At 46.9% G+C, this 62,460-nt stretch overlaps 1 protein-coding gene across 2 annotated transcripts; it reads left to right on the forward strand.

The window, feature by feature from the left end:
• The first annotated feature begins 12,486 nt into the window (after window positions 1–12,486).
• Window positions 12,487–59,409, forward strand: IREB2 (iron responsive element binding protein 2). 2 transcript variants are annotated; one of them, XM_047846662.1, is made up of 22 exons: window positions 12,500–12,949; window positions 14,184–14,273; window positions 27,024–27,189; window positions 28,732–28,869; window positions 29,802–30,020; window positions 33,359–33,428; window positions 33,870–34,053; window positions 34,781–34,920; window positions 38,125–38,296; window positions 40,124–40,224; window positions 43,699–43,815; window positions 44,890–45,049; window positions 46,061–46,196; window positions 47,309–47,393; window positions 47,768–47,924; window positions 48,842–48,966; window positions 50,454–50,558; window positions 50,653–50,795; window positions 52,813–52,960; window positions 53,047–53,169; window positions 55,129–55,314; window positions 56,424–59,409. In XM_047846662.1, exons 1-22 carry the CDS (start codon window positions 12,931–12,933, stop codon window positions 56,532–56,534), a joined length of 2,895 nt encoding a protein of 964 aa, XP_047702618.1. In that variant the 5' UTR covers window positions 12,500–12,930; the 3' UTR covers window positions 56,535–59,409. The 2 variants fall into 2 exon arrangements, with proteins under 2 accessions (XP_047702619.1, XP_047702618.1); XM_047846663.1 differs by lacking the exons at window positions 38,125–38,296; window positions 40,124–40,224; window positions 43,699–43,815; ... (9 more) ...; window positions 55,129–55,314; window positions 56,424–59,409 and adding an exon at window positions 35,866–35,923 and having other exon boundaries at window positions 12,487–12,949.
• Window positions 59,410–62,460: the final 3,051 nt, after the last annotated feature.

Genomic DNA, 62,460 nt, shown 5'->3' on the forward strand with positions numbered 1-62,460 from the left:
ACTGACTCGGCTTCCCGGGAGCCCATGGACTTGCGGGGGGAACAGCCACAGAGGGTTTTAATTAGCGGGATGTGAAAAAAAGTCACTTGACCTCTCGGTGCCCCTCTCCGAAAGGTGGGATAACGAGCCGGGCCACCTGCTGGCTCCTGAGGCACTTGTCCTTAATGAGGCGGTGGGGGGTGGTGACGAGGGGCCTGTTGGGCTCTGGGGGAAGAGGAGGAAAAGGCTGGCGGAAGGCACTGTCGTCCTGGCGGTTCTTGCCTCCGACTCCCTCTGGCGACCAGTTTCGTGGACTGTTTATAGTACGTTTTGAATGGATCGCTTTCCACAGCCGCCTGGGGGGTGCCTTTGCTAAGACACCGAACACGGTCCTCCCGACGCAGGCGGTGGGTCCCTGTCGCCCCTTCGGCCCCGGCTTCTGCGGTTGTACCTCGGAGCCTGCACGTCCTCAGCAGTTTCCGTGGGGAAGCCGAGGCCACACGGCCGAGCACGGCTCTGGGGGCGTCTCCGTCAGCGTCCCTAGATCCCTGAAGGGCACGCAGGGGGACGCGGGAGCCAACTGGTTCTGCCGGGTCCCCGAACGCAGAGCGGCAAGGACACAGCTTCAGCTCAACGGAGAAGCGAAGGTGCCCCAGTCGGCCTGTCCCGTGCCGGACAGGCACCTGCCCAAGGCAGACGGCCTGCCACCAGCGATAGGAGCTGTGGGCCAGGGTTCTCGGTCGTAGACGCCTGACCCCTGAATCTGTCCCAGGTGGTTTGGGCGGGAAGGGCGTGGACGGTGGACGGTGCTTAGCGTCCGGTTCCCCCTTCCTCCAAAGCTGGCGCCAGGGTCTCCCGGGCTCCCCGGGAGCAGGGCGGCTGGGTGTGAGGCGCGGGGGAGCCTGGCTCCCTGCACCTGCTGGTCTGTCCGCCGCCCTCGCAGAGGTCCCAGCGTCCAGCCACCAGGTTCAGGAGTGCAGGGGAGCCAGGCACCTGGCACCCGCTGCATCCATCAAAGCAGGCCCCGCGCGGCCCCGGAGTGCCAGCTACGGTTGCGTTTTCTGACCAAGGTGGCATCCTGATTGCGAGGGCTGGATAATCCTAGAAGCTTCCGGATAACGGCAGCCTGGGTGTCCTCTGGTGCCCCAGCAGCCTGGTCAGCAGCCCCCTTGGGCCTTGGGGAGTCGCTCCCACCGGGGCCGGGCTCCTGCTTGGACGCGGGCTGTGCTGCCGCCCTGGCCGATACCGCTGGGACTTGGGGAACCGTTCACGCAACCACCCTGCACAGCTGGGCCACCGAGGCAGCTGTATGTGGCCGTCTCGAGGCTCTCCTCGCTGGAAGTCTCCGGAGCCATGCCGCCCCCGTCCCATGCTGTGCCAGCAAACGGATGCCCGTTTCCCACAAAATTCAGCTCCGAGTCAGAGTTTCAAAATAGAAATCACAACCAGATCCCAGCCGGCAAGGGAGTCTTGGAAATGTGGCCGTTAGTGGTTCAGCCTGTGTGGTTCAGGAAGGTATCACGGGAGCCCGTCCACGGGGTTTCCTGCAGAGTCACTGACTTTTAGCCTGGGAGGGATTCTACAGGGCAGGTACGCCAACCTTCAGGACTGGTGAACTGGGTTGTGCATTCGGAGCAAAATCATAGCCGGTTAGAGGCAAACCCACGTGTACGTGCTCGGCTTCCTCCCTCCGAACGTCCTACTCTGAGGACCGAATTCCTGGATTTGCTTCCGTTTTAGCAGAATCCCTCGGGAGGGTGTTTTGAGACTGGAGGCCACTGCAGATCAGGGCGACACATGGGAAGTTTGTAGGGGCCAAGGCCCAGGGCGCCTGGGGTTTGGGGAGGGAAGGCCAGAGGTTAACGTATGAGCCTCAGATGAACGGCTCCCAAAGCAAACGCTTGCCCCTAAGCCTGACCCGTCTGGTGCAGCCCAGGCTGCGGTGTTCTGAGCTGGGCAGACCCCATGCCTGGCAGGACGGCTGCTCAGAAAGGGCCCTTTGGGTGTCTTAAAAGTGAAAAAAAAAATCTGTTTTTATTACCATGTTAGAGGGTACGACTGGGAGCCTCACTGCCTTGCTCTTCCTTTCCTGTGTAACCACCGGTGCCCAGCAGGAGCTCCGTCCTCAGCGGCTCCGCTTCCGTCGCTGGGAGGGATAGAGGCCCCGCTGCTGCCCCCCAGAGGCTCCGAGTCGCATCGCACCCACGCCGTCCCTCCCAAAAACCTCGCTGGGGTTTTTGGGCGCAAACGGCGTTCTTCGGGCAGAACTGAGGGGTGGTCCTGAAGGTTCTGTCCTGACTTGGCGGTGCCTGCGTTGGAGGAAGGGTGTGGGCGGGCCCGGCCCTCCCCTCTGGCGGGATAACTCACCGCGGAGCCGAGCCGGCCTGGAGAGAAAGCCCAACACTGGAGGGGTTCCAGGCCCCCTTCTTGCTGACAGTTTAGAGCTGATGAAATCCCAAGTGGAGTGTAGTTTCTGCGTCAGATCCCCTCACTGTCCCCAGATAGCTCTCCTGGGCTGTCCTCCGCAGTCCCCTTCTGGGCCTTTCCTGACCCCCCCCCCCCCCCCCCATCGTCTCACCTTGTGTTTTCTTTTGCCCTGGTCAAATCCTCTCCATCCTGCCAGCCAGCGAGGGATCATAGAGCCCCCATCTCTGAACCTCAGGGTTTCAATCTGAGAAACAGGGCTAATATTACTGTATTTAACTTCACTTATGTGTCTGGAATTCAGTTTGAATCTACTGAAGATTGCAAAGACTTTATGCAAACTGTCGGGCACCGTGTCTGAGGTAATTTGATCAATGGCAGACGTTATTTTAAAGTGGACCCAACTTAGGCATCATTTTCCCTCAGAAACTTTGTCCCCCCCAAGTGGGTTCATCTGTGCTTCAGACTCTGTGGGAATAATTCAGGGAGTACTGGGTATGTGTCCACACGGGGGAGACTCCTGTGGTGCAGAACAGTCCCCTCTGACTCCCCCGCAAAGATGTCTGTGTCCTAATCCCTGGACCCGTGCGTACCTCAGGGCAAGGGGATTAAGGTTGCTAATCATCTGACCTTGAGAAGGGGTGATTATCCCGGCTGATCCAGGCGGCCCCGGGGAATCATAATCCCCTTCTAAGTGAGAGAGGGAGGCAGGAGGAATCCAGGAGATGTAAGGCTGGAAGCAGAGGCCCCGGGGACCCCTGGGCCTTCAGGGTGCATGCCAAGAAAGTAAGAACGGCCTTTAGAAGTTGGAAAAGCCAAGGAAATGGATTCTCCCTTGGAGCCTCCAGAAACGAACGTAGTCCTGCCGACACCTCCGTTTTAGCCAGGTGAGGCCTGTGTCAGAACTCTGGCCTCCGCAGCTACAAGATAATGAAATCGTGTTGTCTTAAACCACTAAATTTGTGGTTGTTACAGCCACTGCTGAAAACTAACACAACCCTCACACACACTTTACAGCACGAATTGATCTACATTGCCATTGTTACTGTTCCGACTTTACCATTGAGGAAAGTGCAGCTCAGAGAAGTTAAGTAATTTGCCCTAAATTGCACAGCTAGTAAGTAGTGTTAGATCTTTTGACGCAAATTACCAAAAACAAATTAAAACACCAATTGGCTTAAACTATAAAGGGGTTTATTGGCTCACATAACTGAAAAAAAATAACCTTAGAGGAAGTTCTTGTGGAGAACAGGAAAGGCTTGATCCACAAGCTAAAAGGATTAACACGCAGGACCCAGTTTTTCTCCATCTATTCTGTTTTCCACACTCTTGTTTTCATTCTTAGTTTCTGCACAGTGGGCCCCATGGCTCTGGGCTCACCACCATGGTGGTAAAATGGCTGCAGCAGCTCCAGATGTCACAACCTTACTCCCCACGACTTCTAGAGGAGAAAAGGAAACTTCCCTTGTCAGCAAAAGTGTTGTGCTTTGTTGCTTTGATTCCTGAGCCAGATACTGAGTCCAGTGGTGGGTCTGTGAATGAAGAGTGGGAAAGGATTGACTTGCCCAAAGGAAAATCATAGTAGTTGGGGCAGAAGAAACAGAAAATGGATAACAGATGTGCACGGTGCTGGCTGAGAAATACCCTATCCACAAGGTTTCGGAGTTTAAACACTTTTGCCTCCTGGTAGCACTGTTTTCTGGCTCTTTGGACACATTGTCAAAGGGCCTGTGTCCTGTCTAGACTAAGAGATCTAAGAGAGCTGTCCTAACCTGCTCTGTGTGCCCAGCCCCAGCTCGGGGCCAGGCTGAGATCAGCCTCAGAGAAACGTTTGCTGTCCTGGGGCTGCTCTTTCCAGGAATACTACTCAAGCTGTACCTGCCTCTGATTCTGGAAGGGAGCTGCCCTGATACCCATGCTCCTGAGAAAATATAAGCACTTCAATAAGTACCTGACTTCGGCTCAGGTCAAGATCTCATGGCTGGTGAGTTTGAGCCCCATGTCGAGCTCTGTGTTGACAGCTCAGAACCTGGATCCTGCTTCAGATTCTGTGTCTCCCTCTCTCTCTGCCCTCCCCTGCTCACGAACTCTCTCTCTCTCTCGAAAATAAATAAAAACATTAGAAAAGAATAAATACACAAAGCCAGTCTGAGCTGCATATTTCCTGTAGGTAGAAACACCCTAACTAGTGCCTTAGGGGGCTGCTACAAAGGTCTCAATGAGATAAGGCGTGTAAAGCACTTCACTAGTTTGGACAGGTGTTAGCCATTATGATTTTTATTGGCACCTGTATTAGCACATCTATTTATGAGCTCCGCAAATGCGGGTACTTTCCCCTTCGCTATTCTGGAATGTGACAGATGATATTTAAATGGTGGTTGAACCGAACTGAAGTGTCCAAGGTACCAACCATCCAAGAGTCAAGTTTCTATCAATTGAATTTTTAAATTCAAGTCATCTTTTGCAATTCACTAGGATAGCTTGCTGCTTACAGAATTCTGGTAGAAAGTTATTTTTAAAATTTTTTAAATTAATTTAATTTAATTTAATTTATTTATTTTTTTCAACATTTATTTATTTTGGGGACAGAGAGAGACAGAGCATGAACGGGGGAGGAGCAGAGAGAGAGGGAGACACAGAATCGGAAACAGGCTCCAGGCTCCGAACCATCAGCCCAGAGCCTGACGTGGGGCTCGAACTCACGGACCACGAGATCGCGAGATCGTGACCTGGCTGAAGTCAGACGCTTAACCGACTGCGCCACCCAGGTGCCCCTAATTTTATTTTTTTAACGTTTATTTATTTTTGATACAGAGAGAATGGGGGAGGGTCACAGAGAGAGGGAGACACAGAATCTGAAACAGGCTCCAGGCTCTGAGCCGTCAGCACAGAGCCCGATGTGGGGCTCGAACTCACGGACCGTGAGATCGTGACCTGAGCGGAAGTCGGACGCTCAACCGACCGAGCCACCCAGGCGCCCCTAGAAAGTTATTTTTAATTTTTTTTTTAATTTTTTTTTAACATTTATTTATTTTTGAGACAGAGAGAGAGCATGAACGGGGGAGGAGCAGAGAGAGAGGGAGACACAGAATCGGAAGCAGGCTCCAGGCTCCAAGCCATCAGTCCAGAGCCCGACGCGGGGCTCAAACTCATGGACCGTGAGATCGTGACCTGAGCTGAAGTCAGACACTCAACTGACTGAGCCACCCAGGCGCCCCGAAAGTTATTTTTTAAAGAGTAATCCTTTCGCAATTTGAATCATTTATGTCTAACTTGCCTGTTGCACAAGTTTGGGAAGCGTTACAGATGCTCGATCGGGTTTCTTTCATTCATTCACGCATCCATTTGCTTACTCGAGGGGACTTTCTGGAGCTGCCGCCATGTGCCAGGCCCTGTGCCAGGAGAAAGGGAGGGAGAGTAAAAACCTGGTCCTTGTGTTCAGGGAGTCACAGTGCAGCGAGTGAACAGACAGCAAACCCGGAGTTACAGCCCGGTGAGCTGAGTGCTATCAGGGGCAAGCCCTAGGGGCTAGGAGGGCACGAAAGCAGGAGCCCAAGGCTGGGGAGCAGGACGCAGATGCGAGCAGTGAATGCTTCACAAACAGGAGCCTCTACTGTTCCGAAAGGCCGGCCAGATGTCAGCCGGTCAATGTGCACGGATCCAGGTCAGTGCGGCTTGTTTCCAGGGAAACCCAGGGAAGCTCGTTCTGTATGGGAACGGTGTTGTGAGGACAGGACTTGCGTCAGGAGATAAGACTGCAGAGTGGGGGAGGGTCAGGTCCAGAAGGACCTCAACTGCCGTGGAGGAGATTCAGATTTTTATCTTGCAGGTACTGGGGGAGACTTTGAAGGATTTTCAGCCGACATGATCAGACTTGCCTTTCAGAAGAATATTCTGAGGGCTGTAAAGGGTGATCAGGGCAGCAGGGCAAGAAGACCCACTAGGAAATGACTACTGCGTTGAACCATATAAAACCCTTTTTGTTTAGGTCAGAACATGGCCAAATGTCATCGATTTGGTCCGGGTGAGAGATGACCCCAGCCCAAGCGGAGGCAGCAGTAAAGGAGGCATTTAGGAATTCTTGACGCAGTAGGACCTTAGGGTTTCTTTGATGACAGAGGAAAGAACAGAGCCTGTGCCTGGAGTAGGAACAGGTATGAGGTGAATTTTGGAACGAGAAGATTTCCTTCAACCATAAATCCGCAGCTGAGCCTGGTGGAGTCAGTCCTTTGGGGACGGCGACACGGTGAGTTTGGGGCTGGCTGGGTTGACCACTGGGCCGCATCATCTTCAACCACACTGTGGATACTCAAGAAGGTTTCTCCCAGTTCCCTGATGTGGCCCCAAAACAGAGCACCACAGGGCGGGGGGGCTTCCCGGAGGCCGGACATCGGACTCCAAGGGGTGGGCAGGGCTGCGTCCTCTGGGGGGCTGGGAGGGACAGCCTGCTCCTGCCCCTGGTCTCCTGGGTGTGTCGATGCACCACCCCAATCCCGCCTTCATGCTCACGCGGTGTTCTCGGTGTGTGAGCCCCGCTTTTTCACGTGGCCGCCTGCCTCTGTGTGTCCGTGTGCCTGCGTTCTCTCCTTAGGACCCCAGCCGTTGGACTAGGGAGCACCCTACTCTGATGGGATCTCTTCTTCTTTTTTTTTTTTTAATTTTTTTTAACATTTATTCATTTTTAAGACAGAGAGAGACAGAGCATGAATGGGGGAGGGGCAGAGAGAGAGGGAGACACAGAATCTGAAACAGGCTCCAGGCTCTGAGCCGTCAGCCCAGAGCCCGACGCGGGGCTCGAACTCACGGACCGTGAGATTGTGACCTGAGCCGAAGTCAGCCGCTCGACCGACTGAGCCACCCAGGTGCCCCTGATGGGATCTCTTCTTAGATAATGCCACCCGCAGGGACTCCGTTCCCCCATAAGTTCACATTCTGAGGCACCGGGGGCTGGGACCTCAACGTATGCACTTGGGAGGGACACGATTTAACCCATAACAGTATTTTCGAGGGTTATGCTCCTCCTCATTTTGCTGATGGTAATTCTGTCTTTTCCTTTAGGAGAAAGAGTCACCTTTCCTATTTATTTTATACCTTATCACAGTTGCAAGGAATAGTGTTCTGCGAGACTTCACTGACAGTCTTTACCACATACTGGCAATAGACGGGGGCTTTTGTGAGTTTCTAAAACGTTTTAACGTGTGGTCTAACCTTAGCAGCTAAGGGGAGAAGACCTTCACTGCATCCCACTTGGCCACATGGGCAGAACACACAGTGACCGGCCCCCGTGTACAACGGCCCCTTCTGATCTCACGGGCTGCGGCCGGCAGTCAGACTCAGCACTGGCTTCCAAGGTGAGCCACGGGTGACCGGTGTTCTCGCGCATCATGGCTTTGGTTTCTCAAGATACGGCATTTGTTTCGGAACTCTGGAGAACCGAAGAAGAGGCTCTCCCTGTGTAGAATTAAAACGCAGATTGGAAGAGCAAGCAGGACTCGGGACTCAGCGGCTGAGAGGCCATCCTGAGAAGATTCAGAAAGGCGTGGGGGCCTCCACTCCCCCCCTCACAATAAGTGAAACTGTGCCAAGCCACAAAGCTGCAGATGGGTAAAAACCTGGGTTCTAGACCCTCACAGACTCACACTTCATAGCTGACCTGGTTTTAGATAAGAGATGGCTTGGTTACTAAATGGGAACTAAATGAAATCAGGTGCCTTCTGATGTGATGCGGTAAAATGGACACATCACTCATGCGGCCTTCCTGCCAAAGGCGCACGGGCGACATTTAATCCTAAAGAAACAGCTGGGCGAGCCCACGGGGGGCCGTTACTGTCAACTGTGTCGGTGCCGTAAAGGAAAGTGAAACAGAGGGAAAGTTCCAGATTACGGGAGACAAAAGAGATGTGACATCGAAATGCAATGCTTGATCTTGGATTGGATCCTGGATTATTAAAAGAAGTTTCTAGAAAGGACAATATTGGGACAGCTGGCAAATTTTGAATATGTGCTTTCAGTTAGAGAATAGCGTTATAAAATGTTAACTTGCCCGAAGGTGATCATGTCTCTGTGGCTGCGTAAGAGACTTCCTTGCTTTTAGGAGATACACGGTGCAGTTTTTAGGGCTGAGGGCTTGTCATCTGTGTAATTTACTCTCGGGTGGTTCAGGAAGAATGAGAATAAGAAATCACGAGGGTGGGTGACTATACTTGGCAATACTCTATTGTTACTTGAAAGTTGCTAAGAGAATAGATCTTAAAAGTTCTCACACAAAAAAGGTAACTATGTGAAGTGATAGATGTGTTAATGAACTTTACAGTAGTGATCATTTCCAAAGATGTATGTGTATCAAATCGTCGCATTGTACACCTTACATTTTCACAGTGTTACACGTCAACTACACCTCAAGCTGAAAAATAAACAAGTGCCCCAAATATTGGGGATCTTATTATGCAATATATAAATACATAGAGAGCAAGCGTAACAAATGTTAACACTAAATAAATCTAGGTGACATGTGTAAGAAAGTCTATTGTAACTTTCTCATAACTCCTGTGTCCTTGAATTATTTTTTCCCAAATAAAAAGTTTAATTAAAGAAAAAACGGATGATCCTGCCCAGGACACCGATGTAGCGCCAGACATCTTCGTAGCACAGAAACTTGAAAAAAATGTGTTGTGCAAAATTGTCTTTGAAGAATATGGATGTGGTTGGAAAAAATGCTTGGACTGATGCAGAGAGGTGAGGTTCCCTCGGGCCGGCTGAAGGATCAACGGACAGTTCCTGTCAGCGTTTGGCCTGTTAGGGGAGGCCCTCTTCTCTTTCCCTGTCAACTTCTTCATCTCTCTTCCAAATAAAAACTGAATACATATTTTCTAGATGTTGAAAGAAGAACCAAATTACTAGCTTTTCTTTTTAATCTGGTACTGCCCGTTGTACAACCTTGAACAAGTCAATTCATTCATTCCACAAACATTTATTTGGTACCTACTCTGTGCCAGGCACTATTTTAGATGCTGGGGACGTAGCAAGAAGTAACACGGATAAGGCATGTGCCCTCGTGGAGGGAATAGGCTAGTGCTATGTGGCGGACACTGGGGGTTCCCAGTCTTACAGTTATTTCCTCTTCTTCCTTGCTAATGAAAACTCCAATTCTGTCCAAAAAGCAGTGTGTGAGGGAGAAAAAGCAACGAACATTACTACAGATTGGGAGAAAATATTTTCAAACCACATGTCTGACAAAAGACCACATTTTGACTTTACGTTTAGAATGTATAAAGAACTCTCAAAAGTCAATAGAAAAAAAAAAAAAGAAAAGAAAAAAAAATCACTCTAATTACAAAGTGGGCAAAAGACATGAACAGACATTTCACCAAAGAGGATACAGAGATGTCAAAGAAGCACATGAAAAGGTATTCAGTTTCACTAGACCTTAGGGCAATACCGATTAAAGGCACGCGAGCTATCACTTCACACCTATCAGAATGGCTAAAATAAAAAATAGCGACATCACCAAACACTGGCAAGAATGTAGAAGTGGACCACTCATATGTTGCTGGTAGGAATGTAAAATGGTACAGTCACTTCAGGAAAGTTTGGCAGTTTCTTTAAACACGAAATATGCAATTACAACTCCACAGTTGTATTCTTAGGCATTTATTACAGAGAAATAGAAATGTACGTTTATACAAAAACTTGCCGTAGGTGCTCACGGCAGCTTTATTCATAATAGCCCCAAATGGGAGACAGCGCAAATGTTTCTCAACGAGGGATGGATAAATTGTGGAACAGTCGTACGAGGGAATACTACTCAGCGATAAAAAGGAACAAGTTAATGATACAACAACCTGGATGGACCTCTAGGGAATGATGCTGAGTGGAAGAAAAAAAAAAAGCCTAGGGTGCCTGGGTGGCTCAGTTGGTTGAGCATCCAACTCTTGATTTCCACTCAGGTCATGATCTCACAGTTCGTGAGTTCAAGCCCTTCGTCGGGCTCTGCACCGACAGCATGGAGGCTGCTTGGGATTCTCTGTTTCCTTCTTTGTCTCTGCCCCTCCCCCGTTTGCATTGTCTCTCTCTCAAAATAAATAAACTTAAAAAAAAAAGTCAATCCCAAAAGGTTATACACAGTACGGTTCCATTAGTATAACATTCTTGAAATGTCAAAATTATAGAAATGGAGAACAGATTCGTGGTTGAGCAGGGGCTCAGGAATGACGGAGTGCAGCCTAGATGGAAAATGGGTGTGATTCTAACGTTTATTTATTTGTGAGACAGAGAGAGACAGAGCATGAACAGGGGAGGGGCAGAGAGAGAGGGAGACACAGAATCGGAAGCAGGCTCCAGGCTCTGAGCCGTCAGCCCAGAGCCCGACGCGGGGCTCGAACTCACGGACGTGAGATCATGACCTAAGCCGAAGTCGGATGCTTAACCGACCGAGCCACCCAGGCGCCCCTATGATTCTAAAAGGGCAACAAGAGAGATCCTTGGAAGCATTCTGTATCTTCAGTATGGCCATGGTCATACGAGTCTACACGGGTGATAAAATCACGTACACCTGGCAAAGGAGTGGACGATGTAAGACTGCTGAGATCTGAATGAGGTCAAAGGAATGTATCAATGTCAATTTCCTATTTTGATTTTGTACTGTTACATTGGGGAAGACTGGGTGAAGACTATGCGGGTCTCTATTACTTCTTACAACTGCATTTAAATCTACAATTATCACAAAGGTTTTAAAATGGATGAATTGAATCTCAATAATTTTTTTTTTTAAGAAAGGCAGTGTGTCCAGCCACAAACACATGGTGATTGATCTAAGTTAGTTCTTCTCAGCAAGACATTCAGAAAATGGGAGTGTGTTCCTGGTTGTTACCATGGTGGAGGCACACTTTTGGCAATTAATGAATGTTACATTACCTGCGCTCCACAGGACAGAATTGCACAAGAATCAGACAACCTCCCCCACTGAACACACTCCCAGATGTTTAGGATGGGTCACACACACACACACACACACACACACACACACAAATAATAACACATTTGCTACAATTTTCTGAGCTTAAAAGTTAACCCCATTTACAAATACAAGTAATTTGGGTATAGTTTTAATGTACACTGAATTATTGCAGTGACAGAGAAGTGATTCTGCCTAAATCAGCTCCCTGAAAAAGGGTATGAACAATAGGTATGAGATACCAACCAGATCATGTGAAGGACGAAGTTAAACATGTAGACTTGTTCCTCCATTTGAACTGAGTCCAAGTCCTGAGGCACTTGGCGCCTGGATAATGTTGGGTAAGTTACTTAAGTCTGAGTTTATCATCATGAAAAGGGAGATTACAATAGCACTCATGTCCTGGGTTCTTTTAGAGAAGATTGTCACAGTCATCCAGACAGGAAACGTTCAGATCTAGCCCCCAGTGGTAGCAGGGGAGTATGGTTGGAGAGGTGAATAAACTCATGGCCAGGTCTTGGGTCATGGATCAAAGGTACAGAGGTCAAGGATGACAGGCGGGTTTCTGGCTTGGGCAACTGGGTGGATGGTGGTACGTTTAGTGAGACAGGCAGTACAAAAACAATAGTGGGTTTTAGGGGGGAAATGAGGAGTTTGGTTTTGGAGATTTTGTCTGGGGTGTCTGTGGACGAGTCCAGTAGGTACTAGTATACACACCTCTGGGCTTAGGAGATGTGTTTGGGTTAGAGGTGGACTGGGAAGCATCAGCATGGAAGGGAAACGGTGAGGTGGGTCAGGGAGCTCAGAGAAGGGGCGCAAGAGCAGGGCCCTGGGATCTGTTTATTCCCCGACGTTCAGTAGCTGGGCAGAGAAAGGGCACCCCTCAGGACAGGAAGGCTGGAGAACCGAGGTCAGCACGTGCAGCCACGCGACCTGGACCCGGCAGTTCCGGGGGTGGGGGCCGTAGCGAGGGGGGGGGGGGGCGAGGGAGGCAGGACGAGCCCATGCAGCCCTTTCCGGGGCCCTGGCTGCCACAGGCTGGTACGGCGGCCGAGGGGGCCAAGAGCCCGAGGAGCGGAGGCGGAAGGACGCAGGGAGAGACCTCGCTCCGCAGTCGGCCGGGCCGGGGCTCCTGGAAGGCGCGCGGGCTCCACCTGAGCGCCCAGGTGAAGCCAGGCCAGTGTGCAGGGCAAGGCGGCTTTCCTGCGCCTGGTGTCCCGGGGTTTCCCGGGATTCCCCACGGGAACCCGCATGCCGCTCGACCCCACAAGCCCAGTAGGACACCCGAGGTGGCCACAACCCTGTAACTCTAGCTCCGGGGCCAGGAGAACCGCCTTCCGGGAGCCCCGCCCCCTTGTCTTTCTTTGTTTCCTCGTCCGAAGATCTCGCGACAGTTGGGCGGCAAATCCCGCGAGCGCTGGCCGGCCCGGCGCTGCGGCTCTCGCGGTGTTTGCGCGAGACTGCCCCTTTCCTGCTCCCCCGCCGGCCCGCCCGCCTTCCTCCCTCTCCCCGCCCGGCCTCCCCCGCCTTCCCCCGCGGGCCCCCTCCCCGCAGGGATACTATGGTCGCCGGCGATGGACGCCCCAGCTGCAGGTCAGTTTCCGCCCGCGGCCGCGCCTCCCCGCTCCGCTCGCCCGGGCCTGGCCGGCGGGCCGCGCGCCCCGGGCCCGCTGCCTTCGCCCCGGCCGGCCGGCCTGCGCGGGGCCCGCCGCTTGCCCGAGGCCGCTGCTCGGCGGCTCCGGGGTCGGGAGGGGCCGCCTGCCTTCCGGCCGCCCCCGTCTGCGGAGCCGGGGTGGGGGCGGGGTCTCCCTCCCGGGGGCTCGCGCCTCCGCGGGTGGACCCCCGCCGCTCGGCTGAGCCCCTCCCTGTGTCGCGGGCTCCGGCCCGGAGTGGTGGTGGGGGGAGGGGGAAGCGGTCAAGGCCGGGCTCCGGTCGGCCGGTCCCGGAGCACCCACTGCGGCGCGGGTCCCCCCCACCCCCCACCCCCCGTCTTCGTCCTCCACGGGGGAGGACGCGCTCCCGCTCCCACAGTGGGCCGGGGTGCTAACGCCGAGGGTCCTGCCCACCCACCGCGATGAGTCTGCACAAAAGATCCGCAGGCTCTGCTCCCGGGAACGCTGCGAGCTGGGAACGCTCCGCGGAGACCCCCGGGTCTCTGACTTCTTGGTTCGCTTCACTCTCCTTTAGGGGGAAATTCTGTTGTTCGTTTGTACTTTGGGTCTGCAGACCTGGCAGGGTCTTACCGGACAAGTTTCTTGTTTTCGTGTGGTTTTGATTTTATCCATGTTGCCCAACACTCTGTAAAAATCTGTTTCGATTATTTGAAAAAAAAAAAAAAAAACACCCCAAAAACCAAAAAACCCCAACCCTTGTCATTGTGGCGTTCTCAGAGTGTTCTATCTGTACTTAGCATTTTTCAGGACAGGGCCTCCCCCAAACAAACGCCTGTACATCATTTAAATCATTCTTATTTCTCCTCTCTGGGTATTCTTTGTTGCCACCTTTCAGGAGTTCGTTACTTCACCTGTTTTTATGTGACAAGAATCATGCTTTGAACTTTGTTGTCCAATACAGTGGACCCTAGCTGTGCGTGATTATTTAGGTTGAAATTAATTAAAATTAAGTTTTAAAATTCATTTCCTCCATGGCTATGGCTGCATTTCGGGTAGCCACACGTGGCTGATTGGCTCCCTTATTGGACACTGCAAATATGGAACGTTTTCACCATTGCAGAAGATTTTAATGGACAAAGCTGGTTTGTGTTTGTTTTCACTTTGTATTAAGGTACTTAGTAGCTGTGTTTCACGAAACTATAATTTTTTTTCAGGATACGCCTTTGAGTACCTTATCGAAACATTAAATGACAGCTCACGTAAGAAGTTCTTCAATGTACCTAGACTTGGAGGCACCAAGTATGGTAATGTTGCTTAAATTTTCGGGGTGGGGGGGAGGGATTTAGTTTCCAATAATAAAACTGCATTTGTTAAGCTCAGCTGAAGAAATTTTAAATTTACTCCCACCATGTTGTAACAGGTAAGCCTACACATACCTGTAACATTTTAAAATCTCCTGTTGGGACTTTTGTTTGAGGGAGGGTATAAGTCCATACCTTAACTTCTCATTTAAAAATGTAAGTTCATTTAGCAGTGGGTTTTTTTTCCGCAGAGAAACTATTTAAAAAAACAAAACAAAACCTGACTGATGATATTCTATACCTATCATACCCATGCTTTAGTTTTTCGCGTGAACAGTGCCCACCATTCTTTACCTGCTGTACTTGAATCGGAACCGTCAACAGGGCCCGCCGATGTGAGTTGTTCTCCAGGGCATGGCTTGCCCTGGCCTGTGCACCAGCACCGTTGCCAGACCTTTGCAGGTGCCTGACCACGGTCAAACCCTTCACTGAGAGCTCAGAAGACTGAATTTGCCTCAACCCTAGGGTATCTGATGGAAGTCTTGACTCTATGGACATTTGAAAACTGAACCAGCCAATGAAGAGAAGACCTGTTCGGAAGAGTGTTCTTTGTTTGGATTTTTCAGTGAAAACTACTGAAAAGATAAATGCGAAATCGATTGCGGTGCATTTTGGAGGGAGCTTTTCTTTTAATCGTTTCTTCTTACAGTCTTTCAGAAGATTGCTTTTGTGATTTTCCTGTAGATTTTGGTGTGTCTAAATATTGTAGACTGCCACTGGCAGTTTTTCGTGTACATCATGAGAATATTTCAATTTTTGGAGAAGAAACCTGTCTTAGAACCAGGTTGCCTTTTAAAAATAAAAGGTTCTCCAAAATGGGAGCAGTACCCTTTACCTTACATCTTTGGGGTGCGGTGGTTTGTATTAGGAGAGGCTGGTGGTTTTCTTAGTGTCGTATGTCTTTAATTCACGTTTCTTTTATTCTTTCAGTGATGGTGAATTTTTAAATCTTGAACAGGGAACAGCTAAAGTGCTTATGTATACGAAAGATCTTCTATTTCCCTTTACTTTCAAATATCTAGTGATTCTGGCCTAGAAGTTTCTTAACCCATATTTTATAGCTTAATGATTGAAAGAACATACGTGCGGATATTTTAAAAATTAAGTATGAATTCTTTCTGTGGATAATTTGTGGGAATGTGCCCATTTGAAAACGGCCTGTATTTCGAAAATGCAGACAATCAGTAGGAAACCATCAAAAATAACTAAAATGTTTTGAAAGAGAATGGTTAATAACACAAAAGCTAAATTTTCTCTGGAAAATAAGTTTTCGTGGCCATCCGGATAACTGAGTTCCAGAACACCGAGGTGTTTATAACCATGAAAAAAAATAATAAAACACCTGTAAATACAAATGCCTTCAAAACAGAAATTTGGTTTTTATTTCCATGGGATTAAAGCTCTGTTTTATTCATGGAATGGTTATTAGGAAAGGTCTATTAATAATTAGTACCTTCTTAGTCCTCACTTGGGGGAATAAAATCGGAAAGAAGTGACTTGGGAAGAGAGGAGTCGCTTCAGTGGAGGGTTGTTTTGCTTGTTTATCGTCAGAACAAAGAGTCTTTGTTGCACTTCTGGAGGCACCATGTTGGATGGCCTTCCAGAGATGTGCTTCGGGGACCCCGCTTTGTAGTCACCGGGGTTTGGGACCACGGTCTTCTCTGCTCCTGTCCCTCATTCTGACGCCTGCCAGGTGGAGCATGACAGCTGTAATGACTTAACTCTTGCGAGCCCCTCTCCTGATCTCCCTGCATGCTGTGTCAGGAATGCCTGCGTCGAGCTGAGAACCTGCTGTACAGTGACTTCAGCAAACAGGTGGTTTCTCCCGTGTAACAGGAGCTCTAGATTTGGGCAGACGGGGACCTTATAGCACCAGTGCCAGCAAGGATCCAGGGTTCTTTTTTTTTCTGTTTTCCCTTCGTTGTTTTGGTCACAAAGAACCGCTGCACCTCCAGACATTGTCCATGTCCTCGGCAGCTTGAAGGGCAGCAGAGGGAGAAAAGCCCTCTGCTTTTGCCTGTATCTCCTTGGCCAGGTCGGTGGCCCCTGTCCACTTCGGGGAGGCTGAAGGTCAGAATAGGTGGCTTTCCAGCTTTTACAGTAGATGTGGCAAGGGAGAAAGGGTTGAAGTGGTTGGGGGAGTGAGCCGGCCTGGATTCTTCCTTACTCCGTCTGTCTTTCCATAGAGCACAACATAAATGACTTCACTTCTGTGAGGTTTTTTTTTTTTGTTTTATTGCCGTTTGATCTTTTTGCTTCCCAGGTTTATACTCATGGTGTCTTTATGGAAGTGGACACATCCTGCACATTGATTTCACTTCGATCTTCTATAAGTTCCTTGGCAAATCGCCTTTTTAGTGATCGGGAGCTGCCTCTCAGGCGCTCCGATGCACAGACTACAGCCTTCGAGATTTTGAGTAACTCTGTTACATAGATCTCTGGATGTTTCCAAGGAGGGGAGAAATCGCTGTTCCCTGGGACAGTCAGACTGCTTTCTGAAGGAACTAGGACTTGAATTAATACTGAACAGACGGGTCATGCAGGACAGTCAGCACATAGGGAGTGAGAACGGTCAGCAGTTAATAGAACAAACAGAAGGGAAAGTGTTGAGGAAGGGGGAGGACAGTGCAAAGACTGGCCTGGCGGTGGTGAGCGTTTCAGAGCAGCTGTCGCTGAGCACGGGGTGTTCGGCTGGAGTAGAGCCCCGGGCCCCTTCTTTATTTCAGGCCAGCTCATTCACCCTCTTTCCCTTCCTGACTGCTTCACTACTGTCCTGTAGTAGAGCCGAGGCTTACTTTTCCACATCCTAACCTAGCCTCTGAAAAAGCCTATTTTTTAGGAGAGTTTTTTGGTTTATAAGAAATTAGACTGGGTATGAGAAACGCAAGAAGACAACACTTCAGGCAGTGCCGCAACTGTCATTTTAACCTGTGGGTACAGATACATACAAATGTGCTACTTTTAAGAGAAATAGACGGTGTGTGCGGTTTCGTAACCTCTGTTTGTTTACTTGCTGTATCATGAGCATCTTTCCATGCCTTGGAATACGAGTATCCCTTGCTATCTGATCCTCTGGTTTCTGAGTCTGGGAGCGTGAGTTCAGGTAGCAAGGATACCTGTACTCTCCAGCAGCCTCCGGCGGCTGCACCGTACTGCCTCTGTGAATGCATAATAGTTGGGTGAGCTTCTCCCAGCTCTTCCCTATTTATAAATAAAGCTGCTGTGTGTGTGTGTGTGATATTTAAATTTTGATGCAAGCTTGTCATTAGCTTCATTGGTTTGAAAGCGTGCCATTCCCTCCACCTTCATCAGCATTTTTCTTTTTCACTGTGTACTGCGTGTTCCAGGCTTTAACTTGATTTAAGGACCAAAAACTCCAGGAAAGATGTGGTTTCCACACATCCAAAGACGAAGGAAGAAAGCCGTCAGTCCTCATGGGAACCAGGATTTCTAAAGCCAGAGGCTGTTCTTGTCACTTGAAGGCTGCCAGTCTTTTTATCTGTGTTTCTTTTTGAGGGTCTACCCTCTAGTCGTCTGTCTCTGTAGCCCACTTACTCATTTCACGTGATGCCCAGTGTAGCCGCTGCTGGTCGTTACGTTAGGATTGTTTTACCAGCCAGTTAAGACTGTAGCCGTGGCTGACTTTTTCCGCCTATGGTTTTAAGCTAGCTCGGCTGGCTTGTCACAGGTCTGTTGCTGGAGTAGTTCTCTTGCTAGAAGGGACACAAGTCCGTGTTTTCTGATCTTGTCTCTGCACTGGACTCTGGAAAGGGCTGTGAGTTGGGTTAGCAGCAAAATGGTTTGCTTGTAAAGTTTACACACGGTGCAGAACTTTCTGAGGGTTACTTTTACCTAACGTGACTTTTGTTACGACTTTTGTACCTGACTATTGTTCAGCTACAGCTGCATATTCACTCCCCTTCCACATTTTGTCCAAGGGCCTGTGGATTTTAACTTTGCTTTTGTTGACGTTTTGTGTTCTAGATTTGGCCTTTTGGGTGGCACAGAACAGACCCCTGCTACCTCAAGTGAAGAAAGATTTATCGTAATAGTGCAGAGCTCCCTGGCCGGTGAAAGGTGGCTGTATCTCAAGAAAATGCACATGGGCCAGAATTGAGGAAGTTCTTTATTTTTCCTCTCAGGGCTTCAGATTTCTGCCCCCTCCAATCTTCTGCCCCCCTCTGCTTCATTGCAACCCAGCGTCCTTTGCCCGCTAACTTTAGATGTGGCCCCAGATGGCAGCCTCAGTCTCTAGGTTAGCTCTTAACACCTTTCTGGTCACTCTGTGTCCTGATTGCAAATCCCTGGGACAGGGACATCATTGTCCTAGGGTATTTTTTTCTCCTCAGGCTGTAGGTCACTGACCTGTCCGGCCCTGGCTCTCGCTTGCGCGCGGCAGCCAGGGAGGTCCTGGGACACAGAGGGCCGTCCGCACCACGGGTGGCGGTTTGCACAGTGTGACAGAGCGTGTCTGTTGGGTTAGCAGCTGGTGCCGGGTTGTGTGCCTGCCAGGGGTGCCTGAGGACAGTGCACGTGTGTGCGCTTTCCTCCATAATAGGTGCTGCTTTTCTTATTTTCTCCACCTTGTCAGTTAGTGGGCGAAAATAGTCTTGAAGAAGCAGGAATCTTCTCTCTGCCTTCTTAAATTTCATTCATGGCAGTAGTGTGTGCGTGTGTTTTAAAGGTCACACTTCTTTATTGGAAATCTGTCCCGCCTAGTACTAGTTAGAGACAGAAACGATACCTTGACTCTAATCAGACACAGATAGGAGTTAATCCTGTTGCCAGATCTGAGGGGGCTACAAGACTTCGTAGAACTGGTCCAGGCCTCTGGCCTTGACCAGGGTTTTTAGGTCCACCCCCTAGCTACTCCAGTGGGTTCTTCACCCCCTTAGCCCTCTTTCTCAGTCTGGACTGCAGTCTAAAGTACTGGGGCGTGGCTGGCTCAGCGAATAGAGCGTGTGACTCTTTTAAAGTTTATTTGCTTATTCAGAGAGAGAGAGAGAGAGAGATCAGCGCAGAGCCTGACACGGGTCTCGATCCCGTGAATCATGAGATCACGACCTGAGCCGAGATCACGAGTTGGACGCTTACCCGACTGAGCCCCCCCCAGGCGCCCCAGGCATGTGACTCTTGTTCTCAGGGTTGTGAGTTTGAGCTCCATGTTGGTACCCAGAGCTTGCTTTATGTACATACATACATACATAAATATTATATACATATATTTTACATATATATATATCAGGCAGAGGAGTAGAGTCTGGCCAGGAAACACAGTCCTGCCAGAAGGTGTTAAGGACTGGAAAGGATCTAAAATTTACCCTCCTTTCAAGTTAACAAGTTATCCTGACGTACTTTCATAGATGCTGACGGAAGACACGAGACTCTCAGCGACAACGGGTGGCTTATTACCCACAGCAAAGCGGGATCCATAGCACCAGCATGCAGGCCCCCGTTCTTACAGGTGACCCTGAAGAGGGCCAGGTGATGCGCGCGCACGGAATGGTTGTGTTACGAAAAGGGAGCTCGGACTTAGGGAACCCAGGTCTGTTGTAATGGAGAGTAGGCGTGCCTGCCCTTTGCTCCAGAAGGAGGCGCTGTCTGTCTTCCAGGGCTATTCACTGTTTCACCGTTGTTTAAAGAATAGTCTGGAACTATTACTGCGTGTGCTCGAGAGTCATGCTGAAATGTGAGGCGGGAGACACAGAGACGAGCGGAATGGTGTTGAACTAGTCCGGGAGAGTTTCAGGAGGGAGGGATGAGTAGCCCTGTTGAGTGTTGCTGAGAGGGGCTGTTTTGTCGGCGTTTGAGGATACGAATCGGATTGGCGTGGGCTGAACAGTGTGTGGAAGTCTAGAGAAGTGGACGTTGGGAATCTAAGTGACTCTCAGAAAGCTTCACTGAGAGTTTGAAGAAGGAAGTACTTGGAGGCCGTGTGTGTGTGTGACCTGGAGCTAGAGGCTGTTCATTGGAAGAACCCGAAAGAAAGGGCCAGGTCGCAGGCTAAGGAGACAGGGTGACGGATGACTCAGGGTGCTGAGGTGTGCCCACGGGGACGGGAGGCAGAGCTCCTCCAGAGAGGTTGGCACTTAGTGGGAGCTGCGCAGCCGTCTTCTTGGGGCAGGAATAACCCCGAGGTGGCCGTGCGCCTGGGTGTAGCGGGACGGGTTGCGGTGGGGTGTGGGGCCGGGTCTTGGACGAGGAGAGTGGACGACGTGCGGGTTATTGGGGAGGTCGGGGAGACAGGCATGAGAGACGCGGCAGAACCTCTGGGTGAACAGGGAGGACCCAGCCGAGGCTGCAGCACGTATTCACGCTGCTTCCAGTTTATCCCGTTACTGTGGGTTTCTTTTTCTCTCCCTCCTTCACGTGTCACCGCCATTAAAACCCTATCGAGCTGTTTCACACCCCCTGGAACGGGTATTCCATAAAAAACAGATGAAGGACCTTCGTACATTGCTGGAACGTACAGTGGTGCAGCCCCTTGGAAAACCGCTTGGCAGTTTCTTAAAATGTTAAACATACATTTACCATATGACCGAGCAATTCTATTCTTAGGAATCTTCTCAAGAGAAATAAAAACAGTTATCCACACAAAGATCTGCAAATGATCCGAGTGGCGTTATTCACGATGGCTAAATATTGCAAACAACGTAACTGTCCTTCAGTGCGTGAACGGATGGACAAAATTTGGCATGTACACCTTGAATACTCTTCAGCAGTTGAAAGAAATTGTCTCCAGATACGTGCTACTGCGTGGACGCGCTCGGGAGCACGCTCAGTGAAGGAAGCCAGACACCCTAAGAGACCTGATTGTATGATTCTGTCAGTATGGAATGAGCCAGAGACAACAGAGCTAGAGACAGAAGTGGCTGTGTGGCTTCCTGAGGTGGGAGAGGAGAGGACAGGGACTGCCAATGGGTGGGAGGGGCCGATGGAGTGATGAAATGTTCTAGAACAGGTGCTGATTGTACAACTCGGTAAATCTAGGATTGAATTGTGTGCTTGGAGAGGGTGATTTTCACGATGGGCAAAATATGCCTCAGTAAAGTTACTATTTTTTTTAAGTTCATTTTGAGAGAGAGTGAGCAGGGGAGGGGCCGAGAGGGAGAAAGAGAGAATCCCAAACAGCCTGCGCTGTCAGCGCAGAGCCCCATACGGGGCTCGAACTCACAAACTCTGAGATCATGACCTGAGGCGAGATCAAGCGTAGGACGCTCAACCGACTGGACAAACCACCCAGGCGCCCCAACGGCGATGTTATTTTTGAAACAGAAAGAAGAGTTCTTAGGAAAGTGGTGTGGGGTTCACTGCCCGAAGGACACGTTGGTGTTTTGGCGGCCGCTAGGATGAAAGAACGAAGGGGCGAGTGAGTGGGGGGTCTGGGAAGCGAGTAGGGCCTGAAGTGCGAAGGTGAGGGGGACAGAGAAGGTGAAGTTCCACCGTGTTGGAGAACCGCCCAGGTGAGTGGGGATCAGAAAGGCCCTGAGGTGCGCGGACTTTAATCAAAGATGGTTTGGTCGGAGCAGGACTGTGCGCGTGGAGGGCGTAGGGAGAAAGGGAAGGAGACCCTGGGGGCCTTCCTGAACTTTGCACCTGCTTCAGAGGGGGGGGTGTGGGGTTAACTAGAGCGTCTGCACCCGGGTTTCCACACCAGCTAGGCTACCCGCTGAGGCTCTGGCTCTGGCTCTGGGCTGTCTACCTAGAGGCTCGCTTTGAGGATTGAACGAGATGACGTAGGCAGAGCGCCTCAACCTCTCTCCTTGGTGGGTCCTGAATAAATAACTGCGTGTGTCATTGTGAGAGTAGTTGAGGAAGAGAATTGTAGGACCTTTTGCTGCCTAACAGCCCGAAAGCGTTGGGCCTAAAGGACGACGTGTGTAAACACGCGTTAACCTCTCCTGGCTCCTGTGGGTCAGGACCCGAGGGTGGCTCGGTTGAATGGTCGCGGCCGGGGCCTCTCAGGAGGTTGGGGCCGGAGGGTTTGCCCCCGGGGCAGTGCAGCCCCACTCGCACGCTGGCCCCGGGCCCCGGTTTTCTCCCTCACGGGCCTCTCCTCGCTGCCCTGGGATTGCCCTCGGAACGGGCTTTGGCTTCCCCCGGAGTGAGTCCGGGAGAGCAAGGCCGAGGCTGGAGAACTTTCGTAGGTGGCCTTTGAAGTCCGTGCTGTCGCCTCCGCCACGCTCTGCCGCTCACACAACAGCCGGTCTCCGGTGTGGAAGGTGGCGCGACCGTGGATGCCGGCGGGGGGGGGGGGGGGGGGGGGGGAGATCCTAGTACCGTCTTGGGGACCAGCTGGAAGTGAGGCCGGAGAGAAATGAGCAGTTGTTTCTGTCGGACGGGTCGGATGCGCCTGTCTTTGTCACAGTCGGCCGCTGGTACTTACTACAGATTCAGGCAGATTTGCAAGTTAGTGCTTGTTAGTGACAGCTGTCCAGTTGACGTTTGTGACTCCTTTTGTTTTTAAAGCACTCTTATTTGACAGCTGCTTTTAAATTTAATGTTAACGTTCAAATGATGAACGATGAATCAAAAACCTGGAGGTCGCTAAGATCATGACTAAACAGTAGCCCTTGCGCCGCCCTCCATTTCTGCTCTGCAGAGATCTTTTCGTTCCCATGGTTATTTCTCACGATGATCTCCTCCACGTTAGTAAATCGCCTTGCTTATATAGCTGTTTTCTTTTTCTTTTTTTTTCTAAAGTTTTTTTTTTTTTTTAAGTAATTTCTACACCCGACGTGGGGCTCAAACTCGCAAGCGTGCGATCGAGAGTCACTCTACCAACTGAGCCACCAGGTGCCCCTGGTTTTTGATTTTCCAGTTTTAGACTTCACTAACTTTCTGTTGGGGAAAATAAGAAGTTGGCACTTTCCTTTTCCATATATCCCATGTACTTCTTAGTTATTACAGTTACAATTTTTGGCCAAGTCTGTAGTCCACACTTAGGTTATCACGGCTGTAAATGTTCCGGCCAGGCCACATAGCAGGTGATGACTGCGTCTCGTCACTTGCGACTTTGTATTTTTTCCTGGAAGTAATGATGGTCTTTTTTTGTTCACCGAGTCTTCTGAGTCTTTGTCAATAATTCCTCTCCACAACTTCCAGAAGAACTCTACCCTCTACCCTACCCTTAGGTGGTCTGGCAGTTAGTTTTCCCCCTTCTCTCTCTCTTGTTTTTTAAATATTTTTATTATTATTTTTTTTTTATTTTTGAGAGAGAGAGAAAGCATGAGCAGGGGAGGGACAGAGAGACACAGAATCTGAAACAGGCACAGAGCCTGATGTGGGGCTCAAGCCCACAAACTGCGAGATCATGGTCTGAGCTGAAGTCGGACACTTCACCGACTGAAACACCCAGGCTCCCCAGTTTTCCCCTCCTCTTGGCAGCGTCCCCCCCCCCCCCCCCCCCCGGCCTTGCTCTTTGCCCCACGGGACACTGACCGCAAGTCAAGTGACTTGCACGGCCACAGCCTGGCCCGGAAGGGTCCCCATTCTTGCCTGTGCTACAGACCCACGTCCCGGACTGTGTGCTTTTGTGTTCCTCTGGGGAGGACGGCGTCTGCCGCCTGCACACTTGATTGAGGGCTGGCCTGCGCAGAGAGCTCTAGGTCGGAGACCATCCTCACTGGGAGCTCGGAAAGCTCTGTCCCGTTGCCTCTGAGCCCCTCACGCTGCCCCTGCGAAGGCCCGGGCTGCCTGCGGCCCAGTGCTCCCCTTGCCCCTCCTCTGGGTCTGTCCATCGTCCCTGCGCTGTCTTCGTAAATTTGTTCGGTTCTGCTTCTCTCTTTGTTCCTGTTCATAATTTTATCTCTTTATTATTATCTCAGTGGGTTTCAAAGGAAATGGAGATACTTCGCTGGAGTTTGTCATATGTTGTTACAAATGTGATTAAATGCTTTCTATGAAGATCTTCAAACAAAAAATATTCCCGATACTGTTTTTCCAGAATAATTAGCCGTATCCAAGACTGATCTTGTGTATTTGCTTTTGTGATGTTTCCCTTCTCATTATTTCCAAATGTTCTAATAGAAAATTTTCTCCCCTGCAGTTCCTCTTGATTTGGGGGACTTTGTTCTGTTTCTGACTGAGGTAGGATGAGAACTAACATTTCTCCAGAACTACTCTTAGTTGTAGGGTTGAGGGCTGCACGTGAGCCTGATGCCACATCTCTGTCAGGTGTCTGGTGTTCTGTTGTCAGGCAGAACACGAATCCGCTCGAGTCCCTGTCCTCCGGTCAGACCTACAGTAAGAGCGGGTACAGGCTCTCAGTCTTGTGTTTCTGGCTGTGTGGCCCTTGTCTCTTCCCTCACAACTTCTTCATCTCCAACTTGTGGAGTTAAAATCTCAATCCTAAAAGTAGGGAGAAAACCCAGTAACCCAGATTGACATTTTGCCGATCTTTTGTTTAAAATATTTCACCATTGTGTAACCTAGATCTCTGACCTTTGAAAAGGACCTTAAAAGGTAATACTCTCAGTAGGGTTCCCGGGTGACTCAGTTGGTTAAACATCTGACGTCAGCTCAGGTCATGATCTCATGATTCATGAGTTCGAGCCCCATGTCAGGCTCAGAGCCTGGAGCCTGCTTCGGATTCTGTGTCTCCCTCTCTCTCTGCCCCTCCCCTGCTCACACTGTCTCTCTCTCTCTCTCTCTCTCTCTCTCTCAAAAATAAACATTAATTTTTTTTTTAAATAACACTCAGCGCCTTCATTATACCTAACAAAATTAACAGAAATTTCTTAATATGACGTAAAACCTGGTCCGTATTCAGGTTTTCCTGATTATCTCAAAAATAAACTTCTACAGTGGATTTGTACACACGGTGTCCAAATCGGAGCCACATATAGCATTTGGTTATTACATCTCTTAAATCTCCTTTGGTCTATAATTCTCCTCTTTCCTTTTTCCACGCCATCTTTATGTGGAAGAAACCATGTTTGTTCCTCTGTAGAAGGTACTGCGTTCTGGATTTGGCTGACGGCTTCTCCATGGTTTCACTTCACTTTGGCGCCACCGCTGTGTCTCCCGTTGACTGGAAGTGAGGGCTGGCTGGCTGATTGGATCAGGCTTGTGTACGTATGCATTTTTGCGAGAACCCTTGTCACTTGGGGCTTGTGTTTTCTCATCAGGAGGCAGGTGATGTCTCTCTCTGACGTCGTGCTTTCAGTGATGCTAAGCAGTCATAGTTGACATCCACTTGCTTGGTCCCTTGTGAGTTCCGCTCACGTATCCCCGAGCACCGGAGCCTTGTCCAGATTGCTCGTTAGGTGTTGTCGAATTCTGTCACTCCCCTTCTGTTTTTATTAGCTTTACTTCTGCATGGAGGGACTTGGTCTTCATGAACTATTTGGTTACTTGAAATCAGGAAGGACGAGCTTAATGAGTGATTTTCTCCCTTTTGTGAGTTTTCAGGGTAATGACTTCTCTAGCAGCTTGCACGGCTGAAGAGTCATTATGAACTAAGGGCTGTTTTTGTATTTGATGCAGTTTCTGTCATTGTTCATTTTGATTATCAAACTGACTCATCAGTTTCCTTTGCTTCCTTTGGTTCTGACACAGGACGTCCTGGGCCCGCGTTGTCCGTGCCCTTTCCCAAACGCGGGACTGACCGTTTCTCCAAGGAACTCGGGTGTCTTCTTCCAGTTGGGAAAATAGCATTTAGTATACAGCAGGCTGAATGGTTGGGGGTGTATTACTATTGGATCATCGTTGTTGGGGGCATTTGCACTGAGCGGAGCTAGGAAATACATATTTTTCTAGAAAGAGAAAAAGATGAGTTTATATCTGTGATTCCAATTGAAATGTAAGGTGTTTTTTTTTTGTTTTTTTAACTTAGCTACTCTGATTTTATACTTCTGTATCATTACTCTTGAAAATTTTGGTTTCTAGCCATAGTAACAAAAGCACTTTCTACATTATTTTTTTAAATGTGTATTTATTTTGAGAGCGAGAGAGAGGATCTCAAGCAGGTTCCACACTGTCAGCGCAGAGCCTGCCCTGGGGCTCAAGAACTGTGAGATCACAACCTGAGTCAAGATAAGAGTCAGAGGGGCGCCTGGGTGGCTCAGTCAGTTAAGCGTCCGACTTCAGCTCAGGTCACGATCTCGCGGTCCGTGAGTTCGAGCCCCGCGTCGGGCTCTGGGCTGATGGCTCAGAGCCTGGAGCCTGCTTCCGATTCTGTGTCTCCCTCTCTCTCTGCCCCTCCCCCGTTCATGCTCTGTCTCTCTCTGTCTCAAAAATAAATAAAACATTAAAAAAAAAAAATAAAAAAAAAAAAGTCAGATACTTAACCAACTGAGCCACCCTGGTGCCCCTCAATGGGAATTTTTAAAAATTTGTTAAAGACTTTTACACAGTTTAGGGATGTTTTAATTATTGTATTTAATTCTGATTTTCTGTGCATTTCAGTTTTTCTTGGTCTTCCCTGAATATTAGATACTTGTCTGGCTCGTGTACCCAAATCAGTGCAACTCTTGTATGAAGAGTTTCTTCAGAACCTTGGCTTACATATAGGAAAGTTGAATTTATAGAAAGCCTGGTATTAACGTGAACAGTGTTTTCCTCCGTGTTTACTCAGTTTTTTTTAATTTAGAAAACAGCGCATCCCTGTCTTTAACTTTTTGCTGTTGTGATTTTTACAGTACGTAGGTAAGACTGTTCCCTTGTTAATAGTGATCTTCTCTCCTGAATCAGATGTCCTGCCTTACTCAATACGGGTCCTGTTGGAAGCTGCTGTGCGGAACTGTGACGGCTTTCTGATGAAAGAACAGGATGTCATGAACATCTTAGACTGGAAAACCAAACAACGCAATGTTGAAGTGCCCTTTTTCCCAGCCCGTGTTCTTCTTCAAGATTTTACGTGAGTGGTAGAGCATTTCCTTTTTATTTATTTAAAAAGTATTTATTTATTTAAAGGGAGAGAGAGAGAGCATGCGCTGGGAGGGGGGTTGGAGGGGGGGAGAAAGAGAATCTCAAGCAGATTCTGAGCTGACAGTGCAGAGCCTGATGTGGGGCTCGAGCCCATGAACCATGAGATCAGGACGTGAGCTGAAACCAAGAGTTGGACGCTCAACCGACTGAGCCATCCAGGGCTTCTGAACATTTCCTTCTTAAAATTCAAACTCCGTGATGGTTGGCTCTGCAGTTTTTAATTCTGAAGATCAGTCTATAAATTTAAAGAATTGTCTTTTCTAAACTAAATAAATTCATTAAAAAGTAGGCACTTTTTTCTTACACACTCTGTCGGAAAACTCTTTTTGCTGAACTGCCTGCTTGTCTTTAGCTAGTGAGTGGCTTGTCAGACTTAGCACATCCAGAGATTGATTGCCCAGCAGCCACACCTGTCCCTTTCCAGGTCTCTTCTGTCGCAGGAAATGCCCTATAGCCTCCATGCATGTAGGGCAGAGATCCAGGGGTTGACCTTGACCCCTCTCTTCCCACTGTGTGTAATCCACGCTGTCCACAAGCTCCACGGACTCTACCTTTCAGACGTGTCCTCTTACCATTTCCACCACTATCCTGGTCCTGGCCCCGTTCTCTCTCACCTGGACTACAGCTGTTACGGTCTCTAGCCTGTGTCCCTGCTTGCACACTTCCGAGTCGGTAGTTGTCTTTGCACAGCATATTATGATTTAATTAAAAATGTTAACTAGGGTCGCGTCATGCCCCCATATACTAGTGGGTTTCTGTCACACTTAGAATTCAAGCGAAAACGTTTGACCCCGGCTTGAAAGACTTTGCCTGATCTGGGTGTCCAGGGATTAGTAATTGGAAGAGTTAATCTTCAGCTGAGTTTCAAGGGAGGTATAGAAGTTAGCTAGATAATCAAGAACATCTCCTTCACCCCCACCCAAGTCTGGTTCGTGTGCCACTGCTTTGTACCCTCTGTTTGCTGCCGTATTAGTCCTTGTGTTACTGTTGTGCGGACTCCTGAGAGGAGGCGCTGTCTCTGACCAGCCTGTGTCACTGGTGTCTGGCACACTGAAGGCATGTGGTGAATGCTTGTTGTGTGGTCAGCCGGAGACACGTATGTCTCGTGGAGAGCTTTGGAGTAGTGGACAGGCACTGAGAGGAAGGGCATGGGGCCAGGGCGAAGGGAGGGAGCGGGGTGTCAGAATTTAAGACAGGGAGAGAATTCCGTAGACAGTTCTTGAGATTGCCTTATGTCTCTAAAAATCATGTCTCGTTATTTTTGGTGTGTCTGCCCCCAAGCACTCACGTTCTCAGGTAATGTTTAATTCCCATTAAACAGGATATGTCTAACTTTGGGTAACAAGTACGTGATCTAACACGAATGCAAACCAGAAAGGGATACTTTCAAATGTAAAAGTGAATAGATGTGTATTATTTGAGCATATGAAAGAAGAGCGTGAGCCATAATTTTCATTTCTTTACTTTGTAGTGGAATACCAGCAATGGTGGACTTTGCTGCTATGAGGGAGGCAGTGAAAGTTCTTGGAGGCGACCCTAAGAAAGTCCACCCTGCCCGTCCGACAGATCTCACAGTTGACCATTCTTTACAGATCGACTTCAATAAATGGTAAGAGCAGATACTTGTGCAGACAGCCGTGCGAGTTAATCGACAGCCAGCCCGGTGGGGCTGTGTGGTGAGAAGAAGGGGAGTAGAGACAGTTAAGCCTGAGTACGGGGCGCGAGGTAGTACCCACTCATGTATGAAAGGAAAAGCTGGTGAAGTGTACGTACTGGTGAATTTTTTTAACTCGGTCTGAATTTCAAATGATACTCATGTTTGTAGAATTCTGCCATTTTTGATAGAAACGTTTGAGCCTAGAACCTGCTTTGTGGAGTGCCCATGTGAATTCATCTTCATTTTCTTTCGTTTTTTAACCTACTTGGCCTTCGAGAGAGAGAATCTAAAGATGTGAACCATGAATGTCTTTAGGTAATTGGTGATTAAAATCACAGAGCTTGCTAAAACTCTGTTTCCTTCCCCTGAAATACATATGTTCTGCGTGGAAGGTCCCTGTGACCAAGGTCAAACTAGAGAAGACCTGATTGTGTTGCGATGTGCTGGCTTTTGCTTTCTCACCCCCTGGAGCCTGGTAGCGAGACGGGATTGTCCCAGCCCCTGAGTGCTCTCGCCCTTGAGATTAGCACTGTGGCTCTGTGCTGCTCTTGAGTTGATAGATGGGAAGAGGACCTAGTTAGGTGTTTGCTAGAAGCGCGATTATTACGGAAGTGTGTGAAATGATTTTATTGGGCATGCAGAGTTGTGCTGTCATCTCCGTAAACTTAAATGACCTATTGGAGTTTTTTGTTTTTGTTTTATTTTATTATTATTATATTTTTGCAATCTGAGATTTGTTTTTGAAACCTGAATTAAATGCTGTATTAACATTGAACAACATTTAGTTAATTCCACATGCCATTGCCAAACTGTGTGCGTTTTGAAAAGCTACATTTGTGTCACTTTACGATGGTTTTATTCTGTTTCCTCTTTTGGAATGCTAGTGCAATACAGAATGCTCCAAATCCTGGAGGTGGTGAGCCGCAGAAAGCAGGAAAGCTCTCTCCACTCAAAGCGCAGCCTAAGAAGGCTCCCTGCAGAGGCCAGACCGCCTGCCGAGGATCCTGTGATTCTGGAGAACCAGGCCGGAGCTCAGGAAAATTTTCTTCGCAGATCGAGAACACACCCATCCTATGTCCTTTTCATTTGCAACCAGTGCCTGAGTATGGGATTTTCTAAACATACTGATCCGAGCCAGGTTATGTTTTAGTTAAGGAAATCTCACCAGTCTCCTTCCCTTCTGTCCCTGTTAGGTAGCCTCACTTCCATACGTGTGCTTCCTGTTGTGCTGAGAGAAGCAAAGTTAATTAAAATGGTAGTCTCTAAAGACCAGTGCCTCCTTCTCCTTAGGAAGAACAGAACCTTTCTGAAGGTTTTTCTGTAAATATACCTAATTTTTGTGAGTAATGTAGGCAGAAGAATGGGATCTCATCTTAAACTTTGAATTTCTTATTTTAGTGAATTTGTACCATTCGTGTGCTCACTATACGTTCATGTTTCTTTTGTGAATTCCCTATTTATAGTTTCAGACTTCTTGCTTTTTCCAATCGCATAAAGAGCTCGGTGTTAAGAATATTATGATTGTTGTAGATTACAAACTTAACGAGCCTTCTGAGGTAGATAATTGCCTATATGGTGCCATGGGAAGTAGTGGACCTGCCCAGGAAAGAATTCTGTTCTTAGCAGTTGATAAAATTTCCTAATAGGTAATTTTTTAAAAAAACTATACCTCAGTTTTTATATGCTATGAAATTTTCAAAGTTTAACTCTTACTTTTAAGAGTTGTTTTACTGTCAAGAGACTGTCAACATTTTTTTAATTTATGGGGCACCTGGGTAGCTCAGTTGGTTAAGTGTCTGACTCTTGATCTCAGCTCAGGTCTTGATCTCAGGGTCGTGAGTTCAAGCTCTGCGTTGGGCTCTGCACTGGGCTTGAAGCCTACTTGAAAAAAAAAAAATTTTTTTTTTTTTTTAGTTTAGTTAAAAAAAAATGACATACTTTTTACTTTTTCAAATTTTAAAAATTTTAACACATTTAAGATTTAGAATAGCTAAGAATAATATCCACACATACTTTATCCTAAGCACCACTAATACGTTAAATTGGATCTTTCAAATTCTTGGTAGTTGTACAAGTTGGCGCTCAATATTTAATGAGGCCTCCAGTCAATAGTGACCTCTTCCTTGCTAAGAATTCAGGATGATCTGTGGGTCCTTTGCCATCAGGTTATGACAGTTTTATGTAATCAGTCCTTGTTCCTGCTACCTAGTTGTCCTGATGGTGAGATACAGGTTGACTTTTGAGATTGACATCTCTTCTTACACAGAAATCAGTTTCCTGAAAAGGAAGACTTCCTGATTCAAACACCATTGATTTTTTTTGGACTGCCTTTTTGTAATTGGCACAGTACAAAGTGCTGAGATGGTCTGTTTTTAATTAAAAATCCAATCTGTTGTAACATTTCCCCTCAGTTTTGAGTCCAGATTATACAGCATTCGGATGGGCTGACTGTGGTCCCTGGCCGTATGAACATAGTGGCTCTTCTGTGCACGTCGGTGTCCCGGGGAGGTGTTTCTCAGAGGCCCAGCCAGAGAGCTGAGAGTGTACACTTGGCCCTTGAAACTGCCGCCTAACTCGAAGTCCGGCTCTGAGCTAACGAGGGGGGTGCTCTGGAGCCTTGCTCGCTGTGGGAACTGAGCTGTGCTCCCTGAGCCCTGAGAAGAAGCACATAGACATGCACTGTGGCTTCGAGTGACCATGCAGCAACATGACCTTTGTTTTATTTTACTTATTTTTGTTTATTTTTATTAATTTAAAATGTTTATTTTGAGAGAGCGTGGGCAGAGGAGAGTCAGAGAGAGAGAGAATCCTGAGCAGGCTCCGCAGTGTCAGCACAGAGCCCGGCGCAGAGCTCGATCTCATGAACTGCAAGACCGTGACCTGAGCCGAGATCAAGAGTCGAACGATGAACGGACTGAGCCACCAGGCGCCCGTCTGTTTTTTTGGTTTTAATGTTTACTCATTTTTTTATTAAAAATTTTTTTTAATTTTTTTTTAATTTTTTTTTTTTTAATTTTTTTTTTTTTCCAACGTTTATTTATTTTTGGGACAGAGAGAGACAGAGCATGAACAGGGGAGGGGCAGAGAGAGAGGGAGACACAGAATCGGAAACAGGCTCCAGGCGCTGAGCCATCAGCCCAGAGCCTGACGCGGGGCTCGAACTCATGGACCGCGAGATCGTGACCTGGCTGAAGTCGGACGCTTAACCGACTGCGCCACCCAGGCGCCCCTAAAAAATTTTTTTAAAGTTTGTTTATTTTTGAGAGAGACAGAGTGTGAGCAGGGGAGGGGCAGAGAGAGAGGGAGACACAGAATCCGAAGCAGGCTCCAGGCTCTGAGCTGCCAGCACAGAGCCCGACGTGGGGTTCGAACCCATGAACCATGAGATCATGACCTGAGCCGCAGTTGGACACCCAACTGACTGAGCCACTCAGGAGCCCTGTTTCTTTTTGTTTGTTTTTTAAGTTGACAAACAACTGTAATTTTCTGGACCCTGGAGAACGTGTATAATTTAAGTCATATTGATACTCTAGTTGACAATCGCCAGCTGGCAGGCGAAGTACCTTAACACTGCTAGAAATCATTTAAAAAAAAAATTTTTTTTTTTTTTTTAATGTTTATTTCTGAGAGAGACAGAGACAGAATGTGAGTAGGTTAGGGGCAGAGAGAGAGGGAGACACAGAAGCAGAAGCAGGCCCCAGGCTCTGAGCTGTCAGCACAGAGCCTGACGCGGGGCTCAAGCCCACGAACCGTGAGATCATGACCTGAGCCGAAGTCGGACGCTCAACCGACTGAGCCGCCCAGGCGCCCCTAGAGATCATTTTTTAAATGTCCGTTAGATAAAAATAGCTTTCTAAAAGTGGCACAGTATTTACTGTTTGGAGGTGGATTGTTTTTTATCTCTTAGTTTAAATAATTTATGTAAGATATGTTTATAGTCCATATACTTCTACATAAGACAGAACTTTCCAATTTGGGTGAGTTGAATACAAGGTTTTTGCTGAAAGTTTCTTAGGCGCGAAGTGGCGTCGCACCGTGGTCACCGCTGTGCCACACTAGTCCACGCCGCCCGGCCGTGCTGGCACCGGGGCCCAGCGGGGGAAGGGAAGTGCACGTGCCGGGTGCAGGCCACACCGCTGCCCTCCCTCTTCCTGCGGAGGGGAATCCAGCAAAGGTTGCTCTGTTCTTTTTGATACGTTGAGCCAGCTCACACGGCGAGTCAGTATGGTCCGGGACACTGGGATGGAATAGCTTTCTGGTGTGGTGTCTGAAACAGAACTTCTGTGCTGCGAGAAAGCAGCCGATTCTGAGAAGTCTCTCTGGTAAATTGCTGTTCCAGGAGTTTTTAAGATGTGTGTGTGCTCGTGAGAATGAATTCTTAGAAACAAGGTAAGTCTTCTGTGTAATACATATGTGTAATGCTGGCTTTTCTTCCTTTTAGACCCGAAACAGTGTTAAAAAACCAAGAAGTAGAATTTGGCAGAAATCGAGAGAGGCTTCAGTTTTTCAAGGTACACATGATTTGAGGAAATTTTTATGTTTAAATTTATAAAATAGTGATGAGTACGGTGTTTATGTCCTTTAGTAGTTCTTAAATGCTTTGTAGCAGTGGATCCCTTTTCCTCCTTCAAACAAGATCTTGTTGGAAACCCCAGTGTATAAAACAAGATAAAAACTAAGTGACTGTAATTCACTGTGGTCCCTAGGACACAGAAAACTACCATTTATCTGGACTTACTAGATCATTTTTCTTTGACCTAATTTTGATTTAATAATCTGCAAAATGAATATGTTTAGGGTTAGTATTTGCATATTTGTTTTTACGTGTATGCTATCAACTTTGACCATATTGAACGTCGGTAAAGTATTTTTTGTGTCAATATTGCATTTTGATTGTGAGCACAAGGTGATGTACTAACGCTTGGATTTTTTAAAATGCAAACATGATATAGTGGAGTTCAAGAGTTTTTAAGAATGTGGCTGTAATCCCTCCCGGAACTGGGATGGCTCATCAAGTTAACTTAGAGTATTTGTCAAGAGTGGTTTTCGAAGAAAAAGACCTCCTCTTCCCGGACAGCGTCGTCGGCACAGACTCTCATATAACCATGGTGAATGGATTGGGGATTCTGGGGTGGGGTAAGTAGATGACTAAATATATTTAATTTGGGGGTGGGGGGAGATGATTCAGGAACACTGCAAAAGAGCATACGTAGCAGGTCGGCGGGCTCTGTGGCCTCTTCGAGGCTGTTTCTTCATCTGTCATAGCAACAAAAATGAGTGTTAGCCTTTGTGGACAGTGTGGCGTGAGGGACGGTTTATGAACACCGTGTGCGGCGCCCGGCCGGGCACTGCTGTCGTGGAGCAGCCGTGGTGGAACGTTGTCTGTGAAGGCGATGCGGTTACCCCCTTGCTCTAGGCCTGTGTGACTGCTCCCGGCCGTTCGTGCACGCGTGTCTTGCACACAAGTGTTTACTGCCCAGCGTGGGCTGTGCTTTTACTGGACGCCTCGTGGCTTTGCCCAGGCTGTCCCTCTGGCAGGGCGCATGCCCTCCTTGCCGGGTCCAGAAGTCTTTGTCATTGGACGGAGCCTCTTGAGGTTGGCGGTTCTGGGTTCCGTTCATATCTATGCCTTGAGCCTAGCGCGGTACTTAGCGTAATAAAGACTGTTTACTGAATTTAATAGGAAGGTGAGCACCAATTTTTTTCAACCACGTGAGTGGAGTCATTCCTTAGGACTTGGGTCCACATGCACAGTAAGAGCGATGGTGGTCAGACCAGCTCCTCAAGCACTCAGAGCGCTCGGTGCCCCAGAGAGAACCACAGGTGAACTGTGCCGCGCTAACGTTTGTCTTTGTCACTTCAGGGGTCGGAGGCATCGAGACAGAAGCAGTTATGCTTGGCCTGCCCGTTTCTCTTACGTTGCCGGAGGTGGTGGGATGTGAGCTAACTGGCTCGTCAAACCCTTTTGTTACGTCCATAGATGTTGTTCTTGGCATCACGAAGGTAATTGTGGCACCTGTGTGACTCTGGGCGTGAAGCACAGGGGCCCCTCGAGAGCAGGGTTGCAGTTGCTGCCGCATCCTCGGGGCTCTGGCCTCCCTGGCCGTGGCCTCGCAGCTGTCCTCACAATCACGGCAGCGGTCGGGAACCCTCCCTTTGTCTAGGGTGTTGGACCATTGTTCACGTGACACGTTGACTCGCGGGTTCCTCATTACAAGTCTGTGGCGTCGGTCCTAGGACTGTCCCCATTTCCATTCTGAGAAAATGGACATACCCTTGGGCTCAGTGACTCGCGGAAGGGACACTGGGCCGAGCAGTGGGAGGTGGAGCAAGGCCCCTACCAGGCCGGCCAGGCCCTCGGTCCTGGGCTCTCAGCCATGTTGCCTCAGTAAGCGCATGTTGCCTCTGGATTAGAAAATCGTATTTAGGAAAATAATTGCATCTCCTTGAATGCTGCTTTTAAAAATTTTATTTCTTAATGGTTGAGAGAGAGTGACAGAGCGCACGTGTGTGAGCGGGGAAGGGACAGGGAGAGAGGCATACGGAGACTCCCAAGTAGGCTCTGTGCTGACATCAGAGAGCCCAGTGCAGGGCTTGAACTCATGAACTGTGAGATCATCACCTGTGCTGCAGTAGGACGCCCAACCGACTGAGCCACCCAGGTGCCCCCGCATCTCTTTGAATACTTAAATGAATCATTTGCCCTCGAGAAACTATTCTAGTGGATAATACGGACTGTAGAAGTGTGGGAGGGTCAAGATTTTCTCTTGGCTGTTTAAACACTTCAGAAGGATTTTATAAAAACTTCATCTGAATTTTAAAAATATTGGCTGCGTGCATTTAGTACATGTACTCTAGAGTTTCCTAGTGAACAGCAATTTGTAACTGTCCATCCTAAATCTCTGATTTTGAAAAAAAAAAATTTTTTTTTTTTTTTTTTACGTTTAGAGACAAAGTGTGAACAGGGGAGAGGCAGAGAGACAAGGAGACACAGAATGAGAAGCAGGCTCCAGGCTCCAAACTATCAGCACAGAGCCCCATGCAGGGCTCAAACTCATGAACTGTGAGATCATGACCTGAGCTGAAGTTGGACACTCAACCAACTGAGCCACCCAGGCAGTGCCCCCTAGATTTCTGGTTTTGACTACATTTTATTTTATTAAAAAATTGTTTCTTCAACGCTTATTTTTGAGAGTGAGACAGTGCGAGCAGGGGAGGAGCAGAGAGAGAGGGAGACACAGAATCTGAAGCAGGCTCCAGGCTGAGCTGTCAGCACAGAGTCTGATGAGGGGCTCGAACCCATGAACTGTGAGATCATGACCTGAGCCAAGGTGGGACGCTGAACCGACTGAGCCACCCAGATGCCCCTTGACTAATTCTATTTTAATGATTAAGTCCATTCTGTTAAATAAATGCACATGGGAAATATACCACCTATAGCTCCAATTCAGATCCTGGAGCCTCCACTTGTCTGGTTAGATTGTTGGTCTGAAGGCTTTCGAAATTCTCTGCAGAGGAAGAAAATGGTCCTGCTTTCTTCTTAGCATTTAGTGTCGATCCTTCTTCCCTAATTAGGAAAAATCTGACACCTTGCAGAAATGATTGATTCAGTGTATGGCCCCAGAAGATCAAGAAGTTAAATTGAGAATTACAGGGTCATTTCTAAAGGAAAAGGAATATCTCGTTATGGGTTTAGAGAAATCCACACTCTCCTGTGGACATCCTGAAAATAAATGCCACTTTTTAGACCCCTCTGGCTTTGTTTTTTGTTTTTTTTTTTTTAATTTAATGTTTATTTTTGAGAGAGACAGAGCATGAGTGGGGGAGGGGAAGAGAGAGAGGGAAACACAGAATCTGAAACAGGCTCCAGGCTCTGTGCTGTCAGCACAGAGCCCAACACGGGGCTCAAACCCACGAACCATGAGATCATGACCTGAGCCAAAGTTGGATACTTTACCGACTGAGCCACCCAGGCGCCCCTGGCTTTGTTCCTTGTAACAGTATTCTATGTTTTTTAATTTGGGTATATTGATACAAGAATTAAATCTTTCATGTATGTTTCATTTATTAAATACTTTATTTCTCTTTTGAGGTTCTGTTCTATTCGTGATTTTTATAGGATGTGTCGTGTATTGTTTTCCACATGTATATCGTTGTGCCTCATTGACTTGGTGACATAGCGGTTGCCTTGATGTATCTTCCCTGTGTTGCTCGGGTCCTCACAACTGTAGCCAGCAACGTAAAGAAGCATCTTAGCCTTTTATGAAAGAGTCTGGATTCAGTGGCCCCCAGCACCTCTAGACCATTAGGACTGAGTATCACTCATGGGTTGAAGGTTGTCCCCAGTTCCCTCCCTGGGCGCTGTCCTCATCCAGGCTGAGGCTGCTGCTGTTTGGTGATAACTCACAAACATGGCTTGACAAGGAACGAAGTTTGAAGCCACATGTGACGTCCTGTCAGAATGAAACTTACCAATAATTAACGAAGCTGTAAATATTTGGACCAAGGTTAGAATTTGAAGAATTTTTATAGCCAGTACATATTTTTGTATTTAATTTAATTTAATTTTTTTAACGTTTATTTATTTTTGAGACAGGGAGAGACAGAGCATGAACAGGGGAGGGTCAGAGAGAGGGAGACACAGAATCTGAAACAGGCTCCAGGCTCTGAGCTGTCAGCACAGAGCCCGACTCGGGGCTCGAACTCACGGACCGCGAGATCACGACCTGAGCCGAAGTCGGACGCTTAACCGGCTGAGCCACCCAGGAGCCCCCATATTTTTGTATTTAAATACACAGTTTTATCAGTGTGCTAGTGTTCCGTTAAATGTGAGATGCCATCCGCACTTAGAAGCACCACGGTTTTACGTGCTGCTGTGAAAGAAAGAGGGCTGCCAAGCTAACAGCCGCGCCGAGTCCAGAGTGCACCTCCGTTTCAGGGACGTGCACCTGTGGATCTTAGCCATTTTCAGCCTGTAAGACCTTTTGACCCTGCCTGACAGTGACACTGGGCCACTCTTCTGTTGACTTTTTGCTTAAAATACCTGCAGACCCAGAACGAGTTGATGTTTGGTAAGAACAACAGAGAACCTCTTTCATTCACTGTCACTGGTAGGGGTTAAACATTAGATTTTGCAGTTTTCAGAGAATCCTTGCCAATCTTCTCATTACTAATTTTGTGTGCGTTTCTGTGTATCCCTTTACATAGCACCTCAGGCAAGTAGGAGTGGCTGGAAAGTTTGTTGAGTTTTTTGGAAGTGGAGTTTCACAGTTATCTATAGTGGATCGGACTACAATAGCAAACATGTGTCCAGAGTACGGTGCTACCCTCAGCTTTTTCCCTGTTGACAATGTGACATTAAAACATTTAGAACATACAGGTAAGATGACAGATCGGTAGGGTAAGCGTGTTACTGTCTCCAGTGTGTTTGTCTGAAATAACTTGTAATAAATGACTACCTTGTGCAGGTTATTGAATATTCAGGAAATTATGATGTTGAAACTGGCTTTCAAATAAACTGCCTCACATTCTTGAAAGAGTATTGTGTTCTCAAAACCTGGTCCCCTGTGGCCCGTCTACAGTATTTTAAAGGAATTACTCAAACTGCAGATCCTTACCTCACTTGTTCCAGGAATGACGGCTACCACACCCTTCTTAGGGACAAAGGCTGCAGTTTAGTGGAAGTCAGGCTGGCGCATGTGTGCAGCTGTCCCCTTAACAGGAACAGAGGAGCCACCACACAAAGGCTGGGGACCGGTGCCCTGTCTGAAGACTAAGCACATAATCTTGTGAAAAGCAGCCTAGGATTACAGGCTCCAAATCTTTTTTGTAGCTTGATTAGCAAGACGTTTGACCGTCTTCTATTGACGGTTTAATGTAGAAATACCTGTAAGACCAGGATGTGCTCATGTTTCTTAAGACCCCGGCTCTCCTTTTTATGTGGTCCACTTCCCTTTTTAAGAGGCCATTGCTGAACTAATCTCTCGTCATAAGGGTATTTGGGGGGTGAGGTCTAGTATTCTTCAGTTGGGAAGATTTTATAAATTCGTAAGTCAAATGGCAAAATGGACACTTGGTCACTTGGAACGTTGGAGGGAACGATTCTTACGGAATGCAGAGTTTTCTCTAAACTGGGTTTGTTAGAACATTTGAAAGTGAAATGGTTGAGATGCCTCCTTCCTACATGTTAATATGAGTTGTGTAGTAATGATGTGTTGCTGCGTAAGGAATTATCCTAAAGCTTAGTGGCTCAAACCGGCAATAATCACGTGTGGCCGCGTGGTTTCAGCAAGTCCGTGGTTTAGACGGAGAGGCCGCCTGTCTCTGCTCCGTGGGGTCTAGGGTGTCAGACGCAAAACTTGGCGGCTCAGGCCTGCAGTCCTGACAACTGCGAGCTCGCATGTCTGGCACTGAATGCTGGCCATCAGCGGGTGCTTAGCGGGGACTGTCAGCCACAGCTTCCATGTGTGCTCTCTCCATGTAACCTGGGCTCACTTACATGGTGGCTTTCCAAGGGCGGCTGACCTGGGAGAGAGTGTTTGCCAGCCGGTCGAGAGTCCCGTGGCTCAGTTTCAAGGGCCGATCTCTGCCTCTTGATGGAGGGCTGTCATTGGCACATTGTGAGCACACAGTTTGGGTGTGTGCTGTTGCATCAGTCGTTGGAAATGCAGTTGGCCACAGTTACTTCTAGTCATGCTGGCTGAGAGCTGCCCAAATATTTCACTGGAGCTCTTATTGCTAACCATCTGATGGTTTTGATTTCTGGAAGATCCTGTTAGATCTCTCTCACTGCTCTGTGAACCCTTTCTTAACATTCACTTATTTTTTCATTTTGATTATTCGTATTTTTTTTTTTTAGGAAAAGTAAGGAGTGTCCTTCGTGGTGGGTGATCATTTGTTATATTCAGTGTAGTTATCGATTTATCTTCTGCAAACTGTTTTTTTGTGAGTTTTCTAGAATTGGCTCCGTATTTCTCATCTTGTCTCTGAGTAACTTTTAAAGGGGGACTGGTGTGTGTTTTATAAAGCAGAGTTTTCACCAAGGGCAAAATTTTTACTGCTCTTGAGAACAACATCAAGTGGTAGTTTGTCAAGAAATCTGTTCTGAGTAGTAATGTGTAATGTCTGTTTCTTGCTCATCATTGGAATTCAGCACCTCCAAAGATTTCTCTTACTGTATTTTTGTTGTTCTTAATCTTCATTTTAGGTTTTGACAAAGCCAAACTCGAGTCGATGGAAACATACCTTAAAGCTGTGAAGTTGTTTCGAAATGACCAGAAGAACTCAGGAGAACCTGAGTACTCCCAGGTGTGTGCAGAGAGGCCCCTTGTCGCCGTCAGGGTGTGTGTTCTGCAGCTTAGCCACCGGGTTTGAGTACCAGCTCTGGGACTTACCGGCAGGACGGCTGTGGGCATGTTATCTAGCCTTTCTGCCTCAGCTTCCTCATCTCTAAAATAGGAAGGTATTCTTAAGGGATTAAATAGAAATGTATTCGAACGGTTTTAGGGACCCAGAAAGTGCTCAGTGTCAGCTATCATTATTTAACATTTAACGAGTAAATGTTATTTATGACCCTGCTTAGATTTTACTCAGGAGTTTTACTACATTTTATCAAATCTAATTTTTTTCTACTTTGTGAAAAGAGTCAGATATCCTCTGAAAATATCAATTCTGATGAGGCCTGCATCTGGTTAATGTCTGTATTTCTAAAAACATGTTATGAAAGGGGTATACAGTTATATGGTCTTACATGTTAAAGATATTTTATGATGAATCTAAGCCAATATTTCTTACCTTTTGGGAATTTATATTGAAGTAAGTAAAATTCACTTTCAGGGAAGTCTGAATTTTAATACAATTCATTTTCTAGGAGCGTGGTAAGCATCTAAAAGCACTTGGTGTTGTCATAGGTCTGGTTATCCACTTTCTCAACCCGGCTTTATTTTTCTTCATAGCATGTGTCCTTGCCTGAAACGTATTAATTTCTGTACGTGTCTGCCTGTCTCCCCTGCCGGAATGCCAGTAAGAGGGGAGGAGCGCTCAGTTTTGTGTGGCGCCGTGCCCTCCGCCCTGGTGCGCCTGGCACAGTGCTGACTGTTGGGTGCATATGTGAGCCCACCTAAGTGTGTGGAGGGCCAGAGCAGACCATAGGGAGCGCACTTGTGTGAGCTCCTCGTTTTCTGGTCCCTTTCAGCTCTGTTTATTGTAGTGCCATGTTTTGTTTGTTTTTTTTTTAAAGACCCAAAGGGAAAGAATAAGAAAAATTAAATGAAAAACCTTGCATTGTACAAGAAAAAAGAATAATTTGACCTATTAAAGACTTGACCAAATTTAAGAAATAAAACTTGGCACAAAACAGACACTCAGATCAATGGAACAGAATAGAGAACCCAGAAATAGATCCCCAAACCTATGGCCAACTCATCTTTGACAAAGCAGGAAAGAATATCCAGTGGAATAAAGACAGTCTCCTCAGCAAATGGCACTGGGAAAACTGGACAGCGACAGACAGAAAAGTGAACCTGGACCACTTTTTTTTTTTTTTTTTTGAGGGTTTTACTTTATTTTTTTATTGTTTTTTTTTGACATTTATTTATTTTTGAGACAGAGAGAGAGAGAGCATGAACAGGGGAGGGTCAGAGAAAGAGGGAGACACAGAATCTGAAACAGGCTCCAGGCTCTGAGCTTGTCAGCACAGAGCCCGATGCGGGGCTCGAACCCACGGACCGTGAGATCATGACCTGAGCCGAAGTCAGACACTTAACTTGACTGAGCCACCCAGGCGCCCCTGGACCACTTTCTTACACCATACACAAAAATAAACTCAAAATGGATGAAAGACCTAAACGAAAGACAGGAAACCATCAAAATCCTCGAGGAGAAAGCAGGCAAAAACCTCTTTGACCTTGGCCGCAGCAACTTCTTACTCAACATGTCTCCGGAGGCAAGGGAAACAAAAGCAAAAATGAACTACTGGGACCTCATCAAAATAAAAAGCTTCTGTACAACAAAGGAGACAATCAGCAAAACTAAAAGGCAACCGACAGAATGGGAGAAGATATTTGCAAACGACATATCAGATAAAGGGTTAGTATCCAAAATTTACAAAGAACTTATCAAACCCAACACCCAAAAAACAAATAATCCAGTGAAGAAATGGGCAAAAGACATGAACAATAGACACTTCTCCAAGGAAGACATCCAGATGGCCAACCGACACATGCAAAAATGCTCCACATCACTCATCGTCAGGGAAATACAAATCAAAACCACAATGAGATACCACCTCACACCTGTCAGAATGGCTAACATTAACAACTCAGGCAACAACAGATGTTGGCAAGGATGCGGAGAAAGAGGATTCCTTTTGCATTGTTGGTGGGAATGCAAGCTGGTGCAGCCACTCTGGAAAACAGTATGGAGGTTCCTCAAATAACTAAAAATAGAACTACCCTACGACCCAGCAACTGCACTACTAGGCATTTATCCACCGGATACAGGTGTGCTGTTTCAAGGGGACACATGCACCCCCATGTTTATAGCAGCACTATCAACAATAGCCAAAGTATGGAAAGAGCCCAAGTGTCCACCGATGGGTGAATGGATAAAGATGTGGTAGATATATATACAATGGAGTATTACTCTGTGATCAAAAAGAACGAAATCTTGCCATGTGCAACTACGTGGATGCAACTAGATGGTGTTATGCTAAGTGAAATTAGTCCGAGAACTTCATGTGACTTCACTCATATGAGGACTTAAAGAAACAAAACAGATGAACATAAGGGAAGGGAAACAAAAATAATACAAAAACAGGGAGGGGGACAAAACAGAAGAGACTCTTAAATATGGAGAACAAACTGAGAGTTACTGGAGGGGTTTGTGGGAGGGGGGATGGGCTAAATGGGTAAAGGCATTAAGGAAACTACTGAAATCATTGTTGCACTATATGCTAACTAACTTAGATGTAAACTAAAAAATAAATTAATTAAAAAAATAAAACTAAAACCCATTAGCATGTTGATTTCTTGCTGAGTATGTAAAGATGAGAATCACTGGATCCATGAAGTGATGTACAAGCAAAGCAGCGTAGCAGTTATGACTGATTAGGGTAAGCAGGGCGGTTACATCTTGGAGAAAGGCATAGTGTAGGGAAACTTCATTTAAACTGATAAGACCCAAACGGACAGAGGAAAATGGTAGAAATGCCAGAAGAAACGCATAGGAACCTAGTTGGGAGGTTGGGTTTTAAGAAAATACCATTTTTTAACCCAAGCAATAAAAGCATGGTTTCACAGGAGCCTGCCCTGCTAGATACTTGGGGACCAGGAAGAGAGAAGTCCCGCTGTGTCCCTCCGGCAGCCTGTGTTGAGCACATTGAGGAAGGAGCAGTGTTTCCTGAGTCACCTTCATCGTCACAGAGCAAGGAAGGGTGCATGTGGAGCTTGGAGGCAGCAGATCAGTGGCTGGCACAGGCGTTGTCTTAATCATCAGGCATCTGGATGACAGAGGAGAGAAATGGGGAGGGACGCCGTAGTCTGTGTAGACCGGCTGATTCGTGTTGGGGTGGTTTGCGTACCGATCTGCTACTCTGGCTTTTAGCAGATGCTTGTATGTTCCGTTTCATAAATTGGGTTGTTTTCAAATCTTTATTTCTGGAGGTGTGTGTCCAGTTACAGCAAACATGAACGGACTTGTTGCGCTTTAGAAAGTAGTGCTGAATTGCAGTCTGTACTGAACAGATTCTAATTCCTTGTCTTCCTCTTCTCTCTCGTTCCCTAGGTGATCCAGATTAATCTGAATTCAATAGTTCCGTCCGTCAGCGGTCCAAAGAGACCTCAGGACAGAGTTGCCGTGGCGGATATGAAACGTGACTTCCAGGCTTGCTTGAATGAAAAGGCAGGTCTCCTCGCCACTGTCTTTGTCTGTGCGTCTTGTGCTCAGGGGTAAAGATCCGCCCGGTGGCCCGGAACCACCGTCGGCCACTGTGCTCTCGGATGTTGGCACTGGCAGTCCCCTCGGTTTCCTGGCGTCCCATGTGCGAGTTGGTCATTTGATTAACTCGGTCCCAGGCCTGCTGTGCCGATCAGACCCTGATTCTGTTATTTCGAGTTAAGGATGGTCGCCTCACTTCAAGTGCTGATTAGCCACCTGTGGTCATGGTGCTCTAGTGTTAGCTCAGATCGTGAGTGTGTCCGTCCTCACAGAAAGTTCTGTTGGACACACTGTTCTCGACTTCTGAACTGTGTAGTTATTCTCATAAAATCTGGTAAATGTAACTGAATGGCACGTGACCTCTTTGACTTTCTGGGTTTGTACTTTCTGTCTGAAAAGCGAATGGGGAGAGGGGCAGAGAGAGAGAGGGAGAGAGGGAATCCCAAGCAGGCTCAATGTCAGCACAGAGCCCAACATGGGGCTTGAACCCACAAACTGAGATCATGACCTGAGCCTAAATCGAGTCAGATGCTTAACTGACTGAGCCCCCCAGGCGCCCCTCTTTTTATAATTTCTTAAATTATGTTGTTGTTGTTTTATTGCGGAAAATGTCATACTTGTGCAGGAATAAAGTAGTCTAACGGATTCCTACATACCTGCTTCAATAGTTACCAAGTCATAGGCAGTCTTTTCTCATCCATTCCACACACATTCACACCCAGAGGATCACGTTGAATCCAGTTGTCAGGGCCATTTTAACAGAGCCCTTGCATCATCTCTTGAGGATTATCGTAAGTGGGAAGGAGTAGAGAAAAACAGCTGGATCCCGGGTGGTTACGAGTGCCAGCAGACTTCCATCGTGACTGTCACATTCATGCTTCAGCTGAATTACAACTACTGAACGTCAGCTTCAGCACCACTCACACGTAGTCAGAACTTAGTGTTAAATGTCATTTGTCAAGAATCTGTTGTAGTTTCTACCAGTCTTTTTTTCTATACATACCCAGAGTATTCGTATTTATGTGCACATTTGTGTAGGTCGGATTTAAAGGCTTCCAGATTGCAGCTGAAAAGCAGAACGATACTGTGTGTATTCAGTACGAAGGAAGCGAGTTCAGGCTGTGCCATGGGTCTGTGGTCGTTGCCGCGGTCATCAGTTGCACCAATAACTGCAACCCGTCCGTCATGCTCGCTGCAGGTAGGCCGTCGCTTATGGCCATTTGTTCCTTTCCTGTGATGCTTTGTGTCGTAGATTATGCATGTATATCATTGTCTGTGTTTGATATTGAGAGATTTTCTGAGATTAAAAAAAATTTTTTTTTAACATTTATTTTTTGAGAGACAGTTTGAGCAGGGGAGGGGCAGGGAGAGAGGGAGACACAGAATCTGAAGCAGCTCCAGGCTCCAAGCTCTCAGCACAGAGCCTGACTTGGGGCTCGAACTCGTGAACCCTGAGATCACGACCTGAGCCCAAGTAGGACACTCAACCGACTTTCTGAGATTTTAATTGGGTCTTAAGGAGCCTGACCTTATGGAAACCAATTTGACAATAAATTTCATATTTAAAAAAAAAAAAAAAAAAGGAGACTGACTTTGACTTATGCTATTAGTTTTATTACACAGAAGGTAAATTCTTTTTATTATTACTTACATGTCTGTTAGTTTTAGGTTGTATCTGCTTCTTCTGTTAATTTAGAAGTATAGCTAATTAACAGGTCTCTTGATAATCTACTAGAAGTTTACCATAGCACTGTGCTAGATTCCACTGAGAATGTAAAGGAAGTAAAAGATTATTGTCAAGGATTGTAAATGAAATTAGTTGTATGTTCATAAAAACAATTCATTAATTGTACAGACTCCTGTATAATAAATGTGAAATTTTAATTTCTTACGGGGGAATTTAAAATGGTTCATTTAGTAGAAAGTAAACAAATGGTTCAGCTAGTGATAGGTATTACCTGTGTGTGTCATATTAATTATGTATCCTGTTTTTCCGTGTGTGTGTGTGTATGTGTGTGTAGGATGCCATGATATCAGGCTGTACCTTAATAATTTACAGTGTTAAGGTTTTTTATTTGTTTTAAATGAAACAAATCAACATAATAGGATGGGCAAAATAATGACAGCGGATTGATGAATTCGGACTTTTACCCTCACACGAATTGGAGGTTGTGGGTGCTGCCCTGATACGCCATTGTTTACTGCGCAGGTCTTCTGGCTAAAAAGGCCGTAGATGCTGGTCTGCGTGTTAACCCTTACATAAGAACAAGTTTATCTCCAGGCAGTGGGATGGTCACACATTACCTCAGTTCGAGCGGAGTATTACCATATCTCAGTAAGCTTGGGTAAGTGACGGTCTGCTATTTATATCGACTTTGTGTTCAGCAGTGATCGGAGCCACTTGTTAGAACCTTTCATAGACAAAGAGAAGATAGAAAATATACGCTTTGTTCTACCTGTTACCTTGCCGATCCCAGTCTTTGATGCCTTCTCCCTCGGCAGAAATTTGCTGGGCAGACTCCAGGAACAAGGCAGCGTATCGGCTGCCAAGAGGTCGGAGGCGTGGTCTCTGGCTCCTTGAAGGGTGGGAAGACAAACGTGAGACCAAGTAACGGGTGGTTTGAGGAATGGCACCGAGTGTGCATAGTTTCTGCGAGGGGCAGGTCAGTTTCGGAAAGAGTGAAATATACCAGCTGCATTATTACTGGGGCAAGTTGTCTTAGTTGGCGTTTTGTGAGGTTATTGGCCCTGTGAAGCACAGGTTCGTCTGTCCCTGAACTTCGTAGAGAACTCGTTTATTTCTTACATACTCGAAAAAGAAAAATAATGGAGGCCTCCTCTGTTTTCAGGGTGTATTTTGGAATCTGTTAACTTACAGAGATCAATTCCTTTGCAAGAGTGATAAATTTAAAAATTGTGCTTTTAGAAGAGCGGCTGAGAGTAATTTTGAGGGTTTTGCTTGTAAGTCTTTAGTTCTGTCATTTTGGGATTTTTGTCAGACTTTCTTTGAGTTTGGTTGGTTGAGAATCAAGCGGTTTACTGTTTGGGGTTTCCGTCACGGTGTCCCTTCCGAGGCCTTGCTGCACGCCTCCCACCAGTCCCTCTTAGGACTTTGGATAGAAGTACAGAAGTACAGTTTTTAAACGGTCAACTTAGAGCCCTGACGGTGATATTTGGGTAATTGTCTTGTGCAGGGTGCAGGTTTTGTGGCGGATTTAGGTCACCAGATCTCGGGAATGTTCTGAATATCGGGGTTCGGGCGTCCAGTACAGGCGGCATGCCTGAGGGTCAGGTTGGATTGCTGCAGAAGCCGTGAAACAGAGGTAGACACGGGGTAATCCGAGGGTCAGGAACGTTCTCTCAGGTGATCTCATTACAGTGATGGAGATGAAGACCTGTGCTTTCGGTACAAGTGTTGGAATGTTCTCTTCAATAACATCTGTTTTTTGAAATGCAGATTTGAAATAGTTGGCTATGGATGTTCAACATGTGTGGGGAATACAGCACCCTTATCAGAAGCAGTTTTAAATGCAATAAAACAGGTAAAATTATCCATGGATCAGTAAGACACGGAGAGGGGTTTTCATAACTGTCTTTTATTATTAAATCATAAAATACATATATTGATGTATTTGTATTTCTGTAGTCCTTGCACCTCTTGGGAAGAGTCCATCTTAAAATGATTGAAAAAATCATTTTTAGGTCCTTGAAATAATCCCTCAGTAATGTAAGCAATTATTTTAGTTCAGTTACAGGATTCGGTAGTTCCGTACATAACAGTTGTGGCAATACGCTTTTGGTTATCTTGCCCTCACACGTACAATATTTCGATTGCTTCTATACATAGATCATCCAAAACATAGATTACCATGTCTTGAGTTGAATATATATTTGTTTACATACATTTCTTTTTCAGGGTGATCTGGTCACTTGCGGAGTTTTATCTGGAAACAGACATTTCGAAGGTCGGCTTTGTGATTGTGTGCGTGCCAATTACCTCGCCTCCCCACCCCTAGTGGTGGCATACGCCATCGCCGGCACGGTGAATATAGATTTCCAGACGGAGCCCTTAGGTATCTTTTTGCCTTTACGTACATACCTGCGCACACTTTCCTCCACACGTTGTATTTCTGAAATGCTCCTTAGACCGTCCACTCTGAATTATTTCAGGAAATCTTGTCATGCAACTCTTCATTTCTGTACTCATGAAGAATACAAAATGTGGAAGTAGGGGTGCCTGGCTGGCTCAGTGGGTCGAGTGTGCCACTCTTTTTTTTTAATTTTTTTTCTTTTTTTTTTTTTTTTCAATGTTTATTTATTTTTGAGACAGAGAGAGACAGAGCATGAACGGGGGAGGGCCAGAGAGAGAGGGAGACACAGAATCGGAAACAGGCTCCAGCCTCTGAGCCGTCAGCACAGAGCCCGACGCGGGGCTCGAACTCACGGACCGCGAGATCGTGACCTGGCTGAAGTCGGACGCTTAACCGACTGCGCCACCCAGGCACCCCGAGTGTGCCACTCTTGATCTCAGAGTCATGGGTTCAAGCCCCACATTGGGCGTGGAGCTTACTTTTTAAAAAAATAAATAAATAATAAAATGTGCAAGTAATTAGTTTTTTTAGCTGCTTATGTCTGAAGCACTCACTCTGGTGTTGAATAATTTACTTGGTTTCTATGATAGATTGGTGAGAAGATGTGAACATCTTGAGGGAATTGCTTTTTTTTTTTTTTTTAATTTTTTTAATGTTTGTTTATTTTTGAGAGACAGAGCGCAAGCAGGGGAGGGGCTGAGAGAGAGAGAGACACAGAATCCGAAGCAGGCTCCACGCTCTGAGCTGTCAGCACAGACCCCGATGCGGGGCTCAATCAATCCCATGAACCGCGAGATCATGACCTGAGTTGAAGTCAGACACCCAACCCACTGAGGCACCCAGGCGCCCCGAGGGAATTGCTTGTTATACCAAATTTCGTATTACAATTTTTTCACCAGGGACTGACGCTACCGGCAGGAACATTTACCTGCAGGATATTTGGCCCAGCCGAGAGGAAGTTCATCAGATGGAGGAAGAGCGTGTTATATTGCCCATGTTTAAAACATTGAAAGAGAAAATAGAGGTAAGAGGCTCATCTGTTTCTTAAATAGTTTAATAAATGGCAGTATTTCTTGATTTCATGTGTCTTTCTGAATTTAATAAAAACTCAAATTATGAGGTGCCTGGGTGGCTCAGTTGGTTGCGCATCCATCTCTTAGTTTCTCCTCAGGTCATGATTTTACAGTCGTGGGTTCGAGCCCTGCGTTGGGCTCCACACTGTCAGCACGTAGCCTGCTTGGGATTCCCTCCCTCCCTCCTCTCTCTCTCTCTCTCTCTCTCTCTCTCTCTCTCTCTCTCTCTCTGTCTCTCCTCTCTCTCTCCTCTCTCTCCTCTCTCTCTTTCTCTCTCTCTCTCCTCTCTCTCTCTGCCCCAGCCCCTCCCTGTATTCCTGTTTGTTCACTCATTGTGCTTTCTCTCTCAAATATTTTTATAAAAATTTTTTTTTCTGGGGCGCCTGGGTGGCGCAGTCGGTTAAGCGTCCGACTTCAGCCAGGTCACGATCTCGCGGTCCGCGGGTTCGAGCCCCGCGTCGGGCTCTGGGCTGATGGCTCAGAGCCTGGAGCCTGTTTCCGATTCTGTGTCTCCCTCTCTCTCTGCCCCTCCCCCATTCATGCTCTGTGTCTCTCTGTCCCAAAAATAAATAAACGTTGAAAAAAAAAAAATTTTTTTAAAAAAAAAATTTTTTTTTCTTCGTTTTTCTTTATGTTTGGGACAGAGAGAGACAGAGCATGAACGGGGGAGGGCCAGAGAGAGAGGGAGACACAGAATCGGAAACAGGCTCCAGGCTCTGAGCCATCAGCCCAGAGCCCGACGCGGGGCTCGAACCCACGGACTGCGAGATCGTGACCTGGCTGAAGTCGGACGCTTAACCGACTCTCAGGCGCCCCTCAAATATTTTTTAAAAAATTAAAATTACATGATTTTGAACATACAGTTTTCATTGTTAATTTTGGAGAGAGAGAACATATGAGAATGGGGAAGGGGCAGAGAGAGAGAGGTGGGGGGTGGAGGGAATCCCAAGCAGGCTCCATACTGTCAGCACAGAACCCCACTCGGGGCTCCAACCCACGAACTGCGAGATCATGACCTGAGCTGAAGTCGGACGCTTCACGGACTGAGCCCCCCTAGGCCTTCCGGTGATGATGTTCTTAAAGACCAGCAGTGTGCCCACCACAGTCTCTCTTTAGCTGCACATAGGACTCTTTCTAAATCCTCTACCTTTGTTTGGATTCTATAAACGATGTCCAGTTTATATTAAAACTTAAGTCTTCAGGTACTCATGAAAATCCAGAGTGCTGGAATTCATTGAGCAGATTTTCATTCATTCTGTCCGAAAATGTCTTAATTTTATAGAATGCACTATCTTAGCTTCCTTTCCAATGAATAAGGCCTTTTTTTGGTCATTCTAACGTAAGTACCTTTTAATTCTCTCAGTCATTTTCATAAACCTCTTTTCTGTGACTCCATTTTCTCTCTGCTCTTTGTTCACCCGCCAAACCACGTTCACAGGTGGGAAACAAGCGGTGGAACTGCTTAGAGGCACCGGATTCCACTCTGTTCCCGTGGGACTCGAAGTCTACTTATATCAGATGTCCTTCATTTTTCGACAAGCTTGTGAGTACGATTTTACTATTTGATCTTTTCAGGGTTGTTACGAACTAAAAGACCTCATCAGGAGTAAATGCCTTGAACTGTTTTCACCTTTTAGACCAAAGAGCCAGCTGCCCTCCAGCCTATTGAAAATGCCCACGTCCTCCTGTATCTGGGAGACTCCGTGACAACAGATCACATCTCACCCGCGGGCAGCATCGCCAGGAGCAGCTCGGCGGCCAAGTACTTGACCCACAGAGGGTAGGTGTGTGGCCGCGGGCGCGCACTCAGCCGCCTCGCTGACGAAGAGCGTTTATGTACTGGGCCCGTTCCTTTGCCCGGTAGACACAGTTGACCCTTGAACAGCTCCGATTTGTTTTGATAAACATGGCTCAGCACCATAAGTCTCTTTTTCTTGCTTGTGATGCTCTGAGTAGCACTTCCTGTTCTCTAGCTGCCTTGTAAGAATGTGGAGAGAAAGCATCCAACCCAGCACAGGTGTTCATCGACTCTCTGTCACGGGTAAGGTTTCCGGTCCACAGAAGGGTGTTAAGTTTTGGGGAGTCAGACTTTTGACTTTGTGCAGGGTCGGTTCCCCAGCCCCCCTGTTGTCCAGGGCTCAGCTGCACAGGCATCACCACAGACCGTGTCTTGTCGCTGTATCTGACTTCAGCAGTAACTGGCCTGTTCTTGCTTTTAACTTGAGGAACGGAAATTGCTGTTTTAAGTTAAGCCCTTGTAGTCTAAATTCACACCTGATTGGAAGCAAGAATTGTCTTTTCAGTACTACTTTGCCAGACAATCAGCTTGGTTTGACCCACCACACAAAGCCTGATGGTTTGGTTGGAACACCCTCCCGTTGCCGGAGTGCAGAATTTTTTGTGTGTTTTGTGGATTCTGAAACCTGCGTGCGTGAAGCTAGGCTTGGTCTGTGTCAGATCAAAAGACAATGAATTTCTGTGCCTTGAGCTTATATTTTTACTAAAAGTGGATGTAAACATCACTGATAGAGGAAATAGAAATCTAAACCTAGAAAAATTTTATTTCATTTCTACATGATTAATAATACAGTGTTGCTCTTATCCAGAACCGTTCAGACACCAGAGACAAAGTTTTGGTAAAGGGCAGAATTTTCTGTACTGGTGCCTGATTAGCTTTAGATGCTTGAGCTGTTCAAGAGCCGGCTTTTTGTCAAAGTATCGTGTAAACGTCAGTGCTGTATAGCTTGGTTGCACATGTAGTGATGCTGCAAAGCTCCTACTCTAATCTCACCAGTGCTATTTTGAAATTTGTGTTTAAATATTTTTGTGTTTAAATTTTTTCTGATTAAGTTTGGTATGAATTAAAATGCATTTTGTGGGGGCGCCTGAGTGCCTCAGTCAGTTGAGCATCTGGCTCTTGATTTCGGCTCAGGTCATGATCTCACAGTCGTGAGATCAAGCCCCCGTGTTGGGTTCTGCACTGAGTATGGAGCCTGCTTGGGATTCTCTCTGTCTCCCTGTCCCTCTGCCCCTCCCAATAAAAAAAAATAAAAGTAATGTTTTTTAAAAAGCCATTTTTTGGTAGGAGTTGTTAAGTCCATTTGCTATAACTTGATCAAGGTGAATCCATTTGTTACACACATGGATTTTATTTATAGTGGTGTGAAATATAAGTTTTTAAATATTTTTTGGTTGTCATTTCTGTCTTGGTCACAATTGTGACATAGCATCCACCAAAAGAAAGTCCCCACTCTTCTCAGATACATAACTTTTACGTGTTTTTTAGTTTCTGGTATGAGTTTGTCAGTGCATTTAATTCGGTAGTTCTCATCAGTTAGAGTTGTTTTTAAGATCCTTCGAAACTCGGGGCGCCTGGGTGGCGCAGTCGGTGAAGCGTCCGACTTCAGCCAGGTCACGATCTCGCGGTCCGTGAGTTCGAGCCCCGCGTCGGGCTCTGGGCTGATGGCTCGGAGCCTGGAGCCTGTTTCCGATTCTGTGTCTCCCTCTCTCTCTGCCCCTCCCCCGTTCGTGCTCTGTCTCTCTCTGTCCCAAAAATAAATAAACGTTGAAAAAAAAAATAGTCTAATAGGGGATGATCATAGAGGAGACGGGGAGAGTGGGTTGGTTGCTATAGTTTGATGGTGGGCAGCTGGGCATTCACCGTGCTGTTTTCTCTACTTGTGCACACGCTTGAAATTTTCCATCATAAAAGAAGTGTTTTTGAGTAAGTTTTAAAAATCAGTAACATGTGATTATTTCCCATCCGGAATGAAACCCACTTCACGACTCTCTTGTAGCCTTACTCCTCGTGAGTTCAACTCCTATGGAGCCCGGAGGGGCAATGACGCGGTCATGACGAGAGGCACTTTTGCAAACATCAAGCTGTTCAATAAGTTCATTGGGAAACCGGCTCCCAAGACAGTTCATTTTCCATCGGGACAGACGGTAAGGACGTTTACAAAGCATTCAGGCAACTGCTTGCTAACTAGATCCGAATTTGTGTTACAGATTTTTGTGTTTGTTCTAAACAGCTAGATGTGTTTGAGGCGGCAGAGCTGTACCAGAAAGAAGGTGTCCCGCTGATTATTTTAGCAGGAAAGAAATATGGTTCAGGAAATTCAAGAGACTGGGCTGCCAAAGGACCATATTTGCTGGTATTGATTCTTAATTTTTATCTCTTTTTTTTAAGTTTATTTATCTATTTTTGAAGACCGAGTGCAAGCGGGGGAGGGACGGAGGGTGGGAGAATCCCAAGCAGGCTCTGAGCTGTCAGCACAGAGCTTGACTCCGGGCTCGAACCAACGAACCGTGAGATCATGACCTGCGCTGAATTTGGACGCTTGACCGACTGAGCCACCCAGGCGCCCCTTAAGTTTTATTTTCTTAAACTTGGGTTTCATATGTTCCCTTTTATCAGTAACATACTATCAAAGTATGTTTTGCTCATTTGGATTTCTCATGCTTATTTGGATCTCGTATTCGTGGGGTTTTTTAAGTAATCATTTTGTACTCAACCTGGTTGCGTTGTAATACTCCTGTATCAAGCTTCCTGAAGAAGTCGGTGTGGTAGAGGGAAAGGAGATCGGGTCTGAAACTGGTGGGTGCTCTGTAACGGATTACGTGTGCCCACTGCTAGTTTACGGGCCCCCTTTCCATTTACGGACTCAGACAGTGAGCCAAGCGGCCCGGTTTTACTAGTAGGAGATGATGGCACCTGGCTGCCTGCCAGGAGGGCATTTCTCGTGCACCTGTGTCTTTGCCGAAGCACAGATGGGGGTCCGCTGGAGAGGATGGCCGGACAGGTGCTTTCTGCCCGGCTCTCACGCACAGAGGCGGTCAGGACAGCCCTCATAGCTGTCATGGTCACGCGCACTTCATTCTTCTTGAATCTTTCATTTCCCCCCTAAAAATGTGAATACTCATAGTTGTAGGAATGAGCCCAATTGTCTTATCTTTCTGAGATACTAATTATAACTAATATGAATATTAATTATAAGTACAGGTTCCCTTTTTTCAGAAGTCTTTTGTCATCGTTTTCTTTGTTGGAGGCTTTCCTCGTATTTGATCCCAGGCTGTCTCTTCGGTCAGACGTTGAAACACTGATTATACAAGCTGGGGGCGCGGGCTGGGTTTTGTCAGTTGTCGGGCCTTGGCATAGATGGTTGGATTCCTTGGGAGAGCCCCGTATGTCCGTGCCTGCAGGTGTTCTCTCTGAGGCCAGTTTTCCCGAAGAAGGAGCAGCACTCCGGGCACAGACTTCCAGCTAATTCCCGTTTCTGATGCTGTTCTCACCCCCGCCCCGGTGCCCGGTGCCCCTCAGTCCAGGACACCTGTTCTCCACAGGGTGACAGCAGCCACAGAGGGGTGGGAACTGTACTCCTCCTGTGTGGAAAGCCCCGGTGTACACATGGTTCTTAAACAGATCCACGGGCTGTGATTGTGGCATTCAAGTTTGGGAAGGGCGGCGAGGAGGAGGTCACGGCTGGGGGTGGGCGTCCGTGAGGCGCTTCTTAGGAGGACAGCGGTGGAAAAGTTGGGCAACTTGGAGCTAGAGCCTCTCCGGCTTATTTTCTCCAGAGAATAGGTTTTTAGTTGTTGAGAATGGACTTGAGCCTTATCAGTGTCACTCTCTAAATGTTACACTTGATGATTTCTGTGGTTTCAACGAGTCACTTACCTGTAACTTCTAAGCATGTTCAGAATTCACGCACCCGGTTTCCTTGTTGCTGTGGGGACGTCCTTTTGTACCCCTGTGTTCTAGGGGCCGTTTAAGAGCCAGTGCTGGGGAGCGTGCACGTGGGGTCTGCCAGGATCAAACAGACCCTCCTGAGCCCTTTCGGAGTCCCAGCAGCCGCCCCGCTGCAGGGCTCTCGCTCTGGTCAGTGCTGGCCGAGCTCAGCCCTGGAAAGGCAGAGGGGTGGGTAGAAGTTAGGGAGCTACTTAAAGATACATAAAAATCTGTAAATACTTTCATACATTACTGGCCTTTAGTATGCAGTGTTCAGTTAAAAAAGTTTCATAGGCTACAGGTAGAATTTTTTTCCCTTTAAAATGCTCCAAGAAGGCAATGTTCAAGAGATGATTGGAAGAAATAAAATGCACATTTGTTACAGGGTGTGAAAGCTGTTTTGGCTGAAAGTTATGAAAAAATTCACAAAGACCACTTGATTGGAGTTGGCATAGCTCCGCTTCAGTTCCTTCCGGGAGAAAATGCAGATTCCTTGGGCCTCTCTGGCAGAGAAACATTTTCTTTAACGTTTCCTGAAGAACTGTCTCCTGGAGTTACGTTAAATATAAAGGTATCTCTAAGATCCTCAAGTACGTGATTACATGGTGTATACCTAACTAGATGGTTGTAAATTGAATAAAAACAATCACTGTGTATTGAATACTAATGTCAGCGTAAATTGTAGTTTAAGATGACGGTTTCCTGTTTATTCAGACCCACGTTAATGTAGTTGATATTCTATGAGGAAAAGTAGAAAGCACTAGACGGTCCAGAAAAAAAGGAGACACATGGGCTTCCAGTTATACGTGCCCGCTCCCTTTTCTTGGTTGTCTGCTCTTTCTGTCCTGATCTGTTTTTTTAATTGTTTTCGAGTTTGTTTATTTATTTATTTTGAGAGAGAGTGTGTGAATGGGGATGGGGCAGAGAGAGAAGGAAAGAGAATCCCAAGCAGGCTCCTCACAGAGCAGAGCCTGACACGGGGCTTGAACTCATGAACCGTGAGATCATGACCTGAGCCAGAGTCAAGAGTCAGACGCTTAACTGAGCCACCCTGGTGCCCCTGTCCTGATCTGCTTTTAATCCGGGCTTATACGTGGCTGCAGGAGAAGCCAGAGTTGAGTGTTCAGGGTTAGAGAAACACAGACCTTACAAGTAAGAAAAAAAGAGAAGTGGCCCATGTAACATGCAACGAATATTTCATATAAAATGTCGATGAACGGGGCACCTGGGGGGGCTCAGTCAGTTAAGTAGCCACTCAAGTCACGATCTCGAGGTTCGTGAGTTCGAGCCCCACGTCGGGCCCGGTGCTGACCGCTCGGAGCCCGAGGCCTGCTTCGGGTTCTGTGTCTCCCTCTCTCTCTGCCCCTCCCCTGCTCACATTCTGTTTCTGTCTCTCTCTCAAAAATAAAATAAACAGTAACATTTCTCGAGTTATAAGTCAAAATCTATGTCATTTGGCTGTTCTGGATGATACGGTAACTGTCATGTAGAAATATGGGTAAGATGACCTGATTTTCTACTTGGCCATGAAGCCCGTGGCTAGGTATGTCAGGTCTTTTCCAGGCAGGAGGTTTCTCAGACAGAGTCTGGCAGGTATAGTCATTGAATGTGAGGACAGCTGGTCTGAGGGACACGTGGAAGGTTTCACCGCTCATACGAGATGTTTCTGTTTGTTTAAAGACAAGCACTGGAAAAGTATTCGGCGTGATTGCTTCGTTTGAAAATGATGTGGAAGTGACATTATACAAACACGGAGGATTATTAAACTTTGTGGCACGAAAATTCTCGTAGTATCTACTCAACACAGATACCTTTCCGAACTGGTAACCGCAAATACAAAAAGCCTTCTGTGCTGGATCCCGGAATCCTGGCCGTGGAGCCGCAGACGGTCCCGTGCGCTCCCCGATCTCACCGTGGGTGTAAATGATTATGAATCAACATAGTGACTGAAATGAAATCTTTCTGATTTTAAATAATATACGAATGGTGCTATTAACATTGCTAAAATCAACGTGTGAGGTGTGCTGTGGGAGAGGCTGTAAGTACAGGGGTATTTTATCAGACCATTTTGTAAATAAAGGCAGAATTTGAATTTGTGTTGAAGATTCTTATATGAATAACCTTCCTGAAGTTGTTTGTTTAGTTTTGCACCTACAAAACTGTGTACTACTGTTTGTTGGTTTAAGACCAGCGGGTTGAAATGTAAGAAGCCAGATTAGACTCTAAAATTGTGGAAATTGGAATCTGATCATAAATGGACTTTCAGCTACATTAATTCCTTTTCAGAATTGAACTGGACATAGTTGGCATTCATGTTTGTACTATAAGCCAGGGTTATCCTAGTCCCAGTCAAACCACAAGGGACAGAACCTGTCCCTGACCAGATCACCCTGTCCGGTGTTACCAAGGGTTCCTCCAGGCCCGAAGACGGAGCTGGTTGTATAGGATCACGTGTTACCGGCGAAAATACAGATCACATACCGTTCAGTAATTTGCTCCTGTGACCCTCTGGCCGGCCTCAGATGGTATTCTATTAATTGGATTAGATTGTTTTGCTCACTTTATGTGATACTGTTACTTCCTATAACCTATTATTTTAGGTATCATTAACCAAAATTCCACACTCTTGTAGTTGTTAAAGAGAACTTTACTTAATCGTTAAATGCTGAAATTATTTCCTCTAGACTTTTAAATTATCCACCCTAAATTATATGGTCGCTCAACTCTTAAGAATATTTTAAATGCTGGTTATTTCTTAATTATTTAAATTGGTTTTATGTCTTTTTGAATCCTTATTTTATCTGGGATGCATGATTCTATTAATTATGTTTTTGTTTTAACCAAAGCTGACTATCAGGATAAAACACTTAAATTGTTGCTGTCTGAATATCCCGTTTTCTCTCTGTACGTGTCTGTTCGCCACAGCAAGTGTTCTGTCAACAAGACATTTGGCCACTTTTAAGAAAAAGGTTGGGTAATTAATTCTAGAAAGTCCTATGCCTTTTTTTAAATTAAGAAACTGAACCTAGCAGGCGAAAGTTTAATTGTAGAGGTGTTTTTTTACATGGGGCTCTTCTGACCCAGTGAGGCCGCTGGGGCTCGGGGCGGCTCCTGCCACACGGGAGGAGCCGTGTCGATAGGGTGCCGAAACCGCCAGGCCGGGTGTGACCGTGGAGAGCTTTGCACACGAACAATCACACAGTCGTAATCTTTTCAAAATATTCTGCAAATTGTCTGTAGGCAATTACGTGGACTGGAGTCCGACAGAATGATTTTTCTTTATTTAAATTTTTATAACTGTTTTTCTTTGGTACTTTCATACTGTGTTCGCGATATTTTATTATGCCTGTGTATCTGTCGGTGCATGTGTTTTTAATTTACCTGAAAACATGAATTAGGAAGGGAGGGTTTACACATCGAATGTTAAAGTACCTGTTACATGCTTGGAAGAAGTGGTGACTCCAGACCGTGGAGACACCTCTGTGTCATTTTTCAGCCGTGCTGTATCACGTAGCTGTGGGCAGAGGCCTGGATGTCATCGGCGGCAGCCGAGACGCGAGGTCACGATGACACAGGTGGTCACTGTGAACCGAGCGCTCACTTTCCAGCCCGCCTTGTCCGGGCTCTCAGCCCCGCGCCAGCGTGCGGCGGGCAGAAGGCTCTGGAGCGCGGCCACCCTCGGCGCAGAGTCCGGCTGTGCGCCCCGTGGTCCTGCCTCTGGCCGCATCCTCTGTTGGCGAAGATGTGACATCTGTTGGCTTTTGTTGTTTCATTTACCTCCTCTGTTGACTATCTCTGAGTCATTTTGTTTAAAAAAATGCACAGCGTTGTGGAAAGGAAGTATAATAGGCACACGAGAGCAGCAAATTAGTGTTGTAAGTTAAAGTACAGTTTTCAAAGGTATTGCCAATAGCAGCATTGTTTTCATCTTTAAAAAAATGACGCCACCTGCCATTGCCACACTTCCTGCCTTCAGTGGTCGTTGTTCCTGTGCAGCAAAGTGCGTGGGGGTTCCCGTCCAGCCATGGAGTTGGCCATTATCACAGCTGGAAAGGTTCCAAGGTGACGGTGGTTGCTGTTACCTCCTTTGCCTCTAGGCTGACACTTGAATGAGAGGGATGCCAGTCGCCTTGGCGACTCAGTGTTTGCTGGGCAGCTGACCTCCTGGCTCCAAAGGCAGAGTGCACAGAGCAGAGGGTGCCGGCACATGGTGACCGTGTCGCGTGCATTCGCCTTCCCGGTGGTGGGTGACAGGATGACGCGACGCTAGGACCTGACGTCTTACTGTGGTTTTAAAAGACACCTGTCTTTTGCCTTTAGGTTTAGGAGAAGGTACTGAGATCCTGGGTGTTGACTCTGTCTTAGTTTGACTTGGAGTAAAAAAGAGGGGGAGAGATTTAGGCTCTGTTAGTGGCTTTTTCCCCTGAAGTGTGATAGTGCCGATGTTTCTATCAATTTTACATATATGGCTATGAAACCACGTATCTCAAGTAACTATAAATCATTGTCTATTATTTAAAGCCAACAAAACAGTGTAACAGTTTTAAGTTCAATAATGTTAAGTATTGTATAAAAATATATTGGAGGCAAAGTTCAGTTGATGACAATTGTGTATATGTTATTGATGCTGTAAATTATTTTTAATAAAGAAAATTGTATTATCACATCTCTTGTTATAAAATGTTTTGTGGTGATTAAAACTAAAACACCGTAACTTAAATAGGATGGCATCCAGAAATTCCTCTTTGAGGATGTTCCCTAAATGTTAGTCATTCCCAGTGTGGCTGCCAGAACGTCATTCCCAGTGTGGCTGCCAGAACGTGAGCCACGGTCGTCCTCGCCCCTCTGTCCAGCCTTCCTTTCTAGTCTGGGGCCAAGGAGAATGAAAAGGTGACAGTGTGCGGTGGGCATAGCCCGCCAGTGGGAACCATCGGTGAAGTTGACCTCGATCTGGGGGTTGTTCAACAGGTACATAAGTTCATGGAATCACATTTTATACCTGAGAAGCCTGCACTCTGAGTGGCAGCGGGATCCCTTCTACAAGTGACAGCCAGCTGGGCAACCTGTTCTTGAACATTCATGAGGTGGAGACTGTCTGCTGTGCTAAGCAACCCTGTCCTGTTGACTGAGTCTTGATATCAAGCTGAAAATGTAACTTACACCTACCGCTTCTGGTTCTCTCTGATTCGTCTATGCCTCATAAAGCACTTTATGTATAAACATTAAATACATAGTAGTGAAGGAGTTGGACCTGTGCACATAACTTTCATGCTATACATCTTTCATTATGGAGGTATTTTATGTTAAAGTGAACGCTTAGGACTGAATTGGTGGTCTCATGCTATAAACTATTATAGGAAGAAATGGCTTTTTTTTTTTTTTTTAATGTTTATTTTTCACAGAGTGCAAGCAGGGCAGGGGCAGAGAGGAAGGGGGACAGAGAATATGAAGCAGGGTCCAGGCTCTGAGCTGTCAGCACAGAGCCCACCACGGGGCTCAAACCCACGAACCGTGAGATCGTGACCTGAGCCAAAGGCAGGCCCTTAACAGACTGAACCACCCAGGTGCCCCAGAAATGGCTTTCTCTTGATGCAGGATGGAGATGCTGTGTTTTCATCGGCTTCTATGTTAGGGTCAGCTGACGGTGACACCTCTTCCCTCTGCTGGCCGCTCGTTAGTGACCCGTGAATCAGGTCATCCAGAGCTGGGAGCCAGGGCCGTGGGCCTCTGTCCTCTGTCCCGGAGCAATGTTTTGTAAATATGGTCAGCTGCCCACTGGTCTAAAAGTACCTGCCCTTACACATGCACCCCCATGTTTATAGCAGCACTATCGACAATAGCCGAAGTATGGAAAGAGCCCAAATATCCATCGAGGGATGAACGGATAAAGAAGATGTGGTATATATATACCATGGAGTATTACTCGGCAGTCAAAAAGAATGAAATCTTGCTATTTGCAACCACGTGGATGGAACTGGAGGGTATTGTGCTAAGCAAAATTAGAGAAAGACAAAAATCATATGAGTTCACTCATATGAGGACTTTAAGACAGAACAGATGAACATAAGGGAAGGGAAACAAAAATAATATAAAAACAGGGAGGGGGACAAAACAGAAGAGACTCAAATATGGAGAATAAACTCAGGGTTGCTGGAGGGGTGGTGGGAGGGGGGATGGGCTAAATGGGGAAGGGGCATTAAGGAATCTACTCCTGAAATCATTGCTGCACTAGATGCTAACTAAATTGGATGTAAATTTTAAAAAATTTAAAAAAAATTAAAAAAAAAAATACCTGCCCTTGCTACCACTCTTAATAGCAACCCAAGTGAGTGAGTCAAGTTTATTAAGATCTGGTGTTCAGGAACCAAGATTGGCACATGATTAGAGATGTTCTGAAGATTCCGTTTCAGCGTTCTGTGAAGTTTGCGTTACAAAGGCTCATCCCACACAGGCACAGGCTGGCGGTTTGGATGCTAGAGCACAAAGGGAGTCTCACAGTGTGCCTCTGTTGCCAGTTTCCACTTGGTGCCAGTCCAGGTTTTAAATTATAAATTAGTGTAGCTCCAGCCTATTTGTTTTGGTTTGATGTGAGTTGTTTGATAATTTTTCAAAATGCCAAACCATTAGGCTTGTGTTCAGTGTACTTCAAAATTGGAACATGTATTGGAAAAGCAGCTGTATTACGTAATCCCCACAAAATGTGACTGTGTGGTGACGATTGTGTGGTCACTGAGTTTTGAACATTTTTAACAACCTGCAATATACTGTAAAGAAAGTTTCATAAACGGCTATTATGTGTGACAGGACATCTTATGATACAAAATTGTGGCTGCAATCTCAGCCTACAGATTGTTCATTCTGTTCCTTCCAAGTTTTGATCACTGAACTCTAAGAGCCACTACTTAAGTGTCCCAGGTGGCCAGGTGGAGATGAAAAACATTGTTCATCCAACATTGACATGACATTTATTAGACTGGTGGAGATTTTTACATTATGATACCCAGTACTGGCATTTTGAGGACAAACATGACTTGGCAGCGTATATGAAAAGCCTTAGAAATGTTCATTCTCTTAGACCCAGTGATAGGACCGAGCAGGGTATTTTAAGGACATAAATGGAAATGCACAAAAGATTTATGAGGATTTATTAAAGACAAAGATGCTCATTTAAAATGAAAGGGCGGGGGCACCTGCCTGGCTCAGTCCCTAGAGCGTGCAACTTTTGATCCTGGGGTTGTGAGTTCAAGCCCCAAAATGAAAGGGCAAATGACAAAATACAGTGTTTCTAAAGAAGACACTGTGGGTGGAAAGGAGGCCATTGTGGAGCTAGTAGCCCTGACTCTTCATCTGTCACCATTTTCTGGCGGTTCAGTCATCCCCATCCCTCATCCCACACGGGGTGGGGGCGGGGTGCTGTACCCGCACAGGGGAGGGGTGCATTACCTGCACCGGGGATGCTGTAGGCGCACAGAGGAGGGGTGCTGTACCCAAAGTGGGGGTGCAGTACCTACACGGGGGAGGGGGGGGTGATGCTGTACCCGCCCGGAGAGGGGTGCGGTACCCGCAGGGAGCAAGAGGGGGCATAGAACCACGGAGGCCGCGCAGCAGGCTAGAGCTCCGACCCACCGAGAAGTCCTGCCTGGCCCCCCCGACCACCGGGATCCCCACTCCGCGGGCACACGGCGGTTTCCTGCAGGGGATTCAGGCCCGACCTGGG

This window comes from Prionailurus viverrinus, unplaced genomic scaffold, assembly GCF_022837055.1.
Source record: "Prionailurus viverrinus isolate Anna unplaced genomic scaffold, UM_Priviv_1.0 scaffold_40, whole genome shotgun sequence".
In the NCBI taxonomy this organism is placed as follows: domain Eukaryota; kingdom Metazoa; phylum Chordata; class Mammalia; order Carnivora; family Felidae; genus Prionailurus; species Prionailurus viverrinus.

Excerpts from the sequence above, each read along its gene's own strand:
- IREB2 (XM_047846662.1), top strand. Across the intron at positions 48,967-50,453 it reads CATTGAAAGAGAAAATAGAG|GTGGGAAACAAGCGGTGGAA; the intron begins GTAAGAGGCTCA and ends CCACGTTCACAG. Across the intron at positions 53,170-55,128 it reads CCAAAGGACCATATTTGCTG|GGTGTGAAAGCTGTTTTGGC; the intron begins GTATTGATTCTT and ends CATTTGTTACAG.